A 72,089-nucleotide genomic window follows, 5' to 3' on the forward strand; every position below is an offset into this window, starting at 1 on the left:
CCAGTAATTTTTAGGGATTGTAATATTTTTTAGTTTTTATATCTCATGTTTTGCTATCGTCGGGAAATGGGGGGCGCGAGGGATTTTTAACTGAGTGTTTACTCCCAATCCATAAGTCATATCTTTCAAAAATAGCCCGTTACGCACGAAAAATCACTTTACAATCATCAATGTTTGTTAGGTCAGATTTTTGTAAGTGGGCAAAATAATGGCTTGTTTGACTCGGGTAAATATCCCACCGCACGTTCAGTTGAGAATTTAGTTAGTGTTTCTTATTCTCTTTAAAAGCTTTAATCCATAGGTCATTTGCATCTTGAACATGTTTCAAGCATGCATATCCATTTTTAAAACATGTGTATAAGAAATCTCTTTCTTATAAAATTCAAAGCTATTAGGGTTGAACAAGTGAAATTACTCAAACTTGGATAACAAAAACTTTTGTGTTCATTTGTGGTGTGTGAATAACTTTACTTTCTTTACATTTTTTATTGTATTAAATTTTTTTGTAAATGGGCAAAATAATGGCTTCTTTGACTTCTCTAAATATCCCACCGCACGTTCACTTGAGAATTTATTGGGCGTTTGATATTCTCTTTAAAAGCTTTGGATCCATAGGTCATTTGCATCTTTAAAATGTTTCAAGCATGCATATCCATTTTTAAAACATGTGTAGAAGAAATCTCTTTCTTATAAAAGTTCAAGCAATTAATGTTGAACTAGTGGAATTTCCCAAACTTGGATAACAAAAATTTTGTGTTCATTTGTGGTCATTTGCATATTTGTGGTCATTTGTGGTCATTTGCATATTTTCTTTACTTACATTTGTTTTTGTTTTAAAAATTTTCCTTACATAAACTCTAAAAATTTTATTTTGATGTTATCTTTTTTCTTTTTTTTATTTACGGGATGAAGGGAGAGCGAAAACTCAAAGTGTTGATTAAAGAAAAAAGTGTAGATCTAAAATGGAAATGCACCATGCAAAAATGAAGGGAGACATACTTCCAAAGAGTGTCTTTAATTTTTAGGGATTGTAAGTTCTTTTTAGTTTTTATGTCTCAAGTATTGTAATCATCGGGAAAAGGGGGAGGTGGGGGATTTTTAACTGAGTATTGACTCCCAATCCATAAGTCATTTCTTACAAAAATATAGCCCGTTATGCATGATAAATCACTTTACAATCATCTTTGATTGTTAGGTCAACTTTTTGTAAATGGGCAAAATAATGGCTTGTTTGACTCGGGAAAATATCCCACCGCACGTTCACTTGAGAATTTAATGATGGTTTTTTATTCTCTTTAAAATCTTTGGATCCATAGGTCATTTGCATCTTTAACATGTTTCAAGCATGCATATCCATTTTTAAAACTTCTGTAGAAGAAATCTCTTTCTTATTAAATTTCAAGCTATTAGGGTTGTACTAGAGGAATTTCTGATACTTGGATAACAAACCTTTTGTGTTCATTTGTGGTGTCTGAATAAATTTTTTTTACTTAAGGTTTTTATTCTTTTAAATTTTTTCCATACATAAACTCTTAAATTTTCATTTTGATGTGAACTATTAGCCTTTTTTTTTTTTACGGGATGAAGGGTGAGCGAAAAATCAAAGTTTTGATTTAAGAAAAAAGTGTACATCTAAAATGGAAATGCACAATGCACAAATGTAGAGAGGTAATTCCAAAGAGTGTCTGTAATTTTTAGGGATTGTAAGTTATTTTTAGTTTTTATATCTCTGGTTTTGCAATCGTCGGGAAAAAGGGGTAGGCGAGGGATGGTTAACTGAGTGTTGACTCCCAATCCATAAGTCATTTTTTACAAAAATATAGCCTGTTACACATGATAAATCACTTTACAATCATCGATGATTGTTAGCTGAGGTTTTTGTTTATTGGCAAAATAATGGCTTGTTCGACTCGGGTAAATATCCTACCATACGTTCACTTGAGGATTTAATGAGCGTTTGTTATTATCTTTAAAAGCTTTGGATCCATAGGTCATTTGCATCTTTAACATGTTTCAAGCATGCAAATGCAATTTTAAAACATGTGTAGAAGAAATCTCTTTCTTATATAACTCCAAGCTATTAGGGTTGAACTAGTGGATTTTCCAAAACTTGGATAACAAAACTTTGTTGTTCATTTGTGGTGTGTGAATAAATTTTCTTTACTTACATTTGTTATTGTTTTAAATTTTTTCCATACATAAACTCTAAAATTTTCATTTTTTTGTGATCTATTTACCTTTTTTTTTTTTTACTGGATGAAGAGAGAACGAAAACGCAAAGTTTTGATTTAAGAAGAAAGTGTACATCTAAAATGGAAATGCATAATGCACAAATGTAGAGAGCGAAAATTCCAAAGAGTGTCTGTAATTTTTTAAGGATTGTAAGCCCTTTTTAATTTTTATATCTCATGTTCTGCAATAGTCAGCAAAAGGGGGAGGCTGGGGATTTTTAACTTAGTGTTGCTCCCAATCCATAAGTCATTTCTATAAAAAATATTGCCCGTTACACATGATAAATCAATTTATAATCATCTATGATAGTTAGGTCAGCATTTTATAAATGGGCAAAATAACAGCTGTTTGACTCGGGTAAATATCCCACCGCAAGTTCACTTGAGAATTTATGAGTGTTTTCTATTCTGTTTAAAACCATTGGATCCATAGGTCATTTGCATCTTTAACATGTTTCAAACATGCATATCCATTATTAAAACATGTGTAGAAGAAATCATTTTCTGATAAAATTCTAAGCTATTAGGGTTGAACTAGAGGAATTTCCCAAACTAGGATAAAAAAACTTTTTTGGTCATTTGTGGTGTGTGAATAAATTTGCTTTACTTACATTTGCTATTTTTTAAAATTTTTCCCATACATAAACTCTAAAATTTTCATTTTATTGTGATGAATTTACCTTTTTCTTTTACGGGATGATGGGAGAGCGAAATCTCAAAGTTTGGATTTAAGAAAAAAGTGTACATCTAAAATGGAAATGCACAATGCACAAATGTAGAGAGAGATAATTCCAAAGAGTGTCTGTAATTTTTAGGGATTGTAAGCTCTTTTTAGTTTTTATATAACAAGTTCTGCAATCGACAGGAAAAGGAGGAGGTGGGGGATTGTTAACTGATTGTTGACTCCAAATCCATGAGTTATTTCTTAAAAAAATATAGTCCTTTACGCAAGATAAATCTATTTATAGTCATCTATGATTGTTGGGTCAGCTTTTTGTATATGGGTAAATTATTGGCTTGTTCAAGTCTGTTAAATATCCCACCACACGTTCACTTGAGAATTTAATGAGCTATTGTTATTATGTTTAAAAGCTTTGGATCCATAGGTCATTTGCATCCTTAACATGTTTCAAGCTTGCATATCCATTTTTAAAACATGTGTAGAAGAAATCTCTTTCTTATAAAATTCCAAGCGATCAGGGTTGAACTAGTGGGATTTCCCAAACTTGGGTAACAAAACTTTTGTGCTCATTTGTGGTGTGTGAATAAAATTTCTTTTACTAAAATTTTTTATTGTTTAATTTTTTTTCCATACATAAACTCTAAAATTTTCATTTTGTTGTGAGCTATTTGCCTTTTTTGTTTGCGGGATGAAGGGATAGCGAAAACTCAAAGTTTTGATTGAAGAAAAAATGTACATAAAAAATGGAAATGCACAATGCACAAATGTTGAGAGAGATAATTCCAACGAGTGTCTATAATTTTTAGGGATGGTAAGGTCTTTTTAGTTTTTATATCTGAGGTTTTGCAATAGTTGGGAAAAGGGGGACGCGGGGGATTTTTAAGTGAGTGTTGACTCCCAATCCATAAGTCATTTCTTACAAAATTATACCCCGTTAGGCATAATAAATCACTTTATAGTCATCTATGATTGTTAGGTCAACTTTTTGTAAATGGGCAAAATAATAGTTTGTTCGACTTGGGTAAATATCCCACCATACGTTCACTTGAGAATTTAATGAGCTTTTGTTATTCTCTTTAAAAGCTTTGGATCCATAGGTCATTTTCATTTTTAACTTGTTTCAAGCATGCATATCCGATATTAAAACATGTGTAGAAGAAATCTCTTTCTTATAAAATTCCAAGTTAATTGGGTTTAACTAGTGGAATTTCCCAAACTTGGTTAACAAAACTTTTGTGTTCATGTGTGGTCTGTGAATAAATTTTCTTTACATATATTTTTTATTGATTTAAATTTTTTCCATACATAAACTCTAAAATATTTCATTTTGTTCTCATCTATTTGCCTTTTTGTTTACGGGATGAAAGGACAGCGAAAACACAATGTTTTGATTTAAGAAAAAAGTGGACCTCCAAAATGGAAATGCACAATGCACAAATGTAGAGAGATAATTCCAAAGAGTGTTTGTAACTTTTAGGGATTGTAAGCTCTTTTTAGTTTTTATATCTAGGGTTTTGTAATCGACGGGAAAAGGAGGAGGCGGGGGATTTTTAACTGAGTGTTGACTCCCAATCCATAAGTCATTTCTTAAAAAAATATAGCCCATTACCCATGATAACTCACTTTATAATCAACTATGATTGTTAGGTTTGCTTTTTGTAAATGGGCAAAATAATGGTTTCTTTGACTCGAATAAATATCCTACCGCACGTTCACTTGAGAATTTAATGAGCATTTGTTATTCTCTTTAAAGCTTTTGATCCATAGGTCATTTGCATTTTTAACATGTTTCAAGCATGCATATCCATTTTTAAAACTTGTGTAGAAGAAATCTCGTTTTAGTAAAATTCCAAGCTATTAGGGTTGAATTAGTGGAATTTCCAAAACTTGGATAACAAAACTTTTGTACTCATTTGTGGTGTATGAAGAAATTTTCTTTACTTACATTTGTTATTATTTTAAATTTGTTCCATACATAAAGTCTAAAATATTCATTTTGTTGTGATCTACTTGCCTTTTTTGTTTACGGGATGAAGCGAGAGCGAAAACTCAAAGTTTTGATTTAAGAAAAAAGTGTACATCTAAAAAAGGAAATGCACAATGCACAAAAGTAGAGAGAGATAATTCCAAAGAGTGTCTGTAATTTTTAGGGATTCTAAGCTCTTTTTAGTTTTTATATCTCAGGTTTTGCATTAGTTGGGAAAAGGGGGAGGCAGGGGATTTTTTACTTAGTGTTGACTCCCAATCCATAAATCATTTCTTAAAATAATGTAGCCCGTTACGCATGATAAATAAATTTACCATCATCTATGATTGTTGGGTAAGCTTTTTGTAAATGGGCATAATAATCGTTGTTTGACTCGGGTAAATATCCCACTGCACGTTCGCTTGAGAATTTAATGAGCGTTTGTTATTCTCTTTAAAAGCTTTGTTATTCTCTTTAATGTGTAGAAGAAATCTCTTTCTTATAAAATTCCAAGCTATTAGGGTTAAACTAGTGGAATTTCCCAAACCTGGATAACAAAACTTTTGTGTTCATTTGTGGTGTGTGAATAAATTTTCTTTACTTACATTAGTTATTATTTTAAAATTTTCCCATACATAAACTCTAAAATGTTCATTTTGTTGTGATCTATTTGCCTTTTTTGTTTACGAGATGATGGGACAGTGCAAACTCTAAGTTTTGATTTCAGAAAAAAGTGTACATCTAAAATGGAAATGCACAATGGAAAAATGTAGAGAGAGATAATTCCAAAGAGTGTCTGTAGTTTTTAGCGATTGAAAGCTCTTTTTAGTTTTTATATCTCTAGTTATGCAATCATCAGGAAAAGGGGGAGGCGGGGGATTTTTAACTGAGTGTTGACTCCTAATCCACAAGTTATTTCTTACAAAATATAGCCCGTTACACTTGATAAATCAATTTACAATCATCTAAGATAGTTAGGCCAAATTTTTGTAAATGGGCTAATTAATGGCTTGTTTGACTCGAGTAAATATCCCACTGCACGTTCACTTGAGAATTTAATGAGTGTTTGTTATTCTCTTTAAAAGCATTAAATCCATAGGTCATATGAATCTTTAACATGTTTCAAGCATGCATATCCATTTTTAAAACATGTGTAGAAGAAATCTCTTTCTTATAAAATTCCAAGTTATTAGGGTTGAACTAGTGGAATTTCCCAAACTTGGATAACAAAACTTTTGAGTTCATTTGTGGTGTGTGGATAAATTTTCTTTACTTACATTTGTTACTATTTTAAATTTTTTCCTTACATAAACGCTAAAATGTTCATTTTGTTGTGATCTATTTGCCTTTTTTTTCTTACGGGATGAAGCCAGAGCGAATACTCTAAGTTTTGATTTAAGAAAAAAGAGTACATCTAAAATGGAAATGCACAATGGACAAATATAGAGAGAGATAATTCCGAAGAGTGTTTGCAATTTTTACGGATTGTAAGCTCATTTTAGTTTTTATATCCTTGGTTTTGCAATCGTCGGGAAAAGGGGTAGGCGGGGGATTTATAACCGAGTGTTGAGTCCCCATCCATAAGTCCTTTTTTCCAAAAAAAATATAGCCCATTACGCATGATAAATCACTTCACAATCATCTATGATTGTTAGGTCAACTTTTTGTACATGGGCAAAATAATGGCTTGTTCGATTCTGGTAATTATACCACCTCTCGTTCACTTTCGAGTTTAATGAGCGTTTGTTATTATCTTTAAAAGCTTTGGATCCATTGGTCATTTGCATCTTTAACATGTTTCAAGCAAACATATCCATTTTTAAAACATTTGTTGAAGAAATCTCTTTGTTATAAAATTCCAAGCGATCCGGGTTGAGCTAGTGGAATTTCCCAAACTTGGAAAACAAAACTTTTGTGCTCATTTATGGTTTTTGAATAAATTTTCTTTACTTAAATTTTTTTTTTTTAAATTTTTTTCCATAATAAACTCTAAAATTTTCATTTTGTTGTGATGCCTTTTTTGTTTACGGGATCAAGGAAGAGCGAAAGGTCAAAGTTTGGATTTAAGAAAAAATTGTACATCTAAAATAGAAATGAACAATGCACAAATGTAGAGAGAGATAATTCCAAAGAGTGTCGTTAATTTTTAGGGATTGTAAGCTCTTTTTAGTTTTTTTATCTCTTATTTTGGAATCGTAGGGAAAAGGCGTAGGCGGGGGATTTTTAACTGAGTATTAACTCCCAATCCATAAGTTATTTCATACTTAAATATAGCTCGTAACGCATTATAAATCACTTTACATTCATCTATGATTCTTAGGTCAGCTTTTTGTATAAAGGACAAATAATGGCTTGTTCGACTGTAGTAAATATCCCACCGCATGTTCACTCTAGAATTTACTGAGTGTTTGTTATTCTCTTTAAAAGCTTTGGATCCATAGGTCATTTGCATCTTTAACAAGTTTCAAGCGTGCATATCCATTTTCGAAACATGTGTAGAAGAAATCTCTTTCTAATAAAGTTCCGAGTGATCAGGGTTGAACTAGTGAAGTTTCCCAAACTTGGATAACAAAACTGATGTGTTCATGTGTGGACTGTTAATAAATTTTCTTTACTTACATTTTTTATTGTTTTAAAATTTTCCATACATAAACTCTAAAATTTTCATTTTGTTGTGATCTGTTTGCCGTTTTTGTTTATGGGATAAAGGGAGAGCGAAAACTCAAAGTTTTGATTTAAGAAAAAATGTAAATCTAAAATGGAAATGCACAATGTATAAATGTAGACAGAGATAATTCCAAAGAGTGTCTGTAATTTTTAGGGATTCTAAGCTCTTTTTAGTTTTTATATCTCTGGTTTTTCAATCATCGGGAAAAGGGGGAGGCGGGGGATTTTTAACAGAGTGTTGACTCCTAATCGTCAAGTCATTTCCTAAAAAAATATAGCCCATTACTTTTGATAAATCAATTTAAAATCATCTATGATTGTTAGGTCAAATTTTTGTAAATGGGAAAAATAATGACTTGTTTTACTCGGGTAAATATGCCACCTCACGTTCACTTGAGAATTTAATGAGCATTTGTTATTCTCTTTAAAAGCATTGGATCCATAGGTCATTTGAATCTTTAACATGTTTCAAGCATGCATATCCATTTTTAAAACATGTGTAGAAGAAATCTCTTTGTTATAAAATTCCAAGCTATTAGTGTTGAACTACTGGAATTTCCCAAACTTGGATAACAAAAATTGTGTTCATTTTAGGAGGGTTAATAAATTGTCTTTGCATAAATTTGTTATTGTTTTAAATTTTTTCCATACATAAACTCTAAACTTTTCATTTTGTTGTGATCTATTTGCTTTTTTTATTTACGGGATGAAGGGAGAGGGGAAACTCAAAGTTTTGATTTAAGAAAAAAGTGTACATCCAAAATGGAAATAAACAATGCACAAATGTAGAGAAAGATAATTCCAAAGAGTGTCTGTACCTTTTAGGGATTGTAAGCTCTTTTATTTCTTATATCTCAGGTTTTGCAATCGTCGAGAAAAGGGGCTGGAAAGGGATTTTTAACTAAGTGTTGACTCCCAATGCATAAGTCGTTTCTTAAAAAAATATAGCCCGTTACGAATGATAAATCACTTTACAATCATCTATGATTGTTAGGTCTGCTTTTTGTAAATGGGCAAAATAATGGCTTGTTCGACTTGGGTAAATATCCCACAGCACGTTCGCTAGAGAATTTAATGAGCGTTGTTATTCTCTTTAAAAGCTTTATATCCATAGGTCATTTGCATCTTTAACATGTTTGAAGCATGCATATCCTTTTTTAAATCATGTGTAAAAGAAATCTATTTATTATAAAATTCCAAGCTATTAGGGTTGAACTAGTGGAATTTCCCAAACTTAGATAACAAATCTTTTGTGTTCATTTGTGGTGTGTGAATAAATTTTCTTTACTTACATTTCTTTTTTTTTAAATTTTTTCCATACATTGACTATAAAATATTCAGTTTGTATTTGACATTTTTGTTTATGTGATGAAGGGAGAGCGAAAACTCAAAGTTTTGATTTAAGAAAAAATGTACATCTAAAATGGAAATTCACAATGCACAAATGTAGAGAGAGATAATTCCAAATAGTGTTTGTAATTTTTAAGGATTATAAGCACTATTAAGTTTTTATATCTCAGGTTTTGCAAAAGTTGGGAAAGGGGGAGGCGGGGGATTTTTATCTGAGTGTTATGCATGATAAATAACTTTACAATCATCTATGATTGTTAGGTCAGTTTTTGTAAATGGACAAAATAATGGCTTGTTCGACTCGAGTAAATATCCCACCACACGTTCGCTTGAGAATTTAATGAGCATTTCTTATTCTCTTTAAAAGCTTTCGATCCATAGGTCATTTGAATCTTTAACATGATTCAAACTTGCATATCTGTTTTTGAAACATTTGTAGAAGAAATCTCTTTCTTATAAAATTGACAGCTATTAGGGTTGAACTAGTGGAATTTTAAAAACTTGGATAACAAAACTTATGTGTTCATATGTGGACTGTGAATAAATTTTCTTTACTTACATATTTTATTGTTTTAATTTTTTTCCATACATAAACTCAATGCCATTTTTGTTTACGGGATGAAGGGAGAGTGAAAACTCAAAATTTTGATTTAAGAAAAAATATACATCTAAATGGAAATGCACAATGCACAAATGTAGAGAGAGATAATTCCAAATAGTGACTATAATTTTTAGTGATTGTAAGCACTTTTTAGTTTTTATATCTAAGGTTTTGCAATCGTCGAGAAAATAGGGGGGTAGGGGATTTTAAACTGAGTGTTGACTCCATATCGATAAGTCATTTCTTACAAAAATATAGCTCATAATGCTTCATAGATCACTTTACAATCATCTGTGATTGTTAGGTCAGCGTTTTGTAAATGGTCAAATAAAGGCTTGATTGACTCGGGAAAATATCCCACCACACATTTGCTTGAGAATTTAATGAGTGTTTGTTATACTCTTTAAAAGCTTTGGATTCATAGGTCATTTGCATCTTTAACATGTTTCAAGCATGCATATTAGTTTTTAAAACATGTGTAGAAGAAATCTCTTTCTTATAAAATTCCAAACTATTAGGGTTGAACTAGTGGAATTTCCCAAACTTGGACAACAAAACTTTTGTGTTAATTTGTGGTGTGAGAATAAATTCTCTTTACTTACATTTGTCATTTTTTTAAATTTTTTCCATTCAAAACTCTAAAATTTTCATTTTGTTGTGATCTATTTGCCTTTTTGGTTTATAGGATGAAGGGAGAGCGAAAAATCAAAGTTTTGATTTAAGAAAATATGTACATCTAAAATGGAAATGCACAATGCACATATGTAGAAAGAGATAATTCCAAAGAGTGTCTGTAATTTTTAGGGATTGTAAGCGTTTTTTAGTTTTTATATCTCAGGTTTTGTAATCGTTGGGAAAAGGGGGAGGCGGGGGATGTTTAACAGAGTGTTTACTCCCAATTCACAAGTCATTTCCTACAAAAATATAGCCGGTTATGCATGATAAATTACTTTACAATAATCTATGATTGTTAGGTCAGCTTTTTGTAAATGGGCAAAATAATGGAATGATTGACTTGGATAAATATCCCACCGCACGTTCGCTTGAGAATTTAATGAGCATTTGTTATTCTCTTTAAAAGCTTTGGATCCATAGGTCTTTTCCATCTTTAACATGTTTCAAGCATGCATATCCATTTTTAAACATGTGTAGAAGAAATCTCTTTGTTATAAAATTCCAAGATATTAGTGTTGAACTAGTGGAATTTCTCAAACTTGTATTACAAAACTTTTATGTATATTTTTGGATAGTGAATAAATTTTCTTTGCTTACATTTGTTATTGTTTAAAAAATGTTCCATACATAAACTCTAAAATTTTCATTTTGTTGTGATCTATTTGTCATTTTTGTTTACAGTATGAAGGGAGAGGGAAAACTGAACGTTTTGATTTAGGAAAACAATGTACATCCAAAATGGAAATGAATAATGCACAAATATAGAGAGAGATAATTCCAAAGAGTCTCTGTGCCTTTTAGGGATTGTAAGCACTTTTTAGTTTTTATATATTACATTTTGCAATCATCGAGAAAAGGGGGAGGCTGGGGATTTTTTACTGTGTTGACTCACAATCCATAAGTCATTTCTTTAAAAAATATACCCTAATATGTATGATTACTCACTTTACAATCATCTATGATTGTTAGGTCTGCTTTTTGTAAATGGGTAAAATAATGGCATGTTTGACTCGGGTAATTATTCACCGCACGTTCGCTTGATAATTTAATGAGTGTTTGTTATTCTCTTTAAAAGCTTTGGATCCATAGGTCATTTTCATCTTTAACATGTTTCAAGCATGCATATCCATTTTTAAAATATGTGTACAAGAAATCTGTTTCTTATAAAATTTCAAGCTATTAGGGTTGAACTAGTGGAATTTCCCAACTTGGATAACACAACTTTTTTGTTCATTTGTGGTGCGTGAATAAATTTTCTTTACTTACATTTGTTATTGTTTGGAATTTTTTCCTTACATAAACTCTAAAATTTTCATTTTGTTCTGATCTATTTGCCTTTTTGTTTTACGGGATGAAGGGAGAGAGAGAACTCAAAGTTTTGATAGAAGAAAAAAGTGTACATCTAAAATGGAAATGCACAATGCACAACAGTAGAGAATGATAATTCCAAATAGTGTTTGTAATTTTTCGGGATTGTAAGCTCTTTTAAGTTTTTAGTTCTCAGGTTTTGCAATCGTTGAGAAAAGGGGGGAGGCGACTGATTTTTAACTGAGTGTTGACTCCCAATCAATAAGTCATTTCTTAGAAAAAATTACCCTCATTACGCATGATAAGTCACTTTACAGTCATCTATGATTGTTAGGCCAGCTTTTTGTAAATGGGCAAAATAAGGCATTGTTTGACTCAGGGAAATATCCCACCGCACGTTCACTTGAGAATTTAATGAGCTTTTGTTATTCTCATTAAAAGCTTTGAATCCATAGGTCATTTGCATCTTTAACATGTTTCAAGTATGCATATCCATTTTTAAAACATGTGTAGAAGAAATCTCTTTCTTATAAAATTCCAAGCTATTGGGGTTGAACTAGTGGAATTTCCCAAACTTGGATAACAAAAATTTTGTGTTCATTTGTGGGTTGTGTATAAATTTTCTTTACTTTCATTTGTTACTGTTTTTAAAAAATTTTATACATAAACTCTAAAATTTTCTTTTTATTGTGATCTATTTGTCGTTTTTGTTTACGGGATGAAGAGAGAGCGAAAACTCAAAGTTTTGATTTAAGCAAAAAGTGTACATCTAAAATGGAAATGCACAACCCACAAATGTAGAGAGAGAAGGGGGAGATGGCGGAGTTTTAACTGAGTGTCTGAAATTTTTAGGGATTGTAAGCACTTTTTAGTTTTTATATCTCAGCTTTTGCAATCGTGGGAAAAGGGGGAGACAGCGAAGTTTTAACTGAGTGTTGACTCCCAATCCATAAGTCATTTCTTAAAAAAAATATAGCCTATTTATGCATGATAAATCACTTTACACTCATCTCGGATTGTAAGGCCAGATTTTTGTAAATGGGCAAAATAAAGGTTTGTTTGACTCGGGTAAATATCCCACCGCACGTTCACTTCAAAATTTAATGAGCGTATGTTATTCTCTTTAAAAGCTTTTGATCCATAGGTCATTTGCATCTTTAACATGTTTCAAGCATGCATATCAATTTTAACAACATGTGGAGAAGAAATCACTTTCTTATAAAATTCCAAGCTATTAGGGTTGAACTAGTGGAATTTCCAAAACTTGGACAACAAAACTTTTGTGTTCACTTGTGGTGTGTGAATAAATTCTCTTCACTTACATTTGTCATTGTTTTAAATTTTTCCATACAAATACTCTAAAATTTTCATTTTTTTGTGATCTATTTGCCTTTTTTGTTTACAGGATGAAGGGAGAGCGAAAACTTAAAGTTTTGATTTAGGAAAAAATTTACATGTAAAATGGAAATGCACAATGCACAAATGTAGAGAGAGATAATTCCAAAGAGTGACTTTAATTTTTAGGGATTGTAAGTTCTTTTTAGTTTTTATATCTCAGGTTTTGCAATCGTGAGGAAAAGGGGGAGGCGGGGGATATTTAACAGAGTGTTGACTCCCAATCCATAAGTCATTTCCTAAAAAAATATAGCCTGATACGCATGATAAATCACTTTACAATAATCTATGATTGTTAGGTCAGCTTTTTGTAAATGGGCAAAATAATGGATTGATTGACTAGGATAAATATCCCACCGCACGTTCGCTTGAGAATTTAATGAACGTTTGTTATTCTCTTTAAAAGCTTTGGATCCATAGGTCTTTTCCATCTTTAACATGTTTCAAGCATGCATATCAATTTTTAAACATGTGTAGAAGAAATCTCTTTGTTTTAAAATTCCAAGATATTAGTGTTGAACTAGTGGAATTTCTCAAACTTGGATAACAAAACTTTTATGTTTATTTCTGGATTGTGAATAAATTTTCTTTGCTTACATTTATTATTGTTTAAAATTTTTTCCATACATGAACTCTAAAATTTTCATTTTGTTGTGATCTATTTGCCTTTTTTTTTACGGTAAGAAGGGAGAGCGAAAACTGAACATTTTGATTTAGGAAAACAGTGTACATCTAAAATGGAAGTGAACAATGCACAAATATAGAGAGAGATAATTCCAAAGAGTGTCTGTGCCTTTTAGGGATTGGAAGCACTTTTTTAGTTTTTATATCTCAAGTTTTGCAATCGTTGAGAAAAGGGGGAGGCTGGGGATTTTTTACTTTGTGTTGACTCCCAATCCATAAGTCATTTCTTTCAAAAATATACTCTGTTACGTATGATTATTCACTTTACAATCATCTATGATTGTTAGGTCTGCTTTTTGTAAATGGGCAAAATAATGGCATGTTTGACTCGGGTAATTATCCCACCGCATGTTCGCTTGAGAATTTAATGAGCGTTTTTTGTTCTCTTTAAAAGTTTTGGATCCATAAGTCATTTTCATCATGAACATGTTTCAAGCATGCATATCCATTTTTAAAATATGTGTAGAAGAAATCTCTTTCTTATAAAATTCCAAGCTATTAGGGTTGAACTAGTGGAATTTCCCAACTTGGATAACACAACTTTTTTGTTCATTTGTGGTGTGTGAATAAATTTTCTTTTCTTACATTTGTTATTTTTTTGAATTTTTTCCTTACATAAACTCTAAAATTTTTATTTTTTTCTGATCTATTTGCCTTTCTGTTTTATGGGATGAAGGGAGAGCGAAAACTCAAAGTTTTGTAAATGGGAAAAATAATGGCTTATTGGACTCGGGTAAATATCCCAACGCACGTTCACTTGATAATTTAATGTTATTCTTTAAAAGGTTTGGATCCATAGGTCATTTCATCTTTAACATGTATCAAGCATACATATCTATTTTTTAAAACATGTGTAGAAAAATCTTTCTTATAAAACTCCGTGCTATAAGGGGTGAACTAGTGGAATTTCCCAAACTTGGATAACAAAACTTTTGTGTTCATTTGTGATGTGTGTATAAATTTTCTTTACTTTCATTTGTTATTGTTTTAAATATTTTTTATACATAAACTCTAAAATTTTCTTTTTATTGTGATCTATTTTTTATTTTTTGTTCACGTGAAGATGGGAGAGCGAAAACTCAAAGTTTTGATTTAAGAAAAAAGTGTACATCTAAAATGAAAATGCACAATGCACAAATGCAGAGAGAGATAATTCCAAAGAGTGCCTGAAATTTTTAGGGATTGTAAACTCTTTTTAGTTTTTATTGTTATGGTCCCTAGCCATGGATCTAGTAACTCGGCGAGTTGATTATGAATCCAGCACTATTTGAGGGTTTCTTATCACATTTTTATGAAAAGAACTCTCTCATACTTCTCCTTTCACGTTAAGATTGAAAAGGATTTTGCTTTGCTCAATTATAGATGCAACCAACAAGTTAAAGGACTATTTAAGCACTCAGATATGAAACCCCTCTTTTATGATTCATGACAAGAGGGTTTTACTAGTTTTAATGAATCAAGACAACCCCTTTCCCTTTACTAGATTCATTCCCCTTGAAAAGGAGTTTCCTTTTCTTAATTATGAACGAACCTAGCTAGTCAAGGAAGCTCCTTGAGGCCCCAATGTGGAATCCCCTTTCTTATGGCTCATGTCAAGGTAGGGTTTCCAATTTCATGCAGCACTGGTTCCTTACGTAAAAGAGAAACATAAATCTAATCTCAATTCTTGGAATAAGATTAGCAAATACCTCTGGACATCAACACCCAACCAGCAACAAGGACCCGTCCTCCTTCCTGGGTAGACTCACGTAAGGACCTCTCCTTTTCTGGAATTTTTGTGAAAGAGATGATCTTCTCTTGCAGCTCAGAAGAGAAAGATAATTCCTCTTCCTTTTCCTTCCAAGATCTCCTCAAAGACTCCCCAATGGATGCAGCAAACCCCAAGAAAGTTCAATCCAAGAACCCTAGAATAGGGAGCCTGGAAAGAACCTAAATTACCCTAGTTTATCCTAATTCTGAACTTGCTTTATTTCTCTATCCTTACCCCTTAAATAGGGTAATTAACATCAACATAGGTTAGGGTTATTAAAACCCAATTCTACCCCTACCTTTAAGTCTTATTACAAATCAATAAAATTCGAAATTAAAAGCAACATAAATAATAAAAGTAAAGTAGATGACTCAGTCTTATTGAGTCCACAACATTTATATTTCAGGTTTTGCAATCGTGGGAAAAGGGCGAGATGGCGGAGTTTTAACTGAGTGTTGACTCCCAATCCAAAAGTCATTTCTTACAAAAAATATAGCCCGTTTACGCATGATAAATCACTTTACACTCATCTCTGATTGGAAGGCCAGATTTTTGTATGTGGGCGAAATAAAGGTTTGTTTGACTCCGGTAAATATCCCACCGCACATTCACTTCAGAATTTAATGAGCGTATGTTATTCTCTTTAAAAGCTTTTGATCCATAGGTCATTTGAATCTTTAACATGTTTCAAGCATACATATCCATTTTTAAAACAAGTGAAGAAGAAATCTCTTTCGTATAAAATTCCAAGCTATTAGGGTTGAACTAGGGGAATTTCCCAAACTTGGATAACAAAACTTTTGTGTACATTTTTGGTATGTGAATAAATTTTATTTAATTAAATTATTTATTCTTTTAAATTTTTTCCATACATAAACTCTAAAATTTTCATTTTGTTGTGATCTATTCTCCTTTTTTATTTACGGGATGAAGGGAAGCTAAAACTGAAAGTTTGGATTTAACAAAAAATGTACATCAAAAATGGAAATGCACAATGCACAAATATATAGAGAGATAATTCCAAGGTGTGTGTGTGTAACTTTTAGGGATTGTAAGCCCTTTTTAGTTTTTATACCTAAGGTTTTGCAATCGTCGGGAAAAGGGAGAGGCGGGGGATTTTTAACTGAGTGTTGACTCCTAATCAACAAGTCATATCCTACAAAAATATAGCCCGTTCCGCATGATAAATCACATTACAATAATCTTTGATTGTTAGGTCAGCTTTTTGTAAATGGGCAAAATAATAGCTTGATTGACTCGGATAAATATCCCACCGCTCGTTCGCTTGAGAATTTAATGAGCGTTTGTTTTTCTCTTTAAAAGCTTTGGATCCATAGGTCATTTGCATATTTAACATGTTTCAAGCATGCATATCCATTTTTTAAACATGTGTAGAAGAAATCTCTTTGTGATAAAATTCGAAGCTATTAGTGTTGTACTACTGGAATTTCCCAAATTGGGATAACAAAAATTTTGTGTTCATTTCAGGTGTGTGAATAAATTTTCTTTGCTTACATTTTTTATTGTTTTAAATTTTTTCCATACATAAACTCTAAAATTTTTATTTTTTTTGATCTTTTTTCCTTTTTTGTTTACGGGATGAAGGGAAAGCGAAAACTCAAAGTTTTGATTTAAGAAAAAAGTGTACATCCAAAATGGAAATGAACAATGCACAAATGTAGAGAGAGATAATTCTAAAGAGTGTCTGTACATTTTTGGGATTGTAAGCTCTTTTAAGTTTTTATATCTCAGGTTTTGCAATCATCAAGAAAAGGGGAAGCCGGGGGATTTTTAACTGAGTTTTGACTCCCAATCCATTAGTCATTTCTTACAAAAATATAGCCCATTATGCATGATTACTCACTTTACAATCATCAATGATTGTTAGGTCAGCTTTTTGTAAATGGGCAAAATAATGGCTTGTTTGACTCGGATAAATATCCCACCGCACGTTCGCTTGAGAATTTAATGAGCGTTTGTTATTCTCTTTAAAAGGTTTGGATTTATAGGTCATTTGCATCTTTAAGATGTTTCAAGCATGCATCTCCATTTTTTAAAACATGTGTAGAAAAATCTCTTTCTTATAAATTCCAAGCTATTAGGGTTGAACTAGTAGAATTTCAGAAACTTCGATAACAAAAATTTTGGGTTTATTTGTGGTGTGTGAATAAATTTTCTTTACTTTCATTTGTTATTTCTTTAAATTCTTTGCATACATAAACTATAAAACTTTCAGTTAGTTGTGATCTATTTGCATTTTATCACTTTTTTTGTTTACGTAATGAAGGGAAAGTGAAAACTCAAGTTATGATTTAAGAAAAAAGAATCCATGTAAAATAGAAATTCACAATGCATAAATGTAGAGAGAGATCATTCCAAAAAGTGTCTATAATTTTTAGGGATTGTAAACTCTTTCTTGTTTTTATATAAAAGGTTTTACAATCGTCGGGAAAAGGGGGAGGCGGGGAATTTTTAACTGATTATTGACTCCCTATCCATAAGTCATTCCTTACAAAAATATAGCCCGTTACGCATGATAAATAAGTTTACAATCATCTATGAAAGTTAGGTCAGCGTTTTGTAAATGGGCAAAATAATGGCTTGTTTGACTCGGGTAAATATCCCACCGCATTGTCACTTGAGAATTTGATGTTATTCTCTTTAAAAAATTTTGATCCATATGTCATTTGCATCTTTAACATGTTCCAAGCATGCATATCATGTTTTTAAAACATGTGTAGAAAAATCACTTTCTTATAAAATTCCAAGCAATTAGGGTTGAACTAGTGGAATTTCCCAAACTTGGATAACAAATCTTTTGTGTTCATTTGTCGTGTGTGAACAAATTTTCTTTACTTACATTTTTTATTGCTATAAATTATTTCCATACATAAACTCTGAAATTTTCATTTTGTTGCGATCATTTTGTCTTTTATCCCTATTTTTGTTTACGTGATAAAGGGAAAGTGGAAACTCAAGTTATGATTTAAGAAAAAAGTATCCATCTAAAATAGAAATTTACAATGCACAAATGTAGAGAGAGGTCATTCCAAAAAATGTCTGTAATTTTTAGGGATTTTAAACTCTTTTTAGTTTTTATATATCAGGTTCTGCAGACGTTGGGAAAAGGGCGAGGCGGGGGATTTTTAAGTGAGTGGGTAAGAATAATTTCTTGTTTGACTCAGGTAAATATCCAACCGCATGTTCACTTTAGAATTTAATGTTACTCTCTTTAAAAGGTTTGGATCCATAGGTCATTTGGATCTTTAACACGTTTCAAGCATGCATATCCATTTTTTAAAACATGTGTAGAAAAATCTCTTTCTGATAAAATTCCGAACTGTTGGGGTTGAACTAGTGGAATTTCCCAAATGTAGATAACAAAACTTTTGTGTTCATTTGTGGTGTGTGAGTAAATTTTCTTTACTTACATTTGTTTATTGCTTTAAATTCTTTCCATACATAAACTCCAAAATTTTCATTTTATTTGCCTTTTGCCTTTTTTTCTTGTTTATGAGATGTAGGGAAAGTGAAAACTGAAATTTTGATTTAAGAAAAAAGTATACATATAAAATGGAAATGCACAATGCACAAATGTAGAGAGAGATTATTCCAAAAAGTATCTTTAATTTTTAGGGATTGTAAAATCTTTTTAGTTTCTAAATATGAAGTTTTGCAATTGTCGTGAAAAGGGGGAGGCGGTGGATTTTTAACTCAGTGTTGACTACCAATCCATAAGTCATTCCTTACAAAAATATAGCCCGTTACGCATGTTAAATCACTTTATAATCATCTATGATCGCTAGGTCATATTTTTGTAAATGAGCAAAATAATTTCTTGTTTGACTCGGGTAAATATCCCACCGCACGTTCACTTGAGAATTTAATGTTATTCTCTTTAAAAGGTTTGGATCCATAGGTCATATGCATCTTTAATGTGTTTCAAGCATGCGTATCCATTTGTTAAAGCATGTGTAGAAAAATCTCCTTCTTATAAAATTCCAAGCTATTAGGGTTGAACTAGTGGAATTTCCCAAACTTGGATAACAAAACTTTTGTGTTCAATAGTGGCGTGTGAATAAAATTTTTTACTTACATTTTTACTGATTTAAATTCTTTCCATACATAAACTCTAAATTTTTTATTGTTTTGTGATCTATTTGCCTTTTATCTCATTTTTTGTTTACGAGATGTAGGGAAAGTGAAAACTCAAATTTTGATTTAAGAAAAAAGTATACATCTAAAATGGAAATGCACAATGCACAAATGTAGAGAGAGATTATTCCAAAAAGTATCTTTAATTTTTTGGGATTGTAAAATCTTTTTAGCTTTTAGATATGAGGTTTTGCAATCGTCGTGAAAAGGGGGAGGCGGGGGATTTTTTACTCAATGTTGACTCCCAATTCATAAGTCATTCCTTACAAAATTATAGCCTGTAACGCATGATAAATCACTTTACAATCATCTATGATTGTTAGGTCAGCTTTTTTTAAATGGGAAAAATAATGGTTTGCTTGACTCGGGTAATTATCCCAACGCACGTTCACTTGAGAATTTTATGTTATTCTATTTACAAGGTTTGGATCCATAGGTCATTTCGTCTTTAATATGTTTCAAGCATGCATATCCATTTTTTAAAACATGTCTAGAAATATCTCTTTCTTATAAAATTCCAAGCTATTAGGGTTGAAAACTCCCAAAATCTGATAACAAAACTTTTGTGTTCATTTGTGGTGTGTGAATAAATTTTCTTTACTTACATTTGTTATTTCTTTAATTTATTTACGTACTTAAACTCTAAAATTTTCATTTTGTTGTGATCCTTTTGTCTTCTATCTCTATTTTTCATTGTGAGATGAAGGGAAAGTGAAAACTCAAGTTTTGATTTAAGAAAAAACTATAAATCTAAAATGGAAATGCACAATGCATAAATGTTCAGAGAGATAATTCCAAAAAGTTTTTTTAATTTTTAGGGATTGAAAACTCTTTTTATTTTTTGTATATCAGGTTTTGCAATCGTGGGGATAAGGTGGAGGCGGGGGATTATTAACTCAGTGTTGACTCCCAATCCATAAGTCATTCCTTACAAAAAACATAGCCCGTTATGCATGTTAAATCACTTTACAATCATCTATGATCTCTAGGTCAGGTTTTTGTAAATGAGCAAAATAATTTCTTGTTTGACTCGGGTAAATATCCCACTGCACGTTCACTTGAGAATTTAATGTTATTCTCTTTAAAAGGTTTGGATCCATAGGTCATTTGCATCTTTAATGTGTTTCAAGCACGCGAATCCATTTGTTAAAGCATGTCTAGAAAAATCTCCTTCTTATAAAATTCCAAGCTATTAGGGTTGAACTAGTTGGATTTCCCAAACTTGGATTACAAAACTTTTATGTTAAATTGTGGGATGTGAATAAATTTTCTTTACTTACATTTTTACAGATTTAAATTCTTTCCATACATAAACTCTAAAATTTTTATTTTGTTGTGATCTATTTGCCTTTTATCTCATTTTTTGTTTACGAAATGAAGGGAAAGTGAAAACTCAAGTTTCGATTTAAGAAAAAAGTGTACATTAAAATGGAAATGCACAATGTACAAATTTAGAGAGAGATAATTCCAAAAAGTTTCTTTAATTTTTAGGGATTGTAATCTCTTTCCAGTTTTTATATATCAGGTTTAGCTACTGTCAGGAAAGGAGGAGGTGGGGGATTTTTAACTGAGTGTTTACTCCCAATCCATAAGTCATTCCTTACAAAAATATAGCCCGTTACACAAGATATATCACTTTGCAATCATCTATGATCGTTAGGTCAACTTTTTGTAAATAAGCAAAATAATGGCTTGTTTGACTCAGGTAAATATTCTAACGCACGTTCACTTGGGAATTTAATGTTATTCTCTTTAAAAGGTTTAGATCCATAAGTCATTTGAATCTTTAACATGTTTCAAGCATGCATATCCATTTTTTAAAACATGTGTAGAAAAATCTCTGTCTCATAAACTTCCGAGCTATTTGGGTTGAACTAGTGGAATTTCCCAAACTTGGATAACAAAACTTTTGTGTTCATTTGTGGTGTGTGAATAAATTTTGTTTACTGACATTTGTTATTGCTTTAAATTCTTTCCATACATAAACTCTAAAATTTTCATTTTCATATGATCTATTTGCCTTTTATCTTTTTTTTTGTTTACAAGATGAAGGGAAAGTTAAAACTCAAGTTTTGATTTAAGAAAAAGGTATACATATAAAATGGAAGTGAAAAATGCACAAATGTAGAGAGAGATAATTCAGAAAAGTGTCTGTAATTTTAAGGGATTTTAAACTGTTCTTAGCTTTTCTATATCAGGTTCTGCTGTTTTCGGTAAAAGGGGGAGCCATGGGATTTTTAAGTCACTATTGACTCCCAATCCATAAATCATTCTTTAAAAAAATATTGCCCGTTATGCAAGATAAATCACTTTACAATCATCTATGATTGTTAGGTCAACTTTTTGTAAATAGGAAAAATAATGGCTTGTTTGATTCGGGTAAATATCCCACTGCACGTTCTCTTGGGAGTTTAATGTTAATCTCTTTAAAATTTTGGATCTATAGGTCATTTGCATCTTTAACATGTTTCAAGCCTGCAGATCCTTTTTTTAAAACTTGTGTTGAAAAATCTCTTTCTTATAAAATTTTGAGCTATTAGGGTTGAACAAGTGGAATTTCCCAAACTTGGATACCAAAACTATTGTGTTCATTTGTGGTGTATTAATAAATTTTTTTTCGTAAATTTTTTATTGCTTTATATTCTTGCCTTACATAAACTCTAAAATTTTCATTTTTTTGCGATATATTTGCCTTTTATCTCTTTTTTCTATTTACGAGAAGAACGGAAAGTGAAAACTCAAGTTTTGATTTAAGAAAGAAGTATACATCAAAAATAGAAATGCACAATGCACAAATTTAGAGAGGGATAATTCCAAAAAATGTCTGTAATTTTTAGGGATTGTAAACTCTATTTTGTTTTGATATATACGGTTCTGCAATCGTCGGGAAAAGGGGGAGGCAGGGGATTTTTAACTGAGTGTTGACTCCCAATCCATAAGTCATTCCTTACAAAAATATAGCCCGTTATGCATGACAAATCACTTTACAATCATCTATGATCGTTAGGTCAACTTTTTGTAAATGGGCAAAATAATGGCTTGTTTGACTCAGGTAAATATCCCACCGCTCGTTCACTTGGGAATTGAATGTTACTCTCTTTAAAAGGTTTGGATCCATTGGTAATTTACATCTTTAACATGTTTCAAGCATGCATATCCATTTTTTAGAACAAGTGTCAAAAAATCTCTTTCTTATAAAATTCCTAGCTATTAGGGCTGAACAAGTGGAATTTCCCAAACTTGGATAACAAAACTTTTGTGTTCATTTGTGATGTGTGAATAAATTTTCTTTACTTACAATTGTTACTGCTTTAAATTCTTTCCATACATAAACTCTAAAATTTTCTTTTTGTTGTGATCTATTTGCCTTTTATCTCTTTTTTTTGTTGACGAGATGAAAGGAAAATGAAAACTCAAGTTTTGATTTAAGAAAAAAGTATGCATCTTAAATGGAAGTGCCTAATGCACAAATGTAGAGAGAGATAATTCTAAAAAGTGTCTGTAATTTTTAGGGATTGTAAACTCTTTTTAGTTTTTATATATCAGGTTCTACAATCATCTGGAAAAGGGGGAGGCGGGGGATTTTTAACTGAGTGTTGACTCTCAATCCATAAGTCATTGCTTACAAAAATATAGCCCGTTATGCATGATAAATCACTTTAAAATCATCTATGATCGTTAGGTCAGCTTTTGTAAATAGGAAAAATTTTTGCTAATTTGACTCGGGTAAATATCCCACCACACGTTCACATAAGAATTTAATGTTACTCTCTTTAAAAGGTTTAGATCCAAGGTCATTTGCATATTTAACATGTTTCAAGCTTGTATATCCATTTTTTAAAACATGTGTAGAAAAATCTCTTTCTTATAAAATTCTGAGCTATGAAGGTTGAACTAGTGGAATTTCCGAATCTTGGTTAACAAAACTTTTGTGTTCATTTGTGGTTTGTGAATAAATTTTTTTTACTTACATTTTTTTTGCTTTAAATTCTTTCCATACATAAACTCTTAAATTTTCATTTTGTTGTTATCTATATTCCTTTTGTCTCTTTCTTTGTTTACGAGATGTAGGGAAATTGAAAACTCAAGTTTTGATTTAAGAAAAAAATATACATCTAAAATAAAATGCACAATGCACTAATGTAGAGAGAGATAATTCCAAAAAGTATCTATAATTTTTAGGGATGATAAACTCTTTTTAGTTTTTATATATGAGGTTTTGCAATCGTCAGCAAATGGAGGAGGCAGGGGATTTTTAACTGAGTGTTGACTCCCAATCCATAAGTCATTCCTAACAAAAATACAGCCTGTTATGCATGATAAATCATTGTACAATCATCTCTGATCGTTAGGTCAGCTTTTTGTTAATGGGCAAAATAATGGCTTGTTTGACTCAGGTAAATATCCCACCGCACAATCACTCGGGAATTTAATGTTATTCTCTTTAAAAGGTTTGGATCCATAAGTTATTTGCATCTTTACCATGTTTCAAGGATGCATCTCCATTTTTTAAAACATGTGTAGAAAAATCTCTTTCTTATAAAATTCCGAGCTATTAGGGTTGAACTAGTGGAATTTCCCAAACTTGGATAACAAAACTTTTGTGTTCAATTGTGGTGTGTGAATAAATTTTCTTTACTTAAATTTCTTATTGCTTTAAATTCTTTCCATACTTAAACTCTAAAATTTTCATTTTGTTGCGATCTATTTGCCTTTTATCTGTTTTTTTGTTAACGAGATGAAGGGAAAGTGAAAACTCAAGTTTTGATTTAAGAAAAAATTATACATCTAAAATGTAAATGCAAAATGCACAATTGTAGAGAGAGATAATTCCAAAAAGTGTCTGTAATTTTTAGGGATTGTAAACTCTTTTTAGTCTTTAAATATCAGGTTCTGCAATCAACGGCAAAAGGGGGAGGTGGGGAATTTTTAACTGAGTGTTGATTCCCAATCCTTATGTCATTCCTTACAAAAATATAGCCCGTTACGCATGATAAATCACTTTACAATCATTTATGATCCTTAGGTCAGCTTTTTGTAAATGGGAAAATAATGGCTCGTTTGACTCGGGTAAATATCCCACCACACGTTCACTTGGGAGTTTAATGTTAAGCCCTTTAAAAGGTTTGGATCCATAGGTCATTTGCATCTTTAACATGTTTCAAGCCTGCATATCCATTTTTTAAAACATGTGTAGAAAAATCTTTCTTATAAAATTCCGAGCAATTAGGGTTGAACTAGTGGAATTTCCCAAACTTGGATAACAAAACTTTTGTGTTCATTTGTGGTGTGTGAATAAATTTTCCTTACTTAAATTTTTTATGGCTTGAAATTCTTTCCTTACATAAACTCTAAAATTTTTATTTTGTTGTAATCTTTTTGCCTTTTATCTATTTTTTTGTTTACGAGATGAAGGAAAAGTGAAATCTCAAGTTTCGATATAAGTAAAAAGTATACATCTAAAATGGAAATGCACAATGCAAAAATGTAGAGAGAGATAATTCCAAAAATAGCCTGTAATTTTTAGGGATTGTAAACACTTTGTAGTTTTTATATATCAGGTTCTGCAATCGTCGTGAAAAAGGGGGAGGCGGTGGATTTTTAACTGAGTGTTGACTCCCTATCCATAAGTCATTCCTTACAAAAATATAGGCCATTACACATGATAAATCACTTTACAATCATCTATGATCGTTAGGTTAGCTTTTTGTAAATGGGAAAAATAATGGCATGTTTAACTCGAGTAAATATCCCACCACACGTTCACTTGGGAATTTATTGTTATTATCTTTAAAAAGTTTGGATCCATAGTTCATTTGCATCTCTAACATGTTTCAAGCATGCATATCCATTTTTTAAAACATGTGTAGAAAAATCTATTTCTTATAAAATTCCTAGCTATTAGGGTTGAACTAGTGAAATTTCCCAAACTTGGATAACAAAATTTTTGTGTTCATTTGTGGTGTGTGAATAAATTTTCATTACTTACATTTTTTATTGCTTTAAATTCTTTCCATACATAAACTATGAAATTTTTATTTTTTTGTTACCTATTTGCCTTTTGTTTTTTTTTTTGTTTACGAGATGTAGGGAAAATGAAAACTTTAGTTTTTATGTAGAAAAAAGTATACATCTAAAATGAAAATGCACAATACACAAATGTAGAGAGAGATAATTCCAAAAAGTAACTGTAATTTTTTGGGATTTTAAACTCTTTTTATTTTTTATAAACGAGGTTTTGCAATCGTCGGGAAAAGGGGGAGGCGGGGGATTTTTAACTGAATGTTGACTCCCAGTCCATAAGTCATTCCTTATAATAATGTAGCCCGTTACGCATGATAAATAACTTTAAAATCATCAATGATCGTTAGGTCAGTTGTTTGTAAATGGGAAAAATAAGGGCTTGATTGACTCGGGTAACTATCCCATCGCACGTTCACTTGAGGATTTAATGCTATTCCCTTTAAAAGGTTTGGATCCAAAGGTCATATGCATCTTTAACATGTTTCAAGCATGCATAACCATTTTTTAAAACATGTGTAGAAAAATCTCTTTCTTATAAAATTCCAAGCAATTAGGGTTGAACTAGTGGAATTTCCCACACTTGGACAAAAAACTTTTGTGTTCATTTTTGGTTTGTGAATAAATTTTATTTACTTACATTTGTTAATGCTTTAAAATTTTTGCATACATAAACTCTAATTGTTTTATTTTTTGTGATCTATTTGCCTTTTATCTCTTTTTTTGTTTACGAGATGAAGGGAAGGTGAAAATAAAAGTTTCGATTTAATAAAAAAATATATATCTAAAAAGGAAATGCCCAATGCAAAAAATTACAGAGAGATAATTCCAAAAAGTGTATGTAATTTTAAGGGATTGTAGACACTTTGTAGTTTTTATATATCAAGTTCTGCAAATGTCGAGAAAGGGCGGGGGGGGGGGGGGGGGGGGGGGGGGGGTGGGGGGAGTGGGGGGAGATTTTTAATAGAGTGTTGACCCCAAATACTTAAGTCATTCCATACATAAATATAGCAAGTTACGCAAAATAAATCACTTTACAATCATCTATGATCGTTAGGTCTGCTTTTTGTAAATGGGTAAAATAATGGTTGGTTTGACTTAGGTAAATATCCCACCGCACAATCACTTGGGAATTTAATGTTATTCTCTTTAAATGGTTTGAACCCATAAGTCATTTGTATCTTTAACATGTTTCAAGGATGCATATCAATTTTTTAAAACATGTGTAGAAAATTCTATTTCTTACAAAATTTCGAGCTATTAGGGTTGAACTAGTGGCATTTCCCAAACTTGGATAACCAAACTTTTGTGTTCATTTGTGGTGTGTGAATAAATATTCTTTACTTAAATTTGTTATTTCTTTAAATTATTTCCATACTTAAACTCTAAATTTTTTATTTTGTTGCAATCTATTTGTCTTTTATCTCTTTTTTTTTGTTTACGAGATGAAGGGAAAGTGAAAACTCAAGTTTTAATTTAAGAAAAAGTATACATAAAAAATGGAAATGCAAAATGCACAAATGTAGAGAGATATAAATCCAAAAGTGTCTGTAATTTTTAGGGATTGTAAACACTTTGAAGTTTTTAAATATCACGTTCTGCAATCGTCGGGAAAAGGGGGAGGCGGTGGATTTTTAACTAAGTGTTGACTCCCAATCCATAATCCATTCCTTACTAAAATAAAGGCATTTATGCATGATAAATCACTTTACAATCATCTATGATCATTAGGTTAGATTTTTTTAAATGGGAAAAATAATGGCTTGTTTCACTCGCGTAAATGTCCCACCGCACGTTCACTTGGGAATTTAATGTTATTATCTTTAAAAGGTTTGGATCCATAGGTCATTTGCATCTTTAACATGTTTCAAGCATGCATATCCATTTTTTAAAACATGTGTAGAAAAATCTCTTTCTTATAAAATTTTGAGCTATTAGGGTTGAAGTAGTGGAATTTTCCCAAACTTGGATAACAAAATTTTTGTGTTCATTTGTGGTGTTTGAATAAATTTTATTTACTTTAATTTGTTATTTCTTTAAATTCTTTCCATACATAAACTCTAAATTTTTTTTTTCTTTATGATCTATTTGGCTTTTATCACATCTTTTTATTATGAGATGAAGTGAAAGTAAAAACTCAAGTTTCGATTTTAAAAAAAAGTATACATCTAAAATGGAAGTGCACAATGCACAATGTTGAGAGAGATAATTCCAAAATGTACCTGTAATTTTTAGGAATTGTAAGCTCTTTTTAATTTATATATATGAGGTTTTGCAATAGTCTGGAAAAGGGGGTGGTGGGCGATTTATAAGTGAGTGTTGACTCCCAATCCATAAGTCATTCCTTAAATCAATATTGGCCATTATGCATGATCAATCACTCTACAATCATCTATGATCGTTAGGTTAGCTTTCTGTAAATGGGAAAAATAATGGCTTCTTTGACACGATTAAAAATCCCACCGCACGTTCACTTGGGAATTAAATGTTATTATCTTTAAAAGGTATGGATCCATAGGTCATTTGCATCTTTAACATGTTTCAAGCATGCATATCAATTTTTTAAAACATGTGTAGAAATATCCCGTTCTTATAAAATTCCTAGCTATTAGGGTTGAATAAGTGGAATTTCCCAAACTTGGATAACAAAACTTTTGTGTTCAATTTTGATGTGTGAATTAATTTTCTTTACTTACATTTTTTATTGCTTTAAATTATTTCCATACATAAAATCTAAAATTATCATTTTCTTGTGATCTATTTGCCTTTTATCTCTTTTTTTGTTTACAAGATCAAAGGAAAGTGAAAACTAAAGTTGTGATTTAAGAAAAAAAACATACATCTTAAATCGAAGTGCACAATGCACAAATGTAGAGAGATAATTCCAAAAGGTGTTTGTAATTTTTAAGGTTGTAAACTCTTTTTAGTTTTTATTTATCAGGTACTGCAATCATCAGGAAAAGGGGGAGGTAGGGGCTTTTTAGCTGAGTGTCGACTCCCAATCCATGAGCCATTCCTTACAAAATATAGCACATTACGCATGTTAAATCACTTTGCAATCATCTATGATCGTTAGGTCAGCTTTTTGTTAATGGGCAAAACAAGAGCTTGTTTGACTCGGGTAAATATCCCACCACACGTTCACTTGAGAATTTAAAGTTACTCTCTTTAAAAGGTTTGGATCCATAGGCCATTTGCATCTTTAACATGTTTCAAGCATGCATATCCATTGTTTAAAACATGTGTAGAAAATTCCGAGCTATGAGGATTGAACTATTGGAATTTCCCAAACTTGGATAACAAAACTTTTGTGTTCATTTGTGGTGTATGAATAAATTTTCTTTCTTGCATTTGTTATTGCTTTATATTCTATCCATACATAAATTCTAAAATTTTCATTTTGTTGTTATCTATGTGTTTTATCTCTTTTTTGGTTTACGTGATGTTGGGAAAGTGAAAACTCAAGTTTTGATTTAAGAAAAAAGTAAACATCTAAAATGAAAATGCACAATGTACAAATGTAGAGAGAAATAATTCCAAAAAGTATCTACTATTTTTAGGGATTATAAACTCTTTTCGGTTTTTATATATGAGGTTTTGCAATCGTTAGGAAAAGTGGGAGGCGGGGATTTTTTAACTGTGTGTTGACTTCCAATCCATAAGTCATTCCATACAAAAATATAGCCTGTTAGGCATGATAAATCACTTTACAATCATCTATGATCGTTAGGTTAGCTATTTGTAAATGGGAAAATAATGGCTTGTTTGACTCGGGTAAATATCCCTCCGCCCGTTCACTTGAGAATTTAATGTTATTCTCTTTAAAAGGTTTGGATCCAAAGGTCATATGCTTCTTTAACATGTTTCAAGCATGAATATCCATTTTTTAAAACATATGTTGAAAAATCTCTTTCTTATAAAATTTCAAGCTATTAGGGTTGAACTAGTGGAATTTCCCCAACTTGGATAACAAAACTTTTGTGTTCATTTTTGGTGTGTGAATAAAATTTCTTTACTTACATTTTTTAATGCTTTAAATTCTTTCCATACAAAAACTCTAAAATTTTAATTTTTTTGTGATCTATTTGCCTTTTATTTCTTTTTTTATCACGAGATGAAGGGAAAGTGAAAACACAAGTTTCGATCTAAGAAAAAAGTATACATTAAAAATGGAAATGCTCAATGTAAAAAAGTAAAGAGAGATAATTCCAAAAAGTGTCTCTAATTTTAAGGGATTGTAAACACTTTCTAGTTTTTAGATATCAGGTCCTACAATCGTCAGGAAAAGGGGGAGGTGGGTGATTTTTAACTGAGTATTGACTCCCAATCCTTAAGTCATTCCTTAAAAAAATATAGCGACTTACGCAAGATATATCACATTACAATCATCTATGATTGTTAGGTCAACTTTCTGTAAATGGGCTAAATAATGGCTTGTTTAACTCAGGTAAATATCCCACTGCACCATTATTTGGGAATTTAATGTTATTCACTTTAAAAGATTTGGATCCATAAGTCATTTGCATCTTTAACATGTTTCAAGGATGCATATCCATTTTTTAAAACATGTGTTGAAAAATCTCTTTCTTATAAAATTCCGAGCTATTAGGGTTGAACTAGTGGAATTTCAAAAACTTTTCTGTTCATTTGTGGTGTGTGAATAAATTTTCTTTACTTACATTTGTTATTGCTTTAAATTCTTTCCATACTTAAAATCTAAAATTTTCATTTTGTTGCGATCTAATTGCCTTTTATCTTTTTTTTTTTGTTTACGAGATGAAGGGAAAGTGAAAAATCAAGTTTTGATTTAAGAAAAAAATATACATCTAAAATGAAAAAGCACAATGAACAACTGTATTGAGAGATAATTCCTAAAGGTGTCTGCAATTTTTAGGGATTGTAAACTCTTTTTAGTCGTTATATATCAGGTTCTGCAATCGTCGGGAAAAGGGGGAGGCGGGGGATTTTTCACATTGTGGTCTTCCAAATCATAAGCCATTCCTTACAAAAATATAAGCCATTACGCTTGATAAATCACTTTACAATCATCTATGATGGTTAAGTCAGCTTATTGTAAATGGGCAAAAGAATGGCTTGTTTGACTCGGGTAAATATCCTACCACACGTTCACTTGAGAATTTAAAATTACTCTCTTTAAATGGTTTGGATCCATAGGTCATTTGCATCTTTAGCATGTTTCAAGCATGCATATCCATTGTTTAAAACATGTGTAGAAAATTCTGACCTATGAAGGTTAAACTATTGAAATTTCCCAAACTTGGATAACAAAAATTTTGTTGTCATTTGTTTGTGTGAATAAATTTTCTTTACTTGCATTTGTTATTGCTTTAAATTCTTTCCATACATAAATTCTAAAATTTTATTTTGCTGTTATCTATTTGTGTTTTGTCTCTTTTTTGGTTTACGAGATGTTGGGAAAGTGAAAACTCAAGTTTTGATTTATGAAAAAAGTAAACATCTAAAATGAAAATGCACAATGCACAAATGTAGAGAGAAATAATTGCAAAAAGTATCTATAATTTTTGGGGATTATAACCTCTTTTTAGTTTTTATATATGAGGTTTTGCAATCATCGGGAAAAGGGGGAGGCAGGGGATTTTTAATTGTGTGTTGACTCCCAATCCATTAGTTATTCCGTACAAAAATATAGCCCGTTAGACATGATAAATCACTTTACAATCATCTATGATCATTAGGTCAGTTCTTTGTAAATGGGAAATATAATGGCTTGTTTGACTCGGGTAAATATCCCTCCGCACGTTCACTTGAGAATTTATTGTTATTCTCTTTAAAAGGTTTGGATCCAAAGGTCATATGCATCTTTAACTTGTTTCAAGCATGAATATCCATTTTTTAAAACATATGTTGAAAAATCTCTTTCTTATAAAATTTCAAGCTATTAGGGTTGAACTAGTGGAATTTCCCCTACTTGGATAACAAAAATTGTGTTCATTTTTGGTGTGTGAATAAATTTTCTTTACTTACATTTGTTAATGCTTTAAATTCTTTTGATACAGAAACTCTAAATTTTTTATTTTTTTGTGATCTATTTGCCTTTTATCTCTTTTTTTGTTTACGAGATGAAGGGAAAGTGAAAACACAAGTTTTGATTTAAGAAAAAAGTATACATCTAAAATTGAAATGCTCAATGCATAAAAGTAAAGAGAGATAATTCCAAAAAGTGTCTCTAATTTTACAGGATTGTAAACACTTTCTAGGTTTTATTAATCAGGTCCTGCAATCGTCGGGAAAAGGGGGAGGCGTGATTTTTAACCGAGTGTTGACTCCTAATCCTTAAGTCATTCCTTAAAAAAATATAGCAAGTTACGCAAGATATATCATATTACAATAATCTATGATCGTTAGGTAAGCTTTTTGTAAATGGGCAAAATAATCGCTTGTTTGACTCAGGTCAATATGCCACCGCACCATCATTTGGGAATTTAATGTTATTCTCTTTAAAAGGTTTGGATCTATAAGTCATTTGCATCTTTAACATGTTCCAACGATGCATATCCATTTTTTAAAACATGTGTTGAAAAATCTCTTTCTTATAAAATTCCGAGCTATTAGGGTTGAACTAGTGGAATTTCCCAAACTTGGATAACAAAACTTTTGTGTTCATTTGTGGTGTGTGAATAAATTTTCTTTACTTACATTTGTTATTGCTTTAAATTTTTTCCATACTTAAACTCTAAAATTTTCATTTTTTTGCAATTTATTAGCCTTTTATCTCTTTTTTTGTTTACGAGATGAAGGGAAAGTGAAAAAACAAGTTTTTATTTAATAAATAAGTATACATCTAAAATAGAAATGCAAAATGCACAACTGTAGAGAGAGATAATTCCTAAAAGTTTCTGTAATTTTTAGGGATTGTAAACTCTTTTTAGTCTTTATATATCAGGTTCTACAATCGACGGGAAAAGGGGGAGGTGGGGGATTTTTAACTGAGTGTTGACTCCCAATCCATAAGTCGTTCCCTACAAAAATATGACCCATTACGCATGATAAATCACTTTACTATCTATGATCATTAGGTCAATATTTTTGTAAACGGGAAAAATAATGGCTTTTTTGACTCAGGTAAATAACCCAGCGCACATCCACTTGGGAATTTAATGTTACTCTCTTTAAGAGGTTTGGATCCCTTGGTCATTTGCATCTTTAACATCTTTCAAGCCTGCATATCTATTTTTTTTAAAACATGTGTAGAAAAATCTCTTTCTTATAAAATTTTGAGCTATTAGGGTTGAACTAGGGGAATTTCCGAAACTTGGATAACAAAACTTTTGTGTTCATTTGTGGTGTGTGACTGAATTTTCCTTACTTAAATTGGTTATGGGTTTAAATTCTTTCCTTACATAAACTCTAAAACTTTCATTTTGTTGTGATCTATTTGCTTTTTCTCTTTTATTTTTACGAGATGAAGGGAAAGTGAAAACTCAAGTTTCTATTTAATAAAAAAGTATACATCTAAAATTGAAATGCATAATGCACAAATGTAGAGAGAGATAATTCCAAAAAGTGTCTGCAACTTTTAGGGATTGTAAACACTTTGCAGTTTTTATATATCAGGTTCTGCAATCGTCAGGAAATGGGGGAGGCTATGGATTTTTAACTGAGTGTTGACTCCCAATCCATAAGTCATTCCTTACAAAAATATAGGACATTACTCATGATAAATCACTTTACAATCAATTATAATAGTTAAGTTAGCTTTTTGTAAATGGGAAAAATAATGGCTTGTTTAACCCGAGCAAATATCCCACCGCACGTTCACTTGCGAATTTAATGTTATTTTGTTTAAAAGGTATGGATCCATAGGTCATTTGCATCTTTAACATGTTTCAAGCATGCATATCCATTTTTTAAAACATGTGTAGAAAAATCTCTTTCTTATAAAATTCCTAGCTATTAGGGTTGAACTAGTGGAATTTCCCAAACTTGGATAACTAAACATTTGTGTTCAATTTTTATGTGTGAATTAATTTTATTTACTTACATTTGTTATTGCTTTAAATTCCTTCCATACATAAACTCTAAAATTTTCATTTTGTTGTGATCTATTTGCCTTTTATCTCTTTTTTTGTTTACGAGATGAAAGGAAAGTTAAAAATCAAGTTGTGATTTAAGAAAAAAAGTATACATCTTAAATGGTTGTGCACAATGAACAAATGTAGAGAGAGATAATTCCAAAAAATGTCTGTAATTTTTAGGAATTGAAAGCTCTTTTTAATTTTTATATATATGGTTTTGCAATCGTCGGGAAAAGGGGGTGGCGGGCGATTTTTAGGTGAGTGTTGACTCCCAATCCATAAGTTATTCCATATAAAAATATAGGTCATTACGCATGATAAATCACTTTAGAATCATCTATGATGGTTAGGTTAGCTTTTTGTAAATGGGAAAAATAATGGCTTGCTTTAAATTGTTTCCATACATAAACTCTAAAATTTTCATTTTATTGTTATCTATTTGCCTTTTATCTCTTTTTTTTGTTTACGAGATGAAGGGAAAGTTAAAACTCAAGTTTCGATTTAAGAAAAAAGTATACATCTAAAATGGAAGTGTACAATGCACAAATGTATTGTGAGATAATTCCAAAAAGTGTCTGTAATTTTTAGGGATTGTAAACTCATTTTAATATTTATATATGGGGTTTGGCAATCGTCAGGAAAAGAGGGTGGCGGGCAATTTTTTAGAGAGTGTTGACTCCCAATCCATAAGTCATTCCTTACTAAAATATAGCCCGTTACGCATGATAAATCACTTTAGAAACGTCTATGATCGTTAGGACAAGTTTTTTTAAATGGGCAAAATAATGGCAAGTTTGACTTGGGTAAATTTCACACTGCACGTTAATGTAAAATTTAGTTACATCGGCTTTAATACCTCGCAAGCGTACGAATCGTTCATGTAATCTAGTAGTAAGCGAGGGTCATATCCACAAGGAGGATTGAATTTTGTGTATTCTTTAGTCAACTAGCCTAACCAAATATGATGAATTAATCTGAACTAAACACTAATTATATCCTACATTATCAAGCAATAATCTAATTAACTACTTGCACAACAGGAAACGTCAACTCTGGATTTTACCGTGATTCGTGCCTCTCTCAAGCACCACGAAACCACGAATCCAGATTCTCAATCCTTGCGTCTAGCCCCTCTCGGGCGCCTAGAGTTAATGACAAAGAGCGGATTACAATAGAATGCAGAGTATCAATTTCCTATTGTCATGATGCTAAAATCATCAACTCTGGATTTTACCGTGATTCGTGCCTCTCTCGAGCGCCATGTAATCACGAATCCGATTTCTCAATCCATGCGTCTAGCCCCTCTCAAGCTCATAGAGTGAAAGACAGAAATCGGATTAAAATACCAAAATCCAACCTCAATTATAATCCTACCCTAATTAGCTAATTTAATCAAATATCTAGAAAACAAATCTTAAATAAACATTAATTATCAAATCAGATTCAATTAACATTCAAAACCTAAGTTCAAACTATATAAAAAATTAAATTCAATAATGATGAATTACACCCCTTCTTCTTCCTCTCGCTCGGGCAGCAACTCGTTCGCACGGGTGCTGCAATTTCCCGAAATTAATGGCTTCGGGTAACAAGAGTGAGTGGTCGGAAGTGAAGACGATGCCGACGACGAAGGTTGGAAGCCGACGGACGGAGGTAACGTCCGATGAAGAACGAAATAGAGATGAAGTTCTCTAACCGGCTCTCTTGAGTCTCGGTCGGAGTCGGAGTCACTCCGAGAATGATCGGAAATACGTAACCGACGCCAGAGGATGGTCGGAAAGCGGAAGTGGCACCGGAGAAGCCCTATCGGATCACTTCTCGGCCTGGCGAGCGACGATCGTCGAACTCACCTCGACAGAGACTCTCTCGAGCTCTCCTCGGGTTTGTTCTCGGTTGCTGGAATGTGGTGGACGGCAGTGGACGACGGTGGCACGGCGAAAGGTATTGGCCCGGCGAACGACGGTGGGGAACTCCTCTCGGGTCCTCCCCTGTTTTTGGTCAAAGTCCTCTATTTTGGTCTCCGTTTCTGTTTTCTCTTCACGCTGCCCCCTCGTGGTTCGACCTCTCGGGTCTCCCCTCCCGGGTCTCGCCCTCCTCGTTCTCCCCATCTTTCCTTTAATACCATCGTATTTATTTTAAAACGATTTGACCTAAAAATCACCTCCATTTCACTAAGGGCATTTTGGTAAATATCTCCTTCTCCACCAAAATTCTCCTGAAATTCCATAATTAAATCTATAAAAAACATTTCAGGAAGAAATAAACCTTAAAAACAATGAAATATAATTCAAGAGAGAAAATATGCAATATCGACAGTGATTAATGCCAAATTCAATAAATGCTCATTTCATTTGAAAACCGATAAATAACCACCTATAAAACAATTATAAAGGTTATTCTATTATAATTAACTTAGTTCTCATGTCAGAATATGGCATCTATCACACGTTCACTTGGGAATTTAATGTTATTCGATTTAAAAGGTTTGCATCCATATGTCATTTGCATCTTTAACATGTTTCAAGCATGCATTGCCATTTTTTAAAACATGTGTAGAAAAAAAAAATTCTTATAAAATTCCAAACTGTTAGGGTTGAACTTGTGGAATTTCCCAAACTTGGAAAACAAAATAATTTTTTTGGTGTGTGAATAAATTTTCTGTACTTATATTTTTTATTGCTTTAAATTCTTTCCATACATAAACTCTTAAAATTTTCATTTTGTTGTGATCTATTTGCCTTTTACCCTTTTTTTCGTTTACGAGATGAAGGGAAAGTGAAAACTCAAGTTTTGATTTAAGAAAAAAGTGTGCATCTAAAATGGAAATACACAATGCACAAAAGTAGAGAGAGATAATTCCAAAAAGAGTCTGTAATTTTTAGGGATTGTAAACTCTTTTTAGTTTTTATATATCAGGTTCTCCAATCGTAAAAAGGGGGAAGCGGGGGATTTTTAACTGAGTGTTGACTCCAAATCCATAAGTCATTCCTTACAAAAATATAGCCCGATACGCATGATAAATAACTTTAGAATCATCTATGATCGTTAGATCAGCTTTCTATCAATGGGCAAAATAATGACTTCTTTGACTCGGGTAAATATCCCACCGCACGTTCACTTGGGAATTTAATGTGATTCTCTTGAAAAGGTTTGGATCCATATGTCATTGGCATCTTTAACCCGTTTCAAGCATGTATATCCATTTTTTAAAACAAGTGTAGAAAAATCTCTTTCTTATAAAATTCCGATCTGTTAGGGTTGAACTAGTGGAATTTCCCAAACTTGGATAACAAAACATTTGTGTTCATTTGTGGTGTGTGAATAAATTTTCTTTACTTACTTTTGTTATTGCTTTAAATTCTTTCCATACATAAACTCTAAAATTTTCATTTTGTTGTGTTCTATTTGCCTTTTGTAGTGTTTTTAGTATACGAGATGAAGGGAAACTGAAAACTCAAGTTTTGATTAAAGAAACAAGTATACATCTAAAATGGAAATGTATAATGCACAAATGTAGAAAGGGATAATTCCAAAAATTGTCTATAGTTTTTAAGCTTTGTAAACTCTTTTTAGTTTTTGTTTATCAGGTTTTGCAATCGTAGGGAAAAGGGGGAGGCGGGGGATTTTTAACATAGTGTTGACTCCCAATCCATACGTCATTCCTTACAAAAATATAGCCCATTACGCATGATAAATCACTTTACAATCATCTATGTTTGTCATGTCAACTTTTTGTAAAAGGGCAAAATAATGACTTGTTTGACTCAGCTAAATATCCCACCGCACGTTCACTTGGGAATTTAATGTTATTCTCTTTATAAGTTTTGAATCAATAGGTCATTTGCATCTTTAACATGTTTCAAGCATGCATATCTATTTTTTTAAAACATGTGTAGAAAAATCTCTTTCTAACAAAATTCCAAGATATTAGGGTTCAACTAGTGCAATTGCCCAAACTTGGATAACAAAACTTTTGGGTTAATTTGTGGTGTGTGAATAAATTTTCTTTACTTAAAATTTTTATTTATTTAAATTCTTTCTATACATAAAATCTAAAATTTTTATTTTTTTGAGATCTATTTGCCTTTTATCTCTTTTTTTGTTTATGAGATGAAGGCAAAGTTAAAACTCAAGTTTTGATTTAAGAAAAAAGTATACATCTAAAATTGAAACGCACAATGCACAAATGTAGAGAGAGATAATTCCAAAAGGTGTCTGTAATTTTTAGGGATTGTAAACTCTTTTTAGTTTTATATATCAGGTTTTGCTGTCGTCGGGAAATGGGGGAGGTGGGGGATTTTTAATTGAGTGTTGACTCCCAATCAATAAGTCATTCCTAACAAAAATATAGTCCGTTACGCATAATAAATCACTTTACAATCACCTATGACTATTAGGTCTGCTTTTTGTAAATGGGTAAAATAATGGCTTGTTTGATTCGGGTAAATATCCAACCGCACGTTCACTTGGAATTTAATGTTATTCTCTTTAAAAGGTTTGAATACATAGTTCATTTTCATCTTTAAAATGTTTCAAGCATGGATATCTCTATTTTAAAACATGTGTAGAAAAATCTCTTTCTAATAAAATTCCAAGCTATTAGGGTTGAACTAGTGAAATTTCCGAAACTTGGATAACAAAACTTTTGTGTTCATTTGTGGTGTGTGTGTGAATATATTTTCTTTACTGACATTTGTTGTTCCTTTAAATTCTTTCCATACATAAACTCTAAAATTTTCATTTTGTTCGATATATTTTCCTTTTATTGCTTTTTTTGTTTACGAGATGAGGGGAAAGTGAAAACTCAAGTTTTGATTTAAGAAAAAAGTATACAACTAAAATTGAAATGCACAATGCACACATGTAGATAGGGATAATTCTCAAAAGTTTCTATAATTTTTAAGGATTGTAAACTCTTTTTAGTTTTTATATATCATGTTTTGCAATCATTGGAAAAAAGGGGGAGCTGGGGGATTTTTAACTGAGTGTTAACTCCAATCCATAAACTATTCCTTAAAAAAATATAGCTGGTTAAGCAAGATAAATCACTTTGCATTCATCTACGATCGTTATGTCAGTTTTTGGTATATAAGCGAAATAATGGCTTGTTGAACTCGAGTAAATATCCCAACGCACGTTCACTTGGGAATTTAATGTTAGTCTCTTTAAAAGGTTTGGATCCATAAGTCATTTGACTCTTTAACATGTTTCAAGCATGCGTATCCATTTTTTAAAACATGTGTGGAAAAATCTCTTTCTTATAAAATTCCAAGCTATTGGGGATGAACTAGGGGATTTTCCCAAACTTGGATAACAAAACTTTTGTGTTCATTTGTGGTGTGTGAATAAATTTTCATTACTTAAATTTATTATTGCTTTAAATTCTTTCCATACACAAACTCTAAAATTTTCATTTTGTTGCGATCTATTTGCCTTTTATCTCTTTTTTCTGTTTACGAGAAGAAGGGAAAGTGAAAATTGAACTTTTGATTTAATAAAAAATTATACATAAAAAATGAAAATGCATAATGCAAAAATTTAGAGAGGAATAATTCCAAAAGGTGTCTGTAATTTTTAGACATTTTAAACTCTTTTGAGTTTTTATATATCAGGTTCTGTAATCGTCGGGAAAAGGGGTAGGCGGGGAATTTTTAACTAAGTGTTGACTCCCAATCCATGAGTCATTCCTAAAACAAATATAGCCCGTTACACATGATAAATAACTTTACAATCATCTATGATTGATAGGTCAGCTTTTTCTAAATGGGCTATATAATGGATAGTTTGACTCAGGTCAAAATCCCAACGCACGTTAACTTTATTTGTTAACGAGATGGAAGGAAAGTGAAAACTCAAGTTTTGATTTAAGAAAAAACTATACATCTAAAATTGAAGTGCACAATGCAAAAATGTAGAGAGAAATAATTCCAAAAAGGTCTGTAATTATTAGGGATTGTAAACTCTTTTTAGTTTTTATATATTAGAATCTGCAATCATCGAAAAAGGGGGGAGGCGGGGATTTTTAACTGAGTCTTGACTCCCTATCCATAAGTCATTCCTTAGAAAAATGTAGCCCGTTACACATGATAAATCACTTTACAATCATCTATGATCGTTAGGTCAACTTTTTGCAAATAGGCAAAATAATGGTTTGTTTGACTTCGATTAATATCCCACCACATGTTCACTTGAGAATTTAAGGTTACTCACTTTAAAAGGTTTGGATCCATAGGTCATTTGCATATTTAAAATGTTTCAAGCATGCATATACATTTTTTAAAACATGTGTAGAAAAATCTCTTTTTTATAAAATCCAGAGCTATTAGGGTTGAAAAAGTGGAATTTCCCAAACTTGGATAACAAAACTTTTGTGTTCAATTGTGGTGTGTGAATAAATTTTCTTTACTTACATTTGTTATTGCTTTAAATTCTTTCCAAACATACACTCTAAAAATTTTATTTTTTTATATCTATTTGCCTTTTGTCTCTTTTTTTTGTTTACGAGATGTTGGGAAAGTGAAAAATCAAATTTTGATTTTAGAAAAAAGTATACTTCTAAAATGAAAATACACAATGCACAAATGTAGAGACAGATAATTCCAAAACATATCTATAATTTTTAGGGATTATAAAATCTTTTTAGTTTTTATATATGAGGTTTTGCAATCATCGGGAAAAGGGGGAGGCGGGGGATTTTAACTGAGTGTTGGTTCCCAATCCATAAGTCATTCCTTACAAAAATATAGCCCGTTATGCATGATAAATCAATTTACAATCATATATGATCGTTAGGTCAGCAATTTTTAAAAGGAAAAAATAATGGCTTGTTTGACTTAGGTAAATATCCCACTGCACGTTCACTTGAGAATTTATTGTTATTCTCTTTAAAAGGTTTGGATCCAAAGGTCAAAATTCCAAGCAATTAGGGTTAAACTAGTGGAATTTCGCAAACTTGGATAACAAAACTTTTGTGATCATTTTTTGTCTGTGAATAAATTTTATTTACTTACATTTTTTAATGCTTCAAACTATTTCCATACATAAACACTAAAATTTTTATTTTGTTGTGATCAATTTGCCTTTTATCTCTCTTTTTTGTTTACGAGATGAAGGGAAAGTGAAAACACAAGTTTCGATTTAATAATAAGTATACATCTAAAATGGAAATGCTCAATGCACAAAAGTAAAGAGAGATGATTCCAAAAAGTGTATGTAATTTTAAGGGATTGTAAATACTTTGTAGTTTATATATATCAGGTTTTGCAATCGTGGAGAATAGGGGGAGGCGGGGGTTTTTAACTGAGTGTTGACTCCCAATCCTTAAGTCATTCCATACAAAAATATATCAAGTTACAAAAGATAAATCACATTGCAATCATCTATGATCGTTAGGTCAGCTTTCTGTAAATGGGCAAAATAATAGATTGTTTGACTCAGGTAAATATCCCACCGCACAATCACTTGAAAATTTAATGTTATTCTCTTTAAAATGTTTGGATCCATAATTCATTTGCATCTTTAACATTTTTCAAGGATGCATATCCATTTTTTAAAACATGTGTAGAAAAATCTCTTTCGTATAAAATTCCGAGCTATTAGAGTTCAACTAGTGGAATTTCCAAAACTTGGATCACAAAACTTTTGTTTTCATTTGTGGTATGTGAATAAATTTTCTTTACTAACATTTGTTATTGCTTTAAATTATTTCCATACTTAAACTTTAAAATTTTCATTTTGTTGTGATCTATTTGCCTTTTATCTCTTTTTTTTTTTGCGAGAAGAAGGGAAAGTGAAAACTCAAGTTTTGATTTAAGAAAAAATTATATATATAAAATGGAGATACACAATGCACAAATTTAGAAAGAGATAATTACAAAAATTGTTTGTAATTTTTAGGGATTGTAAACTCTTTTTAGTCTTTAGATATTAGGTTCTGCAATCGTCGAGAAAAGGGGGAGGCAGGGGATTTTTAACTGAGTGTTGACTCCCAATCCATAAGTCATTCCTTAAAAAAATATAGCCCGTTACGCATGATAAATCACTTTATAATCATCCATGATCGTTAGGACAACTTTTTGTAAATGGGAAAAATAATGGCTTGTTTGACTCGTATAAATATCCCACAGTAAGTTCACATGGGAATTTAATGTTACTCTCTTTAAAAGGTTTGGATCCATATGTTATTTGCATCTTTAACATGTTTCAAGCATGCATATCCAATTTTTTAAAACATGTGTAGAAAAATCTATTTCTTATAAAATTTAGAGCAATTAAGGTTGAACTAGTGGAATTTCCCAAATTGGATAACAAAAATTTTACGTTCATATGTGGTGTGTGAATAAATTTTCCTTACTTACATTTTTTATGGCTTTAAATTCTTTCCTGACATCAACTCTAAAATTTTCATTTTGGTTTGATCTATTTGCCTTTTATCTCTTTTTTTGTTTACAAGATAAAAAGAAAGTGAAAACTCAAGTTTTGATTTAAGAAACAAACTATACATCTAAAACAGAAATGCACAATGAACAAATGTACAGAGAGATAATTCCAAAAAGTGTCTGTAATATTTAGGGATTTTAAACAATTTTTAGTTTTTATATATCAGGTTCTGCAATAGTAGGGATAAGGGCGAGGCCGGGGATTTTTAACAGAATGTTCACTCCCAATCCATAAGTCATTCCTTACAAAAATATAGGCCATTACACATGATAAATTTCTTTACAATCATCTATGATCATGAGGTTTGCTTTTGGTAAATGGAAAAAATAATGGCTTGTTTGACTCGGGTAAATATCCCACCGCACGTTCACTTGGGAATTTAATGTTATTCTCTATAAAAGGTTTGGATCCATAGGTCATTTGCATCTTTAACATGTTTCAAGCATGCATATCCACTTTTTCAAACATGTGTAGAAAAATCTATTTCATACAAAATTCCGAGCTATTACAGTTGTACTAGTGGAATTTGCCAAACTTGGATAACAAAACTTTTGTGTTCATTTGTGTTGTGTAAATAAATTTTCTTTACTTACATTTGTTATTTCTTTAAATTCTTTCCATACTTAAACTCTAAAATTTTCATTTTGTTGTGATCTATTTTCCTTTTATCTCTTTTTTTGTTTAAGAGATGAAGGGAAAGTTAAAACTCAAGTTTTGATTTAAGAAAAAAGTATACATCTAAAATGGAAATGCACAATGCACAAATGTAGAGAGAGAAAATTCCAAAAAGTGTTTGTAATTTTTAGGGTTTTTAATCTCTTTTTAGTTTTTATATATCAGGTTCTGCTATAGTCAGGAAAAGGGGGAGGCGGGGGATTTTTAACTGAGTATTGACTCCCAATCAATAAGTCATTCCTTACAAAAATATAGCCCGTTACGCATGATAATCACTTTAAAATCATCTATGATCATTAGGTCAGCTTTTTGTAAATGGGAGCAATAATGGCTTGTTTGATTCGGGTAAATATCCCACCGCACGTTCGCTTGGGAATTTAATGTTATTCTCTTTAAAAGATTTGGATCCATAGGTCATTTGCATCTTTAACATGTTTCAAGCATGCATATCCATTTTTCAAAACATGTGTAGAAAAATCTCTTTCTTATAAAATTCCAAGCTATTAGGTTTGAACTAGTGGAATTTCCCAAAGTTGGATAACAAAAATTTTGTGTTCATTTGTGGTGTGTGAATAAATTTTCTTTACTTACATTTGTTGTTGCTTTAAATTCTTTCCATACATGAACTCTAAAATTTTCATTTTGTTCGATCTATTGGCCTTTTATCCCTTTTTTTGTTTACGAGATGAAGGGAAAGTGACAACTCAAGTTTTGATTTAAGAAAAAAGTATCCAACTAAAATGGAATTGCACAATGCACAAATGTAGATGGGGATAATTAAAAAAAGTGTCTGTAATTTTTAGGGATTGTTAACTCTTTTTAGTTTGTATATATCAGGTTCTCCAATAGCCAAATAAAAGAGGGAGGCGGGGAATTTTTAACTAAGTGTTGACTCCCAATCCTTAAGTCGTTCCTTACAAAAATATAGCTCATTATGATCGTTAGGTCAGCTTTTTGTAAATAAGCAAAATAATGGCTTGTTTGACTCAAGTAAATAACCCAAACCACGTTCACTTGGGAATTTAATGTTATTTTATTTAAAAGGTTTAGATCCATAAGTCATTTGAATTTTAAACATGTTCCAAGCATGCAAATCCATTTTTTAAAACATGTATAGAAAAAAAATTTCTTATAAATTTCGAGCTATTAGGGTTGAACTAATCAAATTTGCCAAACTTGGTTAACAAAACTATTGTGTTCATTTGCGGTGTGTTAATAAGTTTTCTTTACTTAGATTTGTTGTTTCTTTAAATTCTTTCCATACATAAAATCTTAAATTTTCATTGGGTTATGATCTGTTTGCATTTTATCCTTTTTTTTTGTTAACGAGATGAAGGCAAAGTTAAAACTCATATTTTGATTTAAGAAAAAAGTATAGATATAAAATGGAAGTGCACAATGCACAAATGTAGAGAGAGATAATTCACAAAAGTGACAACAATTTTTAGGCATTGTAAACTGTTCTTAGCTTTTCTATATCAAGTTCTGCGATAGTCGGTAAAAGGGGGAGCCATGGGATTTTTAAATGACTATTGACTCCCAATCCATAAATCATTCTTTAAAAAAATGTAGCACATTATGCAAGATAAATCACTTTACAATCATCTATGATCGTTAGGTCAACTTTTTGTAAATGGGCAAAATAATGGCTTGTTTGACTCGGGTAAATATCCCACCGCATGTTCACTTGGGAGTTTAATGTTACTTTCTTTAAAAGGTTTTGATCCATAGGTCATTTGCTTCTTTAACATGTTTCAAGCCTGCATATCCATTTTTTAAAACATGTGTAGAAAAATCTCTTTGTTTTAAAATTTTGAGCTATTAGGGTTGAACAAGGGGAATATACCAAACTTGGATACAAAAAATTTGTGTTCATTTGTGGTGAGTAAATAAATTTTTTTTACGTACATTTGTTATTGCTCTAAATTCTTTCCATACATAAACTCTAAAATTTTCATTTTGTTGCAATCTATTTGCCTTTTATGTCATTTTTTTGTTTACGAGAAGAAGGGAAAGTGAAAACTCAAGTTTTGATTTAAGTAAAAGTATACATAAAAAATGGAATTGAACAATGCACAAATATGGAGAGGGATAATTCCAAAAAGTGTCTGTAATTTTTAGGGATTGTAAAATTTTTTTAGTTTTTATATATACGGTTCTACAATCGTTGGGGAAAGGGGTAGGCGGGGGATTTTTAACTGAGTATTGACTCCCAAACCATAAGTCATTCCTTACAAAAATATAGCCCATTACGCATGATAAATCAATTTACAATTATCTATGATCGTTAGGTCAGCTTTTTGGAAATGGCGAAAATAATGGCGTGTTTGACTCGGGTAAATATCCCACCACACGTTCACTTGGGAACTTAATTTTATTTGGTTTAAAAGGTTTGGATCCATAGGTTATTTGCATCTTTAACATGTTTCATGCATGCATATCCATTTTTTAAAGCATGTGAAGAAAATCACTTTCTTATAAAATTTCGAGCAATTAGGGTGGAACTAGTGGAATTTCCCAAACATGGATAACAAAACTTTTGAGTTCATTTGTGGTGTCCAAATAAATTTTCTTTACTTACATTTGTTATTGGTTTAAATTCTTTCCATACATAAACTCTAAAATTTTCATTTTGTTGTGATCCTTTTGCCTTTTACCTCTTTTTTTGTTTACGAGATGAAGGGAAAGTGAAAAATCGAGTTTTTATTTAAGCAAAAAGTATAGATCTAAAATGGAAATGCACAATGCAAAAATGTAGAGAGTGATAATTCAAAAAAGTGTCTGTAATTTTTAGGGATTGTAAACTATTTTTATTTTTTATATATCTGGTTCTGCAATCGTTGGAAAAAGGGGGAGGCGGGGGATTTTTAACTGAGTGTTGACTCCCAATCCATTAGTATGTCCTTACAAAAATATAGCCCGTTACACATGATCAATCACTTTACAATCATATATGATCGATAGTCAGCTTTTTGTAAATGGGAAAAATAATGGCTTGTTCGACTCGGGTAACTATACCACCACACGTTCACTTGGGAATTTAATGTTATTCACTTTAAAATTTTTGGATCCATAGGTCATTTGCATCTTTAACATGTTTCAAGCATGCATATCCATTTTTTAAAACATGTGTAGAAAAATCTCTTTTTTATAAAATTTTGAGCTATTAGGGTTGAACTAGTGGAATATCCCTAACTTGGATAACAAAACTTTTGTGTTCATTTGTGGTGTGTGAATAAATTTTCTTTAATTACATTTGTTATTGCTTTAAATTATTTCCATTCATAAACTCTAATGTTTTTGCGATCTATTTGCCTTTTATCGCTTTTTTAGTTTACGAGATGAAGGGAAAGTGAAATCTCAAGTTTTGATTTAAGAAAAAAGTATACTTCTAAAATGGAAATGCATAATGCACAAATGTAGAGAAGGATAATTCCAAAAAGTGTCTGTAATTTTTAGGGAATGTAAACTCTTTTTAGTTTTTATATATCAGGTTCTGCAATCATTTGGACGAGGGGGAGGCGGGGGATTTTTAACTTTGTGTTGACTCCCAATCCATAAGTTAATCCTTACAAAAGTATAGCCCGTTAGGCATGATAAATCACTTTCCAATCATGTATAATCATTAGTTCAGCTTTTTGTAAATGGGCAAAATAATGGCTTGTTTAACTCGGTTAAATATCCCACCGCACGTTCTCTTGAGAATTTAATGTTATTCTCTGAAAAAGGTTTGGATCCATAGGTCATTTGCATCTTTAACATTTTTCAAAGATGCATATCCATTTTTCAAAACATGTGTAGAAAAATCTCTTTCTTATAAAATTCCGAGATATTAGGGTGAATTTCCCAAACTTGGATAGCAAAACGTTTGTGGTCATTTGTGGTGTGTGAATAAATTTTCTTTACTTACATTTGTCATTGCTTTAAATTCCTTCCATACATAAACTCTAAAATTTTCATTTTTTTGTGATCTATTTGCCTTTTATCTCTTTTTTTGTTTACGAGGTGAAGGGAAAGTGAAAACTCAAGTTTGATTTAAGAAAAAAGTATAGATCTAAAATTGATATGCACAATGCACAAAATTAGAGAGAGATAATTCGAAAAAGTTTTTGCAATTTTTAGGGATTGTAAACTCTTTTTAGTTTTTATATATCAGATTCTACTATAGTCGGGAAAAGGGGGAGGCGGGGGATTTTTAACTGAGTGTTGACTCCCAATCCATAATTCATTCCTTACAAAAATATAGCCCGCTATGCTTGATAAATCACTTTACAATCATCTATGACCGTTTGGTCAGCTTTTTGTAAATGGGCAAAATTTTGGCTTGTTTGGTTCGTTTAAATATCACACCGCACGTTCATTTGGGAATTTAATGTTATTCTATGTAAAAGGTTTGGATCCATAGGTCATTTGCATCTTGAACATGTTTCAAAAATGCATATCCATTTTTTAAAACATGTGTAGAAAAATCTCTTTCTTATAAATTCCGAGCTATTTGCGTTGAACTGGTGGAATTTCCCAAACTTGGATAACAAAACTTTTGTGTTCATTTGTGGTGTGTGAATAAATTTTCTTTACTTACATTTGTTATTGCTTTAAATTCTTTCCATACATATACACTAAAATTTTCGTTTCGTTGTGATCTATTTGCCTTTTATCTCTTTTTTTTTTACGAGATGAAGGGAAAGTGAAAACTCAAGTTTTGATTTAAGAAAAAAGTAAACATCTAAAAAGGAAATGCACAATGCATAAATGTAGAGAGAGATAATTCCAAAAATTGTCTGTAATATTTAGGGAATGTAAACTCTTTTTAGTTTTTATATATGAGGTTTTACAATCGTAAAGAAAAGGGGAAGGTGGGGGATTTTTAACTGAGTGTTGACTCGCAATCCATAAGTCAATCCTTACTAAAATATAGCCCGTTACGCATGATAAATCACTTTGCAATCATTTATCCTTGTTAGGTCAGTTCTTTAGTAAATGGGCATTGTAATGGCTTGTTTGACTCGGGTAAATATGCCACCGCCTGTTCACTTGGGAATTTAATGTTATTTCCTTTAAAAGGTTTGGATCCATAGGTCATTTGAGTCTTTAACATGTTTCAAGCATGCACTATCCATTTTTTAAAACAAGCGTAGAAAAATCTCTTTCTTATAAAATTCCGAGCTATTAGGGTTTAACTAGTGGAACTTGCCAAACTTGGATAACAAAAATTTTGTATTCATTTGTGGTGTGTGAATAAATTTTCTTTACTTACATTTGTTATTGCTTTAAATTCTTTCCATACATATACTCTAAATTTTGATTTTGTTGTGATCTATTTGCCTTTTATCTCTTTTTTTGTTTACAAGATGAAGGGAAAGTGAAAACTCAAGTTTTGATTTAAGAAAAAAGTAAACATCTAAAATGGAAATGTACAATGCATAAATGTAGAGAAAGATAATTCCAAAAGTTTTCTATAATTTTTTGGGATTGTAAACTGTTTTTAGTTTTCATATATCAGGTTATGCAATCATCGGGAAAAGGGGGAGGCGAGGGATTTTTAACTAAGTGTTGACTCTTAATACATAAGTCATTCCTTACAAAAATATAGCCCGTCACACTTGATAAATCACTTTACAATCATCTATCATCGTTAGGTCAGCTTTTTGTAAATGGGCAAAATAATGGCTAGTTTGGCTAAGGTAAATATCCCATCGCCTGTTCACTTGGGAATTTAATGTTATTCTCTTTAAAATGTTTGGATCCATAGGTCATTTGAGTCTTTAACATGTTTCAAGCATGGATATCCATTTTTTAAAACATGTGTAGAAAAAACTCTTTCTTATAAAATTCTGAGCAATTAGGGTGGAACTAGTGGAATTTCCCAACTTGGATAACAAAACTTTTGTGCTCATTTGTGGTGTGTGAATTAATTTTCTTTAGTTTCATTTCTTCTTGCTTTAAATTCTTTCGATATATAAACTCCAATATTTTTATTTGGTTGTGATTTATTTACCTTTTCTCTCTTTTTTGTTTTAAGATCTGAAGGGAAATTGAAATCTCAAGTTTTTATTTAAGAAAAAAGTATACATCTAAAAGGGAAATTCACAATGCACAAATGTAGAGAGAGATAATTACAAAACGTGTCTGTAAATTTTAGAGATTGTAAACTCTTTTTAGTTTTTATATATCATGTTCTGCAATCGTCAGGAAAAGGGGGGGGGGGGGGGGGGGGGGGGGGGGGGGGTGTTTAACTGAATGTTGACTCCCAATCCATCAGTCATTCCTTAAAAAATAAAGCCCATTACGCATGGTAAATCACTTTGCAATCATCTATGATCGTTAGGTCAGCTTTTTGTAAATGTGTAAAATAATGGCTTGTTTGACTGGGGTAAATATCCCACCGCACGTTCACTTGGGAATTTGATGTTATTCTCTTTAAAAGGTTTGGATCCGTAGGTCATTTGTGTCTTTAACATGTTTCAAGCATGCATATCCATTTTTTAAAACATGCGTAAAAATATCTTTTTCTTATAAAATTCCGAGCTATTAGGGTGGAACTAGAGGAATTACCCAAACTTGGATAACATAACTTTTTTGTTCATTTGTGGTGTTTGAATAATTTTTTTAGTTACATTTGTTATTACTTTAAATTATTTCCATACATAAACTCTAAAATTTTTATTTTGTTGTGATCTTATTGCCTTTTATCTCTTTTTTTGTTTAGAATATGAAGGGAAAGTGAAAACTCAAGTTTTGATTTAAGAAAAAAGTATACATCTAAAACGGAAATTCACAATGCGAAAATTTAGAGAGAGATAATTCCAAAAAGTGTTCATAATATTTAGGGATTGTCAACTCTTTTTAGTTTTTAATTATCAGGTTCTGCAATCGTCAGGAAAAGGTGGAGACGGGGGATTTTTAACTGAGTGTTGACTCACAATCCATAAGTCATTCCTTACAAAAATATAGCCAGTTAGACATGATAAATCACTTTATAATCATCTATGATCATTAGGTCAGCTTTTTGTAAAAGGGCAAAATAATGACTAGTTTGACTCGGGTAAATATCCCACCGCACGTTCACTTGGGAATTTAATGTTATTCTCTTTAAAATTTTTGGATCCATAGGTCATTAGTATCTTTACATTGTTTCAATAATGCATATCCACTTTTTAAAACATGTTTGGAAAAATCACTTTCTAATAAAATTTCGAGCTATTTGGGTTGAACTAGTGGAATTTCCCAAACTTGGATAACAAAACTTTTGTGTTCATTTGTGGTGTGCGAATAAATTTTATTTACTTACATTAGTTATTGCTTTAAATTCTTTCCATACATAAACTCTAAAATTTTCATTTTGTTGTGATCTATTCGCCTTTTGTCTCTTTTTTTGTTGACAAGATGAAGGGAAAGTGAAAACTCAACTTTTGATATAAGAAAAAAATATACATCTAAAATGGAAATGCACAATGCACAAATTTAGAGAGAGATAATTCCAAAAAGTGACTGTAACTTTTAGACAATGTAAACTCTTTTATTTTTTAAATATCTTGTTCTACAATCATCGGAAAAAGGGGGAGGCGGGGGATTTTTAACTGAGTGTTGACTCCCAATCCATAAGTCATTCGTTACCAAAATATAGCCCGTTACGCATGATAAATCACTTTACAATCATCTGTGATCGTTGGGTCAGCTTTTAGTAAATGGGCAAAATAATGGCTTGTTTGACTCGGGTAAATATCCCACCGCACGTTCACTTGGGAATTTAATGTTATTCTCTTTAAAAGGTTGATCCATTTTTTAAAACATGTGTAGAAAAATCTATTTCTTATAAAATTTCAAGCACTTTGGGGTGAATAAGTGGAAATTCCAAAACTTGAATAACAAGACTTTTGTATTCATTTGTAGTGTGTGAATAAATTTTCTTTACTAACATTTGTTATTACTTTAAATTCTTTCCATATATAAACTCTAAAATTTTCATTTTGTAGTGATCTATTTGCCTTTATCATTTTTTTGTTTACAAGACGAAGGGAAAGAGAAAACTCAAATTTCGATTTAACAAAAAAGTATACATCTAAAATGAAAATGCACAATGCACAAATGTATAGAGGGATAATTCCAAAAGTGTCTGTAATTTTTAGGGATTGTAAACTTTTTTTAGTTTTTATATATAAGGTTCTGCAAATCGTCGGGAAAAGGGGGAGGCGAGGGATTTTTAACTAGCCATTGACTCCCAAGCCATAAGTCATTCCATACAAAAATATAACCCATTATGCATGATAAATCACTTTACAATCATCTATGATCGTTAGGTCAGCTTTTTGTAAAAGGGCAAAATAATGACTTGTTTGACTTGGGTAAATATCCCACCGCACGTTCACTTGGGAATTTAATGTTATTCTATTTAAAAGCTTTCGATCCAAAGGTCATTTGCATCTTTAACATATTTCAAGCATGCATTTCCATTTTTTAAAACATGTGTAGAATAATCTCCTTCTTATAAAATTCTGAGCTATTAGAGGTCAGCTAGTCGAATTTCCAAAACTTGGATAACAAATATTTTGTGTTCATTTGTGGTGTGTCAATAAATTTTCTTTACTTACACTTGTTTTTGCTTTAAATTCTTCCCACACATAAACTCTAAAATTTTCATTTTGTTTAATCTATTTGCCTTTTATATCTTTTTTTGTTTACGAGATGAAGGGAAAGTGAAAACTCAAGTTTTGATTGAATAAAAAAGTATCAATCTAGAATGGAAATGCACAATGCAACAAATTTAGAGAGAGATAATTCCAAAAAGTGTCTGTAACTTTTAGAGATTGTAAAGTCTTTTTAGTTTTTATATATCATGTTCTGGAATCGTAGGGAAAAGGGGGAGGTGGGGGACTTTTATCTGAATGTTGGCTCCCAATCCATCAGTCATTCCTTACAAAAATATAGCCCATTACACAAGGTAAATCACTTTGCCATCATCTATGATCGTTAGGTCAGCTTTTTATAAATTTGTAAAGTAATGGCTTGTTTGACTCAGGTAAATATCCCACCGCACGTTCACTTGGGAATTTGATGTTATTCTCTTTAAAAGGTTTGCATCCATAGGTCATTTGAGTCTTTAACATGTTTCAAGCATGCATATCCATTTTTTAAAACATGCGTAGAAATATCTCTTTCTTATAAAATTCCGAGCTATTAGGGTGGAACTAGAGGAATTTCCCAAACTTGGATAACAAAACTTTTTTGTTCATTTGTGGTGTGTGAATAAATTTTCTTTAGTTACATTTGTTATTGCTTTAAACTCTTTCCATTAATTAATCTCTAAAATTTTTATTTTGTTGTGATCTTCTTGCCTTTTATCTCTTTTTTTGTTTAGGAAATGAAGGGAAAGGGAAAACTCAAGTTTTGATTTAAGAAAAAAGTATACATCTAAAACGGAAATTCACAATGCAAAAATGTCGAGAGTGATAATTCCAAAAAGTTTTTATAATTTTTAGGGATTATAAACTCTTTTTTGTTTTTAATTATCAGGTTCTGCAATCGTCAGGAAAAAGGGGGAGTCGGGGAATTTTTAACTGAGTGTTGACTCACAATCCATAAGTCATTCCTTACAAAAATATAGCCAGTTAGACATGATAAATCACTTTATAATCATCTATGATCATTAGGTCAGCTTTTTGTAAAAGGGCAAAATAATGACTAGTTCGACTCGGGTAAATATCCCACCGCACGTTCACTTGGGAATTTAATGTTATTCTCTTTAAATTTTTTGGATCCATAGGTCATTAGTATCTTTACATTATTTCAATAATGCATATCCACTTTTTAAAACATGTTTGGAAAAATCTCTTTCTTATAAAATTTCGAGCTATTTGGGTTGAACTAGTGGAATTTCCCAAACTTGGATAACAAAACTTTTGTGTTCATTTGTGGTGTGTGAATAAATTTTATTTACTTACATTATTTATTGCTTTAAATTCTTTCCATACATAAACTCTAAAATTTTCATTTTGTTGTGATCTATTCGCCTTTTGTCTCTTTTTTTGTTGACAAGATGAAGGGAAAGTGAAAACTCAACTTTTGATATCGGAAAAAGGGGGAGGCAGGGGATTTTTAACTGAGTGTTGACTCCCAATCCATAAGTCATTCGTTACCAAAATATAGCCCGTTACGCATGATAAATCACTTTACAATCATCTGTGATCGTTAGGTCAGCTTTTAGTAAATGGGCAAAATAATGGCTTGTTTGACTCGGGTAAATATCCCACCATACGTTCACTTGGGAATTTATTGTCATTCTCTTTAAAAGGTTGATCCATTTTTTAAAACATGTGTAGAAAAATCTATTTCTTATAAAATTCCGAGCTCTTTGGGTTGAACTAGTGGATAACAAAACTTTTGTGTTCATTTGTGGTGTGTAAATAAATTTTCTTTACTAACATTTGTTATAGCTTTAAATTCTTTCCATATATAAACTCTAAAATTTTCATTTTGTTGTGATCTATTTGCCTTTATCGCTTTTTTTGTTTACGAGATGAAGGGAAAGTGAAAACTAAAGTCTTGATTTAACAAAAAAAGTGTACATCTAAAATGGAAATGCACAATGCACAAATGTATAGAGGGATAATTCCAAAAGTGTCTATAATTTTTAGGGTTTGTAAACTCTTTTTAGTTTTTATATATAAGGTTCTGCAAATCGTCGGGAAAAGGGGGAGGCGGGGGATTTTTAACTGAGTGTTGACTCCCAATCCATAAGTCATTCTATACAAAAATATAACCCGTTATGCATGATAAATTACTTTACATTCATCTATGATCGTTAGGTCAGCATTTTGTAAATGGGCAAAATAACGGCTTGTTTGACTCGGGTAAATATCCCACTGCATGTTCACTTGGGAATTTAATGTTATTCTCTTAAAAAGGTTTGGATCCATAGGTCATTTGCATCTTTAACATGTTTCAAGCACGATTATCCATTTTTAAAAAACATGTGTAGAAAAATCGATTTCTTATTAAATTACGAGCTATTATGGTTGAACTAGTGGTATTTCCAAAACTTGGATAAAAAAACTTTTGGTTTCATTTGTGGTATGTGAATAAATTTTATTTACTTACATTTGTTATTGCTTTAAATTCTTTCCATACATAAACTCTAAAATTTTTATTTTGTTGTGATCTATTTGCCTTTTATCTCTTTTTTTGGTCACGAGATGAAGGGAAATTGAACACTAAAGTTTTGATTTAAGAAAAAAGTATACATTTAAAATGAAAATGCACAATGCACAAATGTAGAGAGAGATAATTTCAAAACGTGTCAGTAATTTTTAGGGATTGTAAACTCTTTTTTGTTTTTATATATCCTGTTCCGCAATCGTTGGGAAAAGGGAGAGACGGGGGATTTTTAATTGAGTGTTGACTTTCAATCCATAAGTCATTCCATGCAAAAATGTAGCCCGTTACGCTTGATAAATCACTTTACAATCATCTAAGATCGTTAGGTCAGCTGTTTGTAAATGGGCAAAATAATGGGTTGTTTGACTGAATGTTATTCTCTTTAAAAGGTTTGGATCCATAGGTCATTTGCATCTTTAACACATTTCAAGAATGCATATCCAGTTTTTAAAACATGTGTAGAAAAATCTCTTTCTTATCAAATTCCGAGCTATTAGGGTTGAACTAGTGAAATTTCCTAAACTTGGATAACAAAACTTTTGTCTTCATTTGTGGTGTGTGACTAAATTTTCTTTACTTACATTTGTTATTTCTTTAAATTCTTTCCAGACATAAACTCTAAAATTTTCATTTTGTTGTGATCTATTTGCCTTTTCTCTCTTTTTTTGTTTAAGAAATGAAGGGAAAGTGAAAGTTCAAGTTTTGATTTAACAAAAAACTATGCATCTAAAATATAAATGTACAATGCACAAATGGAGAGAGATAATTCCATCTGTAATTTTTAGGGATTGTAAACTCTTTTTAGTTTTAATATATCTGGTTCTGCAATCATCGGGAAAAGGGGAAAAGGGGGATTTTTAATCGAGTGTTGACTCCCAATCCTTAAGTCATTCCTTACAAAAATATAGCCCGTTACACATGATAAATCATTTTACAATCATCTAAGATTGTTAGGTCAGATTTTTGTAAATGGGCAAAATAAAGGGATGTTTAACTCGGGTAAAAATCCCACCGCACGTTCACTTGAGAATTTAATGTTATTCTCTTTAAAAGGTTTTGATCCATAGGTCATTTGCATCTTTAAGACTTTCCAATCATGCACATCCATTTTTTAAAACATGTGTAGAAAAATATCGTTCTTATAAAATTCTGAGCTAATAGGGCTGAACTAGTGAAATTTCCAAACTTGGATAACAAAACTTTTGTGTTCATTTGTGGTTTGTGAATAAATTTCCGTTACTTACATTTGTTTATTGCTTTAAATTATTTCTATACAAAAACTCTGAAATTTTCATTTTGTTGTGATCTACTTGCCTTTTATCTTTTTTTTTTAACATGACGAAGGGAAAGTGAAAGCTCAAGTTTTGATTTAAGAAAAAAGTATACATCTCAAATGGAAATGCACAATGCACAAATGTAGAGAGTGATAATTCCAAAAAGTGCGTGTAATTTTTAGGGATTATACACTCTTTTTAGTTTTTATATATCAGGTTCTGCTATCGTCGGCAAAAGGGGGTGGCAGGGGATTTTTAACTGAGTGTTGAATCTTAATCCACAAGTCATTCCTCACGAAAATATAGCCTGTTATGCATGATAAATCAGTTTAGAATCATCTATGATCGTTAGGTCAACTTTTTTTAAATAGGCAAAATAATGGCTTGTTTGACACGGGTAAATATCCCACCGCACGTTCACTTGAAAATTTAATCTTATTCTCATTAAAAGGCTTGGATCCATAGGTCATTTGCATCTTTAACATGTTTCAAGAATGCATATCCATTTTTTGAAACATGTGTAGAAAAATCTCTTTCTTATAAAATTTCGTGAAATTGCGGTCAAACTAGTGGAGTTTCCCAAACTTGGATAACAAAACTTTTGTGTTCATTTGTGGTGTGCGAATAAATTTTCTTTACTTAAATTTGGTATTGCTTTAAATTCTTTCCATACGTCAACTCTACAATTTTCATTTTGTTATGATCTATTTCCCTTTTATCTCTTTTTTTGTATACGAGATGAAGGGAAAGTGAAAACTCCATTTTTAATTGAAGAAAAAAGTATAAATCTAAAATGGAAATGCACAATGCACAAATGTAGAGAGATATAATTCCCAAAAGTTTCTGTAATTTTTAGGGATTGTAAACTCTTTTTAGTTTTTATATATCAGGTTCTACAATCGTTGGGAAAAGGGGGTGGCGGGGGATTTTTAACTGAGTGTTGACTCCCAATCCATAAGTCATTCCTTACAAAAATATAGCCCGTTATGCATCATAAATCACTTTAAAATCATCTATAATCGTTAGGTCAGGTTTTTGTCAATGGGCAAAATAATGGCTTGTTTGACTCGGGTAAATATCGCACTGCACGTTCACTTGGGAATTTATTGTTATTCTCTTTAAAAGGTTTGGATCCATAGGTCATTTGCATATTTAACATGTTTCAAGCATGCATAACCATTTTTTAAAACATGTGTAGAAAAATCTATTTCTTATAAAATTTTGAGCTATTAGGTTTGAACAAGTGGAATTTCCCAAACTTAGATAACAAAACTTTTGTGTTCATTTGTGGTATGTGAATAAATTTTCTTTACTTTCATTTGTTATTTCTTTAAATTCTTTCCACATATCAACTCTAAAATATTTATTTTGTTGTGATCTATTTGCTTTTATTACTTTTTTTGTTTAGGAGATGAAAGAAAAATGAAAACACAAGTTTTGATTTAAGAAAAAAGTATACATCCAAAATTGAAATGCACAATGTACAAATGTAGAGAGAGATAATTCCAAAATGTTTCTGTAATTTTTAGAGATTGTAAACTCTTATTAGTTTTTACAGATCAGGTTCAGCTATCGTCGGGAAAAAGGGGAGGGAGGGGATTTTTAATTGTGTCTTGATTCCCAATCCATAAGTCATTTCTTTCAAAAATATGGTCTGTTACGCATGATAATTCACTGTACAATCATCTATGATCATTAGGTCAAATTTTTTTAAATGGGCAAAATAATGGCATGTTTGACTCGGGTAAATATCCCACTGCACGTTCACTTGGGAATTTAATGTTATTCTCTTTAAAAGGTTTGGATCCATATGTCATTTGCATATTTAACATGTTTCAAGCATGCAAATCCATTTTTTGAAACATGTGTAGAAAAATCTCTTTCTTATAAAATTCCTAGCAATTGGGGTTCAACTAGTGGGGTTTCCCAAACTTAGATAACAAAACTTTTGTGTTCATTTGTGGAGTGTGATTAAATTTTATTTACTTAAATTTGTTATTGCTTTAAATTCTTTCCAAACGTCAACTATAAAATTTTCATTTTGTTGTGATCTATTTACCTTTTATCTCTTTTTTTTGTATACGAGATAAAGGGAAAATCAAAACTCAAGTTTTGATTTAAGAAAAAAGTATACATCTAAAATGGAAATGCACAATGCACAAATGACGAGAGTGATTATTCCAAAAAGTGACAGTAATTTTTAGGGATTGTAAACTCTTTTTAGTTTTTATATATCAGGTTCTGCAATGGTCGGGAAAAGGGGGAGGTGGGGGATTTTGTTGTGGACTCAATAGCACACCGAGTCACACAACGAAGAAGACAACAACAACTCACTCAATAGGATTTAATTCTTATATTTCTTTGAGTAGGATTTATTTCTAATATTGTTTTAAGTAGGATTTATTTCTTATATTATTTTAAGTAGGAGTTATTTCTTATTACTTTTTATGTAAGGGCATTATGGGGAATTATTGTAACCCTAACCCTAAAACTCCCTATTTAAGGGATAGGTATGAATGAAATAGGTAAGCTTTGAGATTTTAGAATAACCTAGTCTAAATAGGTTGGGATCACCTCTTGATCCCGAGTTTAGGGTTTACTCCAAAAATCCAACCTATCATTCACCCTCCATTGCCATCCATCTTCACCCAAATTCATCCACCATCATCCCTACTAAGAAAAGGAGCTTCCTGCCCCTTTTCCGAGCCCAAAGAGGAGGTCTATCCTCCTTCTTGGCAGCAGCAGCAAGAGAGGCCCAATTCCTCCTTTACCAAGCAGCAAAGTGAGGATTTTTATCCTCAAATCTTGAGCAATTCCTGGTGCAACGTGGGAGCTTGTCATAACATCAAAGAAGAGGTATTAATCAATCCCAAACTCGTGTTTCAAGTTATTTAAGAAAGAAGGATTGCATTCTTAGCTAGAGCAGCAACAAAGAGGGCCAAACCCTCTTTGCCGTGACCAAGAAAAGAGAGCACCTTGCTCTACCAAGGTCAGCATTGCTGTGGGGTCTTCTACCTAGCACAACAACTCGGTAGGACCCTCAAAAGAGGATCTTTCCTCCTGGCCAAGCATTGGTTAAGGAGAAATACTCATACACAGACCCTTGACGTGAAGTGAGTAAATTCTGAGTGCTGGATTCACAAATCCCACGCCGTGTTACTCGATCCATGACCCGGGACCGTAACAACTTGGTATCAGAGCAGGGTAACATGGGGGATAATATCAGCAATGAAGAAATCCAAATCAGGATACAAAAGATAGAAGATAGCCTTGAAACAGCACAACCAGTGTTGGGAAAGGTTTGTGGTTTGGAAGAAGAGATGAGCCGAATCATTAGCATGCTACAGGAGTTGAGGACAGAGAGACATCAGAGTCCAGAGGTGAGAGAGGTTGCTCAACCATATCATAGAAGAGGGGAGCAGTGGCCAGGGCGCACTGCTGTCCAACCACCTCAGCATGGAGGCACAATCCCAAGGTACACCAAGTTAGAGTTTCCCTCTTTCAATGGTTCTGTGGATCCCGTAATTTGGTTGCATAGATGTGAAATTTTTTTTTTCAACCAAGGGACTAATGAATGGGATAAGGTGCAACTAGCCTCTTTCCATATGACAGATGAAGCCATGTTATGGGTGACTCAAGTAGAGAAAGAGAGACCGGGAATGACTTGGGGAGAATTTAAAAATCTATGCACAGTTAGATTTGGGCCTCCCGCCAACAGCAACCCCTTGGGAGAGTTAGTCCTATTGAGACAAACGGGTTCGGTGGAACACTATCAAAAACTCTTCCAGGAAAAGTTGGCTCGTGTTGGAGAGAGGGTATTGGTTGACCAGCAGGTCTCCTTATTCACAGCAGGTCTCAATGAGTATTTACGGCTAGAGGTAGAACTCCTTATGCCCACGGATCTAGCTCATGCCATGAATATGGCCCGAGCAATGGAACAACGACAACAGTTGCAGCAATGTAAGCCGGGTTGGTCGAGTGAGAGGAACACTTCCTCCACATGGCAAGGGCGCCGCTATAATTCATCTCAGGGAACATCTACAGCAGCACCATCCAGACACCCTTCGACTACGACTTGGGTAGCTGATCCCCGCCCTGGTAATTCCCTACCAAGCTTTATAAAAAAATTGACGAGTGTGGAGATGGCAGAAAGGCGGTCCAAAAATCTCTGTTATAACTGCGATGAGCAGTATCTGGTCGGACACCAATGTAAACAATTATTTTGGCTCGAGATGGAGGATTCAGAGGATCCAGAGGAACCAGAGGATATTATCGAGGAGGAACCACCAGAGATATCCTTGCATGCTATTACTGGGCAGAAATCGCCTACTACAATGCAAGTCCGAGCTCATGTCATCGACCGAGAACTGGTGGGACTAGTCGACTCGGGGAGTACACACAATTTTCGGAGTTTGACAGCCGCACAGTATCTCCAGCACCAGATACACACTCATCCGACAGCCACCGTCTCAGTGGCCAATGGCGAGAAGGTCCCTAGCTATGGGATTAGTAAGGCGGTAAATTTTTCCATTGGATTTATTTCATTTAATGCAGAATTTTTTGTTATTCCCCTAGCGGGATTTGATATGGTTTTAGGCATTAAATGGTTACAAACATTGGGGCCCATTCTGTGGGACTTTTCGGCTTTAACCATGAGCTTTGATTTGGCCGGAAGTCGGGTGCTCTTACAGGGCTGTCAGGTGGACAGGGCCCACCGCATACACACTTTGTAGACACAAGATCAGCCTGACAGTACTAGTGATGGTCTGGTTGAGGAGTTCTATGACCTCTTCCAGGAGCCTTCGGGGTTGCCTCCCATGAGGCACTGTGACCATAGGATCTGTCTGAAACCAGGTTCTGAGGTAGTGGTCGTGCGACCATACCGTTACCCACACCTTCAGAAGGACGAGATAGAGCGTGAGTGCCATGAGATGTTGAAACAAGGTCTTATTCGTCCCAGCCACTCCCCGTTCTCTTCATCCGTCTTACTGGTGAAGAAACATGATGGGATATGGAGGTTCTGTGTGGATTATCGGGAGTTGAATGTGCAGATAGTAAAAGACAAGTTCCCGATTCCGGTAGTGGATGAGCTTCTGGATGAGTTACATGGGTCGTGGTTATTCACTAAACTCGACCTCCGTTCGGGATACCATCAGGTCCAGATGCACCCCTCTAATATCGAGAAGACGGCATTCCGCACGCACCATGGCCACTTTGAGTTCGTCGTCATGCCGTTCGGGTTATCCAATGCACCCTCCACTTTTCAAGCTTTGATGAACGAGGTATTTAGCCCCTATCTTCGAAAATTTGTTCTTGTATTTTTCGATGATATTTTGATATATAGCAAGTCGGTTGAGGAGCACTTGGCACACTTGAGGATTGTTTTCAACTTGTTAAGAGCACATCAGCTCTATTTGAAACACTCCAAGTGTTCTTTTGCGGCTTCATACGTGGGATATCTGGGACACATTATCTCACATGAGGGGGTTACGGTGGATCCCGAGAAGATCCGACCTATTCACGAGTGGCCGCAACCACAGTTGTGTTCTGCATTACGGGGTTTTCTGGGTCTTGCGGGCTACTACCGTAAATTTATTCAGAACTATGGACCAGTGGCAGCACCTTTGATGAGTTTACTCAAGAAAAATTCCTTTATTTGGAATGAGGGGGCCACCACATCGTTTGTGGCACTCAAAGCTGCCCTCGCATCCGCGTCAGTATTACAACTTCCCAACTTCGACGAATTGTTCGTGGTAGAGTGCGACGCTTCAGGAGTGGGCATGGGGGCCATTTTACAGCAGCTGGGCCATCCTATTGCTTATTTTAGCAGACAGTTGGCAGTCCACCATCACAAACTGGCAGCCTATGAGCGCGAATTGATTGGGTTGGCCAAAGCGGTCCAACATTGGAGGCCTTATCTCTGGGGCCGGGCTTTTCTCATACGCACGGATCACTACAGCCTTAAATTCTTACTAGAACAGCGTTTGACGACGTCGCCACAACAGCACTGGATCAGTAAGTTGTTGGGGTTTGACTTTTCGGTGGAGTATCGTGCGGGGAGATTAAAAAAGGCGGTAGATGCCTTGTCACAGTGTTTTGAAGATCAGCAGTCGGTCTATTCTATCAGCCAGCCGAGATTTCTCATTATGGACTTGGTGCGAGAAGCACATTCTACTAACCCTGCACTGCAGGAACTGCATCAGCAAATCTCAGAATGGACAATGAGTGTTTGTAATTCTCTTTAAAAGGTTTGGATCCATAGGTGATTTGAATCTTTAACAAGTTTCAAGCATGCATATCCATTTTTAAAGCATTTGGGGAAGAAATCTATTTATTATATAATTCCAAGCTGTTAGGGTTGAACTTGTTGAATTTCCAAAACTTGGACATTAAAACTTTTGTGTTCATTTGTGGTGTGTGAAAAAATTTTCTTTACTTAAATTTTTTATTGTTTTAAATTTTTTTCTTACATAAACTCTAAAATTTTCATTTTGTTGTGATTTATTTGCCTTTTTGGTTTAACGGGATATAGGGAAATCGAAAACTTAAAGTTTTGATTTAAGAAAAAAGCGTACATCTAAAATGGAAATGTAGAACACAGCAATGTAGAGAGAGATAATTCCAATGGGTGTCTGTAATGTTTAGGGATTGTAAGCTCTTTTTAGTTTTTATATATCAGGTTTTGCAATCGTCGGGAAAAGGGGCGAAGAGGGGGATTTTTAACTGAGTGTTGACTCCAAATCCATAAATCATTTCTTTGGGAAATATAGCCCGTTATGCATGATAAATCACTTTACAATCATCTACGATCCTTATGTCAGCTTGTTTTAAATGAGCAAAATAATGGCTTGTTCGACTTGGGTAAATATTTCACCACAGTTTCACTTGAGAATTTAATGAGCGTTTGTTATTCTCTTTAAAAGGTTTGGATCCATAAGAGATTTGCATCTTTAATGTGTTTCAGGCATGCATATCCATTTTTAAAGCATGTGCGGAAGAAATCTCTTTCTGATAAAATTTCAAGCAGTTAGGATTGAACTAGTGGAATTTCCCAAAGTTGGACAACAAAAATTTTGTGTTCATTTGTGGTGTGTGAATAAATTTTCATTACTTACATTTGTTATTCTTTTCAATTTTTTTCCATACATAAACTCTTAAATTTTCATTTTGTTGTGATCTATTTGCCTTTTTGGTTTACGGGATGAAGGGAGAGAGAAAACTCAAAGTTTTTATGTAAGAAAAAAGTGTACATCTAAAATGGAAATGCACAATGCAAAAAAGTAGAGAGTGATAATTCCAAAGAGTTTTTGTAATTTTAAGGAATTTTAAGCTCTTTTTAGTTTTTATATATCAGGTTTTGCAATCGTGGGGAAAAGGGGGAGGCGGAGGATTTTTAGCTGAGTGTTGACTCCTAATCCATAAGTCATTTCTTAGGGGAATATAGCTTTTTACGCATGATAAATCACTTTACAATCATCTATGATCGTTAGGTCAGCTTTTTGTAAATGGGCAAAATATTGGCTTGTTGACTCGGGTAAATATCCCACCGCACGTTCACTTGAGAATTTAATGAGCGTTTGTTATTCTCTTTAAAAGGTGCTGATCCAAAGGTGATTTGCATCTTTAACATGGTTCAAGCATGCATAAATATTTTTAAGGCATGTGTGGGAGAAATCTCTTTCTTATAAAATTCCAAAGTGTTAGGGTTTAACTAGTGGAATTTCCAAAAGTTGGACAGAAAACATTTTGTGCTCATTTGTAGTGTGTGAATAAATTTTATTTACTTACATTTGTTATTGTTTTAAATTTTTTCCATACATAAACTTTTAAATTTTCATTTTGTTGTGATCTATTTGCCTTTTCAGTTTAAGGGATGAAGGGAGAGCTAAAACTCAAAGTTTTGATTTAAGAAAAAAGTGAACATCTAAAATGGAAATGTGCAATGAAAAAAAGTAGAGAGAGGTAATTCCAAAGAGTGTTTGTAATTTTAAGGAATTGTAAGCTCTTTTTTGTTTTTATATACATGGTTGTACAATCGTCGGGAAAAGGAGGAGGTGTGGGATTTTTAACTGAGTGTTGACTCCTATCCATAAGTCATTTCTTTGGGTAATATAGCTCGTTACGCATGATAAATCACTTTACAATCATCTATGATCGTTAGGTCAACTTGTTTTTAATGGGAAAAATAATTGTTTGTTTGATTCGGGTAAATATCGCACCGCACGTTCACTTGAGAATTTAATGAGTGCTTGTTATTCTCTTTAAAAGGTTTCGATCCATAGGTGATTTGCATCTTTATCATGTTTCAAGCATGCATATCCATTTTTAAAGCATGTGTGGAAGAAATCTCTTTCTTATAAAATTTCAAGCTGTAAGGGTTGAACTAGTGGAATTTCCCAAACTAGGACAACAAAACTTTTGTGTTCATTGGTGGTGTGTGAATAAATTTTCTTTGCTTACATTTTTTATTGTTTCAATTTTTTTCCATACATCAACTCTAAAATTTTCATTTTGTTGTGATCTATTTGCCTTTTTGGTTTAGGGATGAAGGGAGAGCGAAAACTCAAAGTTTTGACTTTAGAAAAAAATTAAATCTAAAATGGAAATGCACTGTGCACGAATGTAGAGAGAGATAATTCCAAAGAATGTCAGAAATTTTTAGGGATTTTAACCTCTTTTTAGGTTTTATATATCAGGTTTATCAATCGTCGGGAAAAGGGGGAGGCGGGGGATTTTTAATTGAGTGTTGACTCCGATCCATAAGTCATTTCTTTGGGTAATATAGCCCATTCTACAAGTTAAATCACTTTACAGTCATCTATGATCGTTAGATCAGCTTTTTGTAAATGGGCAAAATAATGGCTTGTTTGACTCGGGTAAATATCCTACCGCATGTTTACTTGAGAATTTAATGAGCGTTTGTTATTCTCTTTAAAAGGTTTGGAACCATAGATGATTTGCACCTTTAACATGTTTCAAGCATGCATATCCATTTTTAAAGCTTGAGTGGAAGAAATCTCTTTCTTATAAAATTCCAAGCTATTAGGGTTGAACTAGTGGAATTTCCCAAACTTAGACAACAAAACTTTGGTGTTCATTGGAGGAGTGATAATAAATTTTCTTGACTTACATATTTTTTTGTTTTAAATTTTTTTCCATACATAAACTCTAAAATTTTCATTTTGTTGTGATCTATTTGCCTTTTTGGTTTTCGGGATGAAGGGAGAGCGAAAACTAAATGTTTTGATTTAAGAAAAAAGAGTACATCTAAAATGGAAATGCACAATGCAACACTGTAGAGAGATAATTCCAAAGAGTGCCTGTAAATTTTAGGGATTATAAGCTCTTTTTAGTTTTTATATATCAGGTTTGGCAATCGTCGGGAAAAGGGGGATGAGGGGGAATTTTAACTAAGTATTGACTCCAAACCCATAAGTCATTTCTTTGGGTAATATAACCCGTTACGTATGGTAAATCACTTTACAATCATCAATGATTGTTAGGTCAGCTTTTTGTAAATGGGCAAAATAATGACTTGTTTGACTCGAATAAATATCCCACCGCACATTCACTTAAGAATTTAACGATCGTTTGTTATTCTCTTTAAAAGGTGTGGATCCAAAGGTGATTTCCATCTTTAACATGGTTCAAGCATGCACAAATATTTTTAAGGCATGTGTGGAAGAAATCACTTTCTTATAAAATTCCAAAGTGTTTGGGTTGAACTAGTGGAATTTCCAAAACTTGGATGAAAAACATTTTGTGTTCATTTGTGGTGTGTGAATAAATTTTCTTTACTTACATTTGTTATTTTTTTAATTTTTTTCCATAAATAAAATCTAAAATTTTCATTTTGTTATGATCTATTTGCCTCTTCGGTTTACGGGATGAAGGGAGAGCTAAAACACAAAGTTTTGATTTAAGAAAAAAGAGTACATCTTAAATGGAAATGCACAATGCACAAATGTAGAAAGAGATAATTCCAAAGAGTGTCGGTAATTTTTAGGGATTGTAAGCTCTTTTTAGTTTTTATATATCAGGTTTTGCACTCGTCGGGAAACGGGGGAGGCGAGGGATTTTTATCTGAGTATTGACTCCCAAACCATAAGTCATTTATTAGGGTAATATAGCCCGTTACACATGATAAATCACTTTACGATCATCTATGAATGTTAGGTCAGATTTTTGTAAATGGGCAAAATAATGGCTTGTTTGTCTTGGATAAATATTTCACCGCACGTTCACTTGATAATTTAATGAGCGTTTGTTATTCTCTTTAAAAGGTTTGGATCCATAGGTGATTTGCATCTTTAATATGTTTCAAGCTTGCATATCCATTTTTAAAGCATGTGTGGAATAAATATCTTTCTTATAAAATTCCCAGCTGTTAGGGTTGAAGTAGTGGAATTTCCAGAACTTGGACAACAAAACATTTGTGTTCATTTGTGGTGTGTGAATAAATTTTTTTTACTTACATTTGTTATTGTTTTAAATTTCTACCATACATTAACTCTAAAATTTTCATTTTTTTGTGATCTATTTGCCTTTTTGGTTTACGGGATGATGGGCGATCGAAAACTCAAAGTTTCGATTTTAGAAAAAGAAGTACATCTAAAAATGGAAATGCACAATGCTCAAATTTAGAGAGATATAATTCCAAAGAGTGTTCGTAATTTTGAGGGATTGTAAGGTCTTTTTAGTTTTTATATAACAGGTTTTGTAATTGTCGGGAAAAGGGTGAGCCGGGAGATTTTTAACTGAGTGTTGACTCTAATCCATAAGTCATTTCTATGGGTAATGTAGCCCATTACGCATGATAAATCACTTTACAATCATCTTTGAACGTTAGGTCAGTTTTTTTTAATTGGGCAAAATAATGGTTTGTATGACTCGGGAAAATATCCTACCGCACGTTTACTTGAGAATTTAATGAGCGTTTGTTATTCTCTTTAAAAGGTTTGGATCCATAGATGATTTATAACTTTAACATGTTTCAAGCATGCATATCCATTTTTAAAGCTTAAGTGGAAGAAATCTCTTTCTTATAAAATTTCAAGCTATTAGTGTTGAACTAGTGGAATTTCCCAAACTTAGACAACAAAAATTTTGTGTCCATTTGTGGTGTGTGAAAAAGGTTTCTTGACTTAAATTTGTTATTGTTTTAAATTTTTTCCATACATAAATTCTAAAATTTTAATTTTGTTGTGATATATTTGCCTTTTTGGTTTATGTAATGAAGGGAGTGCGAAAACTGAAAGTTTTGATTTAATAAAAAAGTGTACATCTAAAATGGAAATACACAAAGCACAAATGTAGAGAGAGATAATTCCAAACAGTGCCTGTAATGTTTAGGGATTATAAGCTGTTTTTAGTTTTTATATCATGTTTTGCAATCGTCGGGAAAAGGGGAAGGCGGGGGAATTTTAATTGAGTGGTGACTCCAAATCCATAAGTCAATTCTTAGGGTAATATACCCCGTTACGTATGATAAATCACTTTACAATCATCTATGATTGTTAGGTCAGCTTTTTGTCAATGGGCAAAATAATGGCTTGTTTGACTCGGGTAAATATTCCACCGCACGTTCACTTGAGAATTTAATGAGCGTTTGTTATTCTCTTTAAAAGGTGTGGATCCAAAGGTGATTTGCATCTTTAACGTGGTTCAAGCATGCATATCCATTTTTAAGGCATGTGTGGAAGAAATCTCTTTCTTATAAAATTCCAAGCTGTTAGGGTTGAACTTGTGGAATATCCCAAAATTGGACAAAAAATATTTTGTGTTCATTTGTGGTGTGTGAACAAATTTTCTTTACTTACATTTTTTTTTGTTTTTAATTTTTTCCATACATAAAATCTAAAATTTCCATTTTGTTGTGATCCTTTCACCACTTGGGTTTATGGGATGAAGGGAGAGCTAAAACTCGAAGTTTTTAGTTAAGAAAAAAGAGTACATCTAAAATGGAAATGCACAATGCACAAATGTAAAAATAGATAATTCCAAAGAGTGTCGGTGATTTTTAGGGATTGTAAGCTCTTTTTAGTTTTTATATATTAGGTTTTGCACTCGTCGGAATAAGGGGGAGGAGAGGGAGTTTTATCTGAGTATTTACTCCCAAACCAAAAGTCCTTTCTTAGGGTAATATAGCCCGTTACGTATGATCAATCACTTTACAATCATCTATGATTGTTAGGTTAGTTTTTTATAAATGGGCAAAATAATGGTTTGTTTGACTCAGGTAAATATCGCACCTCACGTTAACTTGAGAATTTAATGAGCGTTTGTTATTCTCTTTAAAAGGTTTGGATCCATAGGTGAATTTCATCTTTAATATGTTTCAAGCATGAATATCCCTTTTTAAGGCATGTGTGGAAGAAATCTCTTTCTTATAAAATTCCAAGCTGTTAGGGTTGAACTAGTGGAATTTCCAAAATTTGGACAAAAAAATTTTTGTGTTCATTTATGGTGTGTGAATAAATTTTCTTTACTTACATTTGTTTTTGTTTTAAATTTTTTCCATAAAAAAACTCTTAAATTTTCATTTTGTTGTGATCTATTTGTCTTTTTGGTTTACGGGATGAAGGGAGAGAGAAAACACAAAGTTTTAATTTAAGAAAACTGAGTAAATCTAAAATCAAAATGCACAATGCACAATTGTAGAGAGAGAAAATTCCAAAGAGTGTCTCAAATTTTTGGGGATTGTAAGCTCTTTTTAGTTTTTAAATGTCAGGTTTTCCAATCGTGGGGAAAAGGGGGAGGCAGGGGATTTTTAACTGCGTGTTGACTCCCAATCCATAAGTCATTTCTTAGGGTAATATAGCCTATTAGACATGATAAATCACTTTACAATCATCTATGATTGTTAGGTCAGCTTTTTCTAAATGGGCAAAATAATGGCTTGTTTGACTCGGATAAATAATTCACCGCACGTTCACTTGAGAATTTAATGAGCGTTTGTTATTCTCTTTAAAAGGTTTGGATCCATGGGTGATTTTCATCTTTAATATGTTTCAAGCATGCATATCCATTTTTAAAGCACGCGTTGAAGAAATCTCTTTCTTATAAAATTCCAAGCAATTAGGGTTGAACTAGTGGAATTTCAAGAACTTGGACAAAAAAACATTTGTGTTCATTTGTGGTTTGTGAATAAATTTTTTTACTTAAATTTGTTATTGTTTTAAATTTATTCCATACATAAACTCTAAAATTTTCATTTTGTTGTGAGCTATTTGCCTTTTTGGTTTACGGGATGAAGGGCGACCGATAACTCAAAGTTTTGATTTAAGAAAAAAAGTACATCTAAAATGGAAATGCACAATGCTCAAATTTAGAGAGAGATAATTCCAATGAGTGTCCATAATTTTGAGGGACTGTAAGCTCTTTTTAGTTTTTATATACCATGTTTTGCAATCATCGGGGAAATGGGGAGGCGGGAGATTTTTAACTAAGTGTTGACTCTAATCCATAAGTCATTTATATGGGTAATATAGCCCATTACGCATGATAAAACACTTTACAATCTTCTATGAACGTTAGGTCAGCTTTTATTAAATGGGCAAAATAATGGCTTGTATGACTCGGGAAAATATCCTATCGCACGTTTACTTGAGAATTTAATGAGCGTTTGTTATTCTCTTTAAAAGGTTTGGATCCATAGATGATTTGCACCTTTAACATGTTTCAAGCATGCATATCCATTTTTTCAAGCATGAGTGGAAGAAATCTCTTTCTAATAAAATTCCAAGCTATTAAGGTTGAACTAGTGGAATTTCCCAAACTTGGATAGCAAAACTTTTGTGTTCATTTTTGGTGTGTGAATAAATTTTCTTGACTTAAATTTGTTATTGTTTTAAAATTTTTCCATACATAAATCCTAAAATTTTCATTTCGTTGTGATCTATTTGCCTTTTTGGTTTGCGGGATGAAGGGAGTGCGAAAACTGAAAGTTTTGATTTAAGAAAAAAAAGTACATCTAAAATGGAAATGCCCAATGCACAAATGAAGAGAGAGATAATTCCAAAGAGTGCCTCTAATTTTTTGGAATTATAAGCTTTTTTTGGTTTTTATATCATGTTTTGCAATCGTCGGGAAAAGGGGAAGGCGGGGGAATTTTAACTGAGTGTTGACTCCAAATCCATAAGTCATTTCTTAGGGTAATATAAACCGTTACGTATGATAAATCACTTTACAATCATCTATGATTGTTAGGTCAGCTTTTTGTAAATGGGCAAAATAATGGCTTGTTTGACTCGGGTAAATATCCCACCGCACGTTCACTTGAGAATTTAATGAGCGTTTCTTATTCTCTTTAAAAGGGGTGGATCCATAGGTGATTTGCATCTTTAACATGGTTCAAGCATGCAAATCCATTTTTAAGGCATGTGTTGGAGAAATCTCTTTCTTATAAAATTCCAAGCTGTTAGGGTTGAACTTGTGGAATATCCCAAACTTGGACAAAAAAAATTTTGTGTTCATTTGTGTTGTGTGTATAAATTTTCTTTACTTACATTTGTTATTGTTTTAAATTTTTTCCATACATAAAATCTAAAATTTTCATTTTGTTGTGATCTATTTGCCTTTTTGGTTTACGGGATGAAGTGAGAGTGAAATCTCAAATTTTGATTTAAGAAAAAAGAGTACATCTAAAGAGGAAATGCACTTTGCTGAAATGTAGAGAGAGATAATTCCAAAGAGTATCTATAATTTTTAGGGTTTGTAAGCACTTTTTAGTTTTTATATATAAGGTTTTCCAATCTTCGGGGAACGAGGGAAACGGGGGATTTTTAATTGAGTGTTGACTCCCTATCTTTAAGTCATTTCTTACAGTAATATATCCTATTACGTATGATAAATCACTTTACAATCATCTATGATTGTTAGGTCAGCTTTTGTAAATGGGCAAAATAATGGCTTGTTTGAGTCGGGTAAATATCCCACCGCACGTTCACTTCAGAATTTAATGAGCGTTTGTTATTCTCTTTAAAAGGTTTGGATCCATAGGTTATTTGCATCTTTAACATGTTTTATGCATGCATATCCATTTTTAAAGCATGTGTGGATGAAATCTCTTTCTTATAAAATACTAAGCTGTTAGGGTTGAACGAGTGGAATTTCCCAAACCTAAACAAAAAAACTTTTGTGTTCATTTGTGGTGTGTGAATAAATTTTCTTTCCTTACATTTGTTGTTGTTTTAAATTTTTTCCATACATAAACTCTAAAATTTTCATTTTGTTGTGATTTATTTGCCTTTTGTGTTTACGGGATGAAGGGAGAGCGAAAACTCAAAGTTTTGATTTAAGAAAAAAAGTACTTCTAAAATTGAAAAGCACAATGCACAAATGTAGAATGGGATAAATCCAAAGAGTGTCTATATTTTTTAGGGATTGTAAGTTCTTTTTAGTTTTCATATATCAGGTTTTGTAATCATCGGGAAAAGGGGGAGGCAAAGGATTTTTGACTATGGGTTGACTCCGAATCCTTAAGTCATTTCTTAGGGTAATATAGCCCATTACGCATGATAAATCACTTTAAAATCATCTATGATTGTTAGGTCAGCTTTTTTTAAAAGGGCAAAATAATGGCTTGTTTGACTCGAGTAAATATCCCACCACACGTTCACTTGAGTATTTAATGAGCGTTTGTTATTCTCTTTCAAAGTCTTGGATCCATAGGTGATTTGCATCGTTAATATGGTTCAAGCATGCATATCCATTTTTAAAGCATGCGTGGAAGAAATCTCTTTCTTATAAAATTGCAAAGTTGAACTAGTGGAATTTCCTAAATTTGAACAACTAAAATTGTCTTCAATTGTGGTTTGTGAAAAAAATTTCTTTACTTAAATTTGTTATTGCTATAAATTTTTTCCATAAATCAACTCTATAATTTTCATTTTGTTCTGATCTATTTTCCTTTTTCGTTTACAGGATGAAGTGAGAGCGAAAACTCAAAATTTTGACTTAAGAAAAAAGAGTACATCTAAAATGGAAATGTACAATGCAGAAACGTAGAGAGAAATAATTCCAAAGAGTGTCTGCAATTTTTAAAGATTGTAAGCACTTTTTAGTTTTTATATATCAGGTTTTCCAATCGTCAAGAAATGGGGGAGGCAGGGGATTTTTAATTGAGTATTGACTCCCTATCCATAAGTCATTTCCTAGGGTAATATAGCCCGTTACGCATGATAAATACTTTACAATCATCTAAGATTGTTAGGCCAACTTTTTTTTAAATGGGCAAAATAATGGCTTGTTTGACTCGAGTAAATATCCCACCGCACGTTCACTTTAAAAGGTTTGGATCCAAAAGTGATTGATATCTTTAACATGTTTTATGCATGCATATCCATTTTTAAAGCATGTGTGGAAGAAATCACTTTCTTATAAAATTCCAAGCCGTTAGGGTTGAACTAGTGGAATTTCCCAAATTGGGACAACAAAACTTTTGAGTTTATTTGTGTGTATGAATAAATTTTCTTTACTTACATTTGTTGTTGTTTTAAATTTTTTCCATACATAAACTCTAAAATTTTCATTTTGTTGTGATCTGTTTGGCTTTTGGGTTTACGGGATGAAGGGAGAGCGAAAACTCAAAGTTTTGATTTAAGAAAAAAGAGTACATCTAAAATAGAAAAGCACAATGCACAAATGTAGAGTAAGATAATTCCAAAGAGTGTCTATAATTTTTAAGGATTGTAAGTTCTTTTTATTTTTACATATCAGATTTTGCAATCGTCGGGAAAAGGGGGAGGCAGGGGATTTATGACTGAGGGTTGACTCCAAATCCTTAAGTCATTTCTTAGGGTAATATAGCCCTTTATGCATGATAAATCACTTTACATTCTTCTATGAATGTTAGGTCAGTTTTTTTTAAATGGGCAAAATAATGGCTTCTTTGACTCGGGTAAATATCCCATCGAGAATTTAATCAGCGTTTGTTATTCTCTTTAAAAGGTTTGGATCCAAAGGTGATTTTCTTCTTTAAAATGTTTCAAGCATGCATTTCCAT

This window comes from Aristolochia californica, unplaced genomic scaffold (genome assembly GCF_029961685.1).
Source record: "Aristolochia californica isolate CCGP_79_NKW_82.1479 unplaced genomic scaffold, dmAriCali1.0.hap1 SCAF_1, whole genome shotgun sequence".
In the NCBI taxonomy this organism is placed as follows: Eukaryota; Viridiplantae; Streptophyta; class Magnoliopsida; order Piperales; family Aristolochiaceae; genus Aristolochia; species Aristolochia californica.